This window comes from Cibotium barometz, chromosome 27 (genome assembly GCF_041138505.1).
Source record: "Cibotium barometz isolate CiBa-2024 chromosome 27, ASM4113850v1, whole genome shotgun sequence".
Taxonomy (NCBI): Eukaryota; Viridiplantae; Streptophyta; class Polypodiopsida; order Cyatheales; family Cibotiaceae; genus Cibotium; species Cibotium barometz.
Window position 1 is genome coordinate 30280747 of NC_141072.1, and position 72089 is coordinate 30352835.

General features: G+C 45.9%; 2 protein-coding genes across 5 annotated transcripts; one reads left to right on the top strand and one right to left on the bottom strand.

Annotated features, from left to right (window-relative positions):
• The first annotated feature begins 2557 nt into the window (after positions 1 to 2557).
• On the top strand, positions 2558 to 37538 carry LOC147623275 (uncharacterized). 3 transcript variants are annotated; one of them, XM_086821386.1, is made up of 9 exons: positions 2558 to 3266; positions 3459 to 3656; positions 3972 to 4042; positions 4133 to 4225; positions 4414 to 4494; positions 4591 to 4733; positions 36595 to 36657; positions 36933 to 37113; positions 37208 to 37538. In XM_086821386.1, the coding sequence occupies exons 1-9, from the start codon at positions 2702 to 2704 to the stop codon at positions 37355 to 37357; spliced, it is 1545 nt and encodes a 514-aa protein (XP_086677512.1). In that variant the 5' UTR covers positions 2558 to 2701; the 3' UTR covers positions 37358 to 37538. The 3 variants fall into 3 exon arrangements, with proteins under 3 accessions (XP_086677512.1, XP_086677511.1, XP_086677514.1); XM_086821388.1 differs by having other exon boundaries at positions 3087 to 3327; XM_086821385.1 differs by having other exon boundaries at positions 2558 to 3656.
• A 30021-nt stretch (positions 37539 to 67559) lies between these two features.
• On the bottom strand, positions 67560 to 69804 carry LOC147623276 (uncharacterized). 2 transcript variants are annotated; one of them, XM_086821389.1, is made up of 3 exons: positions 69273 to 69797; positions 68453 to 68473; positions 67560 to 68278 (listed from the first exon to the last, which is right to left on the bottom strand). In XM_086821389.1, exons 1-3 carry the CDS (start codon positions 69490 to 69492, stop codon positions 67977 to 67979), a joined length of 543 nt encoding a protein of 180 aa, XP_086677515.1. In that variant the 5' UTR covers positions 69493 to 69797; the 3' UTR covers positions 67560 to 67976. The 2 variants fall into 2 exon arrangements, with proteins under 2 accessions (XP_086677515.1, XP_086677516.1); XM_086821390.1 differs by lacking the exon at positions 68453 to 68473 and having other exon boundaries at positions 69273 to 69804.
• Between the last annotated feature and the right edge of the window lie 2285 nt (positions 69805 to 72089).

Below are 72089 nucleotides of genomic sequence, written 5' to 3' on the forward strand. Positions count from 1 at the left end.
TCGTGAGAGTATCTTTCCAATGGTTGAGCTCGTAACCCTTGAGGTCTCCAAGCTCTACAACTCCTTGAGAAGCAATTCCACCGTGCCTTCTGCGAGCATTGTCACACCGTTGCATTGCACTACAGGTACTCATGCCTCCTCTCACCTCACTTCACTCACACACACTCACTAGCATTGCACTAGGGAGATAGATTAGCAAGAGGATTAGCAAGAGCAAGACTCAATTGCACAATGGGAGAGTATGTTGTATTATGAGAGATATTCACTTATATGCATGGCCATAAGTGTTCACACTCACTTAAACTGTCCGGTCAAGCACTTTAGGCTCATAAAAGGCCTAATGCTATTACAATGACTACTTTCATAATATATCCATGAAGTACATCACTTAGGACTTCATCCTAACTTGCTACTACCACACACTCTTGAAGCGGGAATAGCCTTAAGTATTCCATCAGACCATTACAGGCGCCCATCCAAGTTATAGATTTTGACACTATTGCTTCATATCTTGAATGTATGACCTTTTGGTGTATCAACCTTGACTCCTTGATGTAAGATAATAGTGGTAGCTCTTGTTAACCCTAGGAATGGGTTAACATCCCCAAGCAAGCTGCTTGTAGCAGGTTCATCAACCACTGGAGACCTATCACCCTACTAACTGTTGTATACAAGATCCTTGCCAAAATGATTGCTTTAAGGATTTCTCTTGCTCTTTAGAAAGTGGTCTCTAGGAAGTAGTATGGATTCATAAAGGAGAGATCTATCTATGACAATATTTTGACTACCATGATAGGTAGGGATGTGGCCAAAAGGACTAATAATAAATGCATCATGCTTCAGTTGGACCTGGAAAAAGGCATATAATAGGATACACTGGTCCTTTGTGGCTAGGGTTATGGAGAAAATACTCTCATAATATATCCATGAAGTACATCACTTAGGACTTCATCCGAAACTTGCTACCACACGCTCTTGAAGCGGCAATCGCCTTAAGTATTCCATTGGACCATTACAGGCGCCTGTCCATGTTGTAGATTTGGACACTATTGCTTCATATCGTGAATGTATGACCCTTTGGTGTATCTACCTTGACTCCTTGATGTAAGATAATGGTGGTAGCTCTTGTTAACCCTAGAAATGGGTTAACATCCCCAAGCAAGCTGCTTGTAGCAGGTTCAACCACTAGAGACCTATCACCCTGCTAACTGTTGTATACAAGATCCTTGTCAAAAGTGATTGCTTTAAGGATTTCTCTTGCTCTTTAGAAAGTGGTCTATAGGAAGCAATATAGATTCATAAAGGGAAGATCTATTTATGACAATATTTTAACTGCCATGAGTGATAGGTAGGGATGTGGCCAAAAGGACTAATAATAAATGCATCATGCTTCAGTTGGACCTGGAAAAAGGCATATGATAGGATACACTGGTCCTTTGTGGCTAGGGTTATGGAGAAAATGGGATTTGGTTTCAAAATAGCCTCTTGCATCTATACTCTTTCTTTTGGAGGCTTTTCTAGCCTTTTACTGAATGGCAGGATAGTAGGGGGTTTTGAAATTAGAAGGTCAGTAAGACAGGAATGTCCCCTTGCTCCCTTGCTCCCTTGCTCCTTGCAATTGCTTCGCATCCTCTTATTGTGGCCCTTTGAAAAGGGAGTGAAAGAGGGAGGATTACTGGACTGAAATTAAAAAGTGGGGAATTCAACGCTTTGCTGATGATTCCCTGCTTTGCTGATGGTTTCGTGCTTTTCTTAAGAGCAAATAATGACAATGTGAGGCAAGCCTTGTCCATAGTCCAGGAGTTTGTTGATGCCTTAGGCTCCAAATGCAATATTCTGAAGTCCAGATTAATTAGTTTAACTGAAGATAATGACTTTGATCTGGAAAGATGGGGCTGTGAGTGGTTAAGAGAGGTCAAATCATTAGGCATCTGGGAGCCCTCTTTGGGTAGATATCACCAATAAACAACTCTTTGAGTGGGCCATTGAAAGATTTCTTCAGAAATTAAAGAAGTGGGAAGGAGTAAGAGTTTCATTTTAGGATAGAGTAACCATATGTAATACTGTGCTGAATGCATATATTTGGGCCAAGAATAGTATCTCAAAGTGAAGCATCCTATTTACACATTTGTGGCTTTCATTGAGAACCCCCTGGGAACCAGAGCTGTGGTCAAGGTGTGGATTGGCAGATATGTTCTAGAAAAGAGACCTCCCGAAGGCTACACCACTGAAGTGATGATGATTGCTTGCATGCAACTTGGATATCATGTGTCTTGGAGCCAATCTTCTTTTGTGTGGGAATAGGATAGATGGGATATGTTATGCAAGTTGCTAAATTGTAATGTAAAGGAGTTGGAATAGTCTCCGGGGTTCAATTTGGGGCCCATGGTTTTTGTAAAGCTTTCCTGTGGTTATATAATAATATAATAATTAACTTTCTCCCAAAAAAAGAAATTATTTAATAAAAAAATGTTTGGGACCCACTTATGCTATCACTTGCCTTCCATTACAATAGGCCAAAAATTAATAACAAAATGATGTATTCGTAGCAAACAAAACCTTAGGGAGAGGACCTTTCAACCGACAGTTAACTAACTCTACACACTCGCTCTCTTGCTTTCTCCTATCACACATCTTCTTCAATTGAACCCTAATTTTCTCATCGATCGCAGGCCTCCTGTGAGTGCATTTTTGCAAGGCCATGACTCGCATCTACTTCAAGCCCCAAGGGGGCTCCAATCGAGGCAACAGCAGCAGCAACAAAGCAAGGAAACCCTACACTAAAGGAACCCAAGTGCAGCAAAACCAACAACAACAAGAGGCTATGAAGCAAAATGGAGCTGTTCACGGCCATGGTGATGGGTGGAGAAGCAAGCTGGAGCCAACTGCCATAGAGCAGATTGCAGATGGGCTGGAAAAGATGGTCCTCTCATGGACCCATCAACCCAACAAGGGCGAACATCATCACCTTGATGTTGATGATGACCATGTCCATGGCCATGGTCCTGATGACCATAGGTTGCTCTCTTCTGATGCCATCAAATCAGCCACCATGGAAATGCTTGAAGATGGAGAATTTTCCATAGGCACCAAGGAGACCACTATCAGCTTTATCCATCATCAACAACAACATTGTCAACGTCACCAACCACATCAACATCACCGGAAAACCCTCATCGTTGACACACTTGGCGATGCAGATGGCTTCATGCAGGATATCATGAGAGGCGATGTTATCAAAAACAGCTTGCTTAGCATACAAAACAGTGAGTGTGATGTCATTGATTATCGAATGGGCAGTGCTGTCAGTGCTCCCTCGGCTTTGTGGTACTTAACCCCAACCCTAGCTTTGCCCTATACCCTAAACTATGGCAAGGACTATGTGAAAACTCAGCAGACAGGTGGGGACTTTCAAACAACCATGTGTGATGATGATGATGATGATGATGATATTGCAGATGATAAGAATATGAAGCAAGGCGAAAAACGAGGTAGAAGACGTTGGAAGTGTAGTGTGGAAGATGGTGAGGTTGCTTCTGATGGTGCTGCTAGTGGTGGAGAGAAATTGCAAGGTGACAGCACTGCATCAGAGAAGATCTCATGCAAGCTTGAAACTGGGGGCTCCAAAACTTGGAGTGAGACAGTGGAAATCAATGGTGAGTTTTCTTAATCAACAATAATATTAAGAATACATAGATTACGGCCATAGAATATTAGTGGCCCCCTGTCAACATAGTATTAGTGGCCCCCTATCAACACGAGATGCACAGACACATGGACTCACAGGGCACCGTCATGATGACTTCTAAGTAAGTTGCCACCTTTAAATGCCCATGGAGGATAGGCACTAGGCATCAGGCACTAGAGGCCATTGGTCCCTCGCATTGGAGACCAGCCCTGTCATCCCAGAACCAAGAGGGAAGGGTTGCACATGCAATATTTACTTAAATTGTCTGATGGATTTCTCCCAGGTGGAAACAAGATTAAGGACCTGCTCGGTAGGAAGCTTTCTGCACTGGGGAATGGCTTCCTTTCTTCTCAGGTATGCCATTGCATATTCACATATATTCACCTGCTTGCTGGTTTTATTACATGGATATTTGATATGAGATTTCTTGATCGCAATACATAGGGGACAGAAAAGCTCAATTCTGACTACTATAAGAAGAAAGTCGAGGAGCTTCAGATTGCTCTACTAGAATGTGCCATGGAGTATGAAGTAAAGGTAGTTTTCTTTACAAGTCCTTATATATTGCAGCATGTAGTGGATTCCTGGCTCATACCCCTATGTAAAACGGAGGTATATGGGTTTTTTTGATGGTCACGCATGCACCTACACATCTAATTTTCTTAAGCTTTTTGACATGTTTATGTATGTCAATGTGATAAACAGTTACATCCATGGGTGTGCAGATTGTGGAGACGAAGATGAAAGCACTGCAGGCGACATCTCATGAACAAAAAATCAAACCCAGCAAAGAGAAGGCTAGAGAGGTAAGATCAAGTGGGGGAAAGGAGACCAACGTAAGGTGAAACTGATGAGTTTAGCTACATCTTGTGAATGCATTAGCCAAGGTTTTGTGAATGCAGGAAATCGAAAATGGTCACGGAGATAAGCTCAAAGAGAGACGGGATGCTCAGAGGGTGGAGTATCTTAAGAAGCAACTTTCTCGACTGCAACGTGAGAAGGCAGTGGCTGCTCGAGAGCTTAATGATCTCAAAAAAAGAGAGAGGTCCCTTCTACACCTGTCTCTCATATAAACCCTCTGCATCAAATCATGCGTGTGGGCGCGCACAAACACACACACACACACACACACACACACACACACACAAACAAACAAAGAAAATGTGGTGATTTAAAGCCATTGGTCATAGATGAAAACCACGTGCTGTTGGTATGTGTTGCTGTTGATTTAGCCTCTGAGCGAATTTGCAAACGCTGCCCAACTTTTGATTGCTTGGCCTGCTTCAAGTCTTTTGTCTGTGAGCACAAGTTTTCTTGGCTACAATTCATTGGGCATTTGCTGCTGCCCTTACTTCTAAGGGCAATTCATTTGCCTCACCCTTCCCGTGTGTGCAGGTCTCAGTGTCCTACCTGGGCTGTAATACTTCCTGCCTAGGCTTTGCAAACCTCTAATCCCAATATCTGGTTTTTCTTTTATCTTTTTTTTTCCCCCCTAGGAAAGTTACTGAGAAAGCAGCCGTAATGGCTAAGTACAAACTCGTCCCCAAATGGGAAGCGAGAGTCAAGATGCATAAAAGGGGAGGATGCTCTTCTCCTCCGGCTGGCCACTCTAGGAGGAGAAGGCTATCTCATACAAGGGGGGGAGGGGGAAACAACCATAGAGGTGGTCTATAGTGCCAAGTGGGCTCGCCACCACTATCAGTAGGAAATGGACCGTGATGCCAGATCCTCAGGAAGGCCTCCTGGCGCTTCCGCATGCGGCCTCAGCCACCCCAAAGCTGCCCCCACTGACTGCGGAGGGTACGAATGATATCGAGCCAGATGCTTTGGATGGACTCCGTTGGCGGGGTGAGGGTGCCTTCAATGGCTTCATTGCATCGAGGTCTCTAGATGTGCCATGTAACTATATTGTTGCAAATCTCCCATCTCTGGCTAGAACCTGGAGTCTAGCGACCTGTAGGTGGAGCTGGAATTGGCATTGCAGAAATATGAAGGTGAGAGACCTAAAGGGCTGGTCCCCCACCCTCCTCCTCATATGGATGATGACCGTGGCCTCAATGGCCCAAGCAATTGTGCCTACGTAACAATGCGGGTGAGCTTGGAGGGCCTGATCCATAGTGAAAATGTGTAGTATCCTTTGCGAAACTTATTGAGCCTTCGGGAAATCCCAAAGACAATGATGCTGAGACTCCTGGGGATGGCCGCACCTTGAACATAATGCTGGTCTACCCCCAATGGCAAACCAAGTGCCAATTGCCAAGCTCCTATGTGCCAGTTGCCACATGGAGAGAGTGATCTTCCGCTCTCCCATAGCCTCCACTTCCAAAGATATGAGAGTGTGTGCGGCGGGAGGCCCTGGGACTGCCAGTTTCCTGTTGCTGCTAGAGTGCCCTCAACCTTTGACATCTGAATCCTTCAGTCCAACCGTGTAGTGTATGCTAGGCGTCTCCTCACTGTCCTTTGGATCATGCCATGTCCACTTTCTTTAGTCCCACTAGAGACACGTGAGAGGCCGGCCCTCCCAAATCCATAACCGTGAGAGTCTCTCTGTGGCCACCTTGGCCGGTGGAGAGTCGATGTGCCACTTGTGCATGAAAACCAATCACCCTCACCCTCTTCAAGGTGCATCCCCTAAAATCTTCTAAGGGGGGTCGCCGCTCTCTCCAATCTACCATGCAGCCCAATAGAGAAGGTGGGTAAGGCGGAGCTCTCATCCGCACCATGAATGCCGCATCAGGGCATCGCGGTGAGGGCCCAACTTTAGAGAAGTTAACACGGTTATTCTTTGGCCTTGCGTGAAGCAGAATGTGCATCAGTTCGTGTGCCATTGACAGATTTGCCAAAAGTCAAAGCCTAATTTGTGAAAAGCGGCAGGAAAGCTTCACCCATTCACCCTCTTCCAGTTCTCGACTCGCCGTGGGAGGACATTTCCATGGATTTTGTGGTGGGTTTGCCGAAGAGGTTCCAGAATGATTGTATTTTGACTGTGGTGCACCGGCTCAGCAGCTCAGCAAACAAACACACTTGATCGCTTTTGCAAGACGGATGCGGATGCACACGAGGCAGCTCACCTATTTATCAAATAATTTTTTCGTCTTCATGGGCCCAGGGCTTCCAAAGAGGATTGTTTCTGATTGTGATCCGAAGTTCACAACTTTTTGGAAGGCACTCTTCTATGGATTAGGAACAAAGCTGCAGTTTAGCACAGCCTTTCATCCTCAGCCTGATGGGCAGATGGGAAGCATGAACAAAACAATGATCACTATGCTTTGGTGTTTCTACCAATAACACCAAACCTTGTGGGGGGAATTCCTTCCTCTCGTGGAACATTCCATCAACGATACGGTGCAAGTGTCAACAAAGAAGACGGCATTTGAGGTAGTTTATGAGCGGCCGATTATCAACCCGATGACTCAAGTCTTGGAGACAGCTACAGGTCATTATGGCATAGGCCGGTTGGTGCAGGACATGGATCAACTCTTGCGAAAAGTTCGAGAGGAGATCAAAAACTCCGAGGCTAAACAGGTCAAGCAAGCAAATAAGCATCAATGGGAGAGCAACTTCAAGGAAGGGGATCGGGCCTATTTGAAGATCCAGAAGCAGTGGCTTACAGAATTTGGTGAAGTTCATTCGAAACTTGCTCCGAAGATCATGGTCCTGCTTTGAGCGCTCCTCCTGATGAAGACGAGCCAGAACTCGTGGGGGATGATGGCGGTCTCCAGGAGATATTGGTGCCTGAGTTGGTGGTTCTGCATCAGTATAAGCGTGGGACGCGACGCCAGAAACTCCAGTTTCTCCTAAAGTTTAAGGGTTATCCTGTGCAACAGGTAGTGTGGTTTGATGAGGACCAAGTTCCGGGTCGAGTCATTATCACTTTTGGTGGTCTATAAGGATGTGATGCAGCTGAGGACATCTGCAAGCTTAGTAGGGGAGAATGTGATACACTTGCAGGTGGGGGAGAATGTGATACACCTGCAGGTGGTCTGCCAGGCGAACCACCATTCCAACAGCGGCGGCGGGTGATGTGTTAGTGGCACCCAGCGAGCCCCATCCGACTAGCAGGCCGGCTAGGACCCGATGACGGTGGGTGATGTGCAGTGGCACCCAACCAGCCCCATTCGACCAACAGGCCGACCAAGACCTGACGACCTGCCCAGGGACCTATAAATAGGGACCCTTGGGGAAGGGTTTTTATGCATTGCGAATCACTCTCTCCTGTGTGTTTCCAAAGTGCGAGCGAGTGTGTCTGTTTACCTCTACATGTGTGCGTGTGTGGTGTATCAAGGGCGACTCTCTTGTACACTTGGAACTCGGTCATAAATGGTGGTGAGCCTGGGCTTTCAGGGCCACCTCCTGGAAGGTGTGTTGTAATAAAGCTTGTGCTTGTATCACTGTTCTCTGCTGTGCATTTCTCTCATTTACAGTGAAACCGATCCCGTCAAGTGGGAAAGACTCAGTTGGACACCCACACGCTTAATAGCACAACTTTAAAACCACAAATATGAAATGGACAACTTAAAATAACTTGAACTTTAAATGAACAGAAATGGAAAGATGGACACCAGCACTGGGGCCGGAACGGGCCGACCCCCCCCTCAATATATGATATATTTATTGGGAGTATTTAATGAATACAATGCTCCATGGGTTCTGAGAACCAGATAATGTCCATGTACATATGAAAACAGTACCAAACAAATAGGCTCGGATTTCGATGAAGAAAACTCGAAGCAGAACGACCACTAGTGTGGTCCAATCTCTACGGTCCTGTGCTTTCACTGGACTCCGCGGAGAGCGCCTCACTGGTGTTCCGAGACCACGCACAAACAGGCGCTCTCGTACTAACGCCTGGCTCTCCCGATCTCAGCACCTTTGGACCGAGGTTCTCCAATAAAGCTTGGACAACCCGGCACCGAACGGGTGTGGCCGTAGAGGGATGAATCCCTTATCAGATTTAAACATTAAATGCTTTACTCAAATCTGAAAATCACTTACTTGTAGTTGGTTGATAAAAGACCAAAACTTGCGGAATGATGAAGCCACTCAGGTGATGCGAAGTCTTCCTTGTAGAACACCCGTGGAGATGATGTACCGCCACAAAGGACACAGCCGCCTCTTGCCTGGTTGCTACAAGTGGGGACAGCCGCCAGTAATCACAGCCGCTTAATGTAGCACCAACTTGTAAAAGGGAAAAACGACTGGTTGCAGTAGTGAACACAGCCGTCAGTATGAAAAGGTGGCGCAGCAGTCTGGAGGTAACGGCCGCCTGCAGAAGGAAAGGCAGCGTAGCCTTGCTAGAAATAGAAACACACAGCCGCCTGTAGAAAGGCAGCCGTCAGCCTTTGGTGCAGTCGCCTGTAGAGATGGACATACACAGCCGCCTGTAGGGAGTTTGGCGCAGGCAGCAGCAGCATAAGCACCCCTCCCCTGCAGAATTCAACGCAGCCACCAGCAATATATTCAGCCGCCAGTAGAGAGACATGCGCAGCCTGTGTGTAGCACACCTGCAGTCTGTGCTGGCCGCCTGTAGGAAAAGAGGCGCAGACTGTCAGTAGTAGCTGCCTGTGGAAAACATGCGCAGCAGTTTCATGGCCGCCTGGGGAGTATGCGCTGCTATTCTGCAGGAGATGGCAGCCGATTCTCACGTAAGATGAAGCGATGGGTGATGGATCAACGCCAGGTAGATGCGATGAGGTACCACGCTTGAAGGAAGGAGCTTTTTTAAATAATATTCAAAGTGGAGTTAACCTTGGTCATACCCACGTTTGCATGTGGGGGATTAGTGGGGGTGGGTGACCATGCCCACCCCCACACTCACTTAAAAGTGAGGCTCCCCACCTTGGCCCCAAAGTGGGTGCCCAAAGGGGGTGCCCACTTTTAAATAAGTGTGAACCCCTAACCTTATAAATCAAAGGGTTAGAATTTAAAACATTAAAACAACATGTACCATATACTTACCACCTGTTCACATGCACTGAAACTCGTCAGAATACAGGGCAGACTTCACGACTCACTGGCAGGCGTCCCCGCTCAGTAAGTAACACGTCAAGCAGGCAAACACACAAATACATGTCATGCGAAAACAGTTTCAAGCATACAAATCATGTGTGCATGTGCAAATAATAACATGGACATATCTCCCGTTCATGGAACATGTACAAAATATCTGTCGGCACAAAATTGGCACGACATAAAACATAAAAACCTGGTCTTCCTATGGAGTGACAGTCCCATAGGTAAGACACAGTTCCAGGCACGAGTCTCCCTATGGTGTGACAGTCCCATAGGCGAAACACGGCACGAATACTGGCTCTTCCATGGCGTGACAGTCCCATGGATCGAACACAGTCCAGGTCATACACGGGTGGCACTGATCTGGCTCCCGTCCATACGACACCATCCTGCTAACACACGGGTGGCACCAGTCTGGCTCCCGTCCATGTCAGCAAAATTACTGGCCTCTTCACATGAGACACCGGCCTGGCCTCAAGTGAACGAGACGCAAAAACTAGGAATGGACCAAATGGTCGGCCAATTGGTGACATACAGGTACTTGAGGGCATAAGGCTTTACAAGGAGAGGGTTGCGGTGCAGCCGGAGCAGAGGGAGCTGCAGGGGGGAGAGTCAAAGTGGACGGCAAGGGATGTGGGGGGAGGCTGGGGTGTGTGTGTGTGTGTTGGAGGATGAGGGATGGGCAAGGGCTGAGAAGGTTGGGTAGGGGAAGAAGGGTTCACCTGCGGGGTTTGGATGGGGGGGGGGTGCAAGGATGGGCCCGTCGAAAGTTCTGGAGGGTCAGCGAGTGTCTTGGGAAACTGAAAGCCTGGAGGGGGATCTCGACGATGTAATGGTCTTTAAATGGGGGGGCCGAGGGTCCTCCAAGGTACTTCGGGGGGCCATCATTGTTGGGGGGGGGGGGTGTTGCTGAGATAAATGCTCGTAACAGCTCTGTGACACAACCGTATCCTCCTATATCTTGCTAGCTTGGCGGGCCTGGCAACGCCGCTCTGCTCTCTAGAAGTCGGCTGGCAATTCCGCCTCAAGCTAGTGGTCAGCCACTCTTTCCTGCTGGTCTCAACCAAAGTCGGGTCTGGTGCTCTGGTGGTACCTGGGGGCTTGTGTCCCACCCACCTCCCTTGGGGAGGATCTGAGCTGGGGCTGCGCCGGGGGGGGGGGGGGGGGGGTGGGGGGGGGGACTATTGGAGGCGGCCTCTTGGATTGCCGATGAGGACAGGCTCTAGCAAGGTGTCCCATCTGTTGGTAGATGTAACATTGGCCCAGGAGGCCAGAGTACTCAACTCTTTGCAAAATAGGGTCCCCTCGAAGACTAGGGAGCGATATGGTATGAGGTACTGACTCCGGAGAGGCAATGCAGATATGAAGGGATGGAATCTCAACCGTCCGTGCAAGAACTGAACCACCGGTTTTGGGGGGGGGGTTGTTAGAAGTCATCTCCTGTCTATATATATACACCAGGGCCTCTGTTGTGGGTGTCTCGCCCTCTGTAGGTGTCTTATCATTTTTCCTCACTCCCCGTATTTTTCTCCCATCTTTCCCTATTTTTCCCATTTTTTCTGTGGCTTGGGAGGCATCCCTGAGTTGGCAAGATGTCCTTGTATGTAGCCGACTGCAGCTGTTTGCGTGTCCTGATGCTGGCCAACTGTGTGGACACCTTGTTGGTGCTGGCCGACTGTACACTGTATTGGCCGACTGGTTTATAACCAGTCGTGGTGGACATGCCCCTGTCGGCTGCCCTACAGCAGGCCGACTGCTGTTGGGGGGCCATATAAAATGGCCCCCAGCCCCCTTGTCACCATTGTATCATTTCCGGGATCTTCTTGTGTATATAGAGCAGAGTTACACGCCTCTACCACTCTCTCTCTTGTGCTGTTATTTTTTTTGCATTGCGTTTTGCTCGTGTTCTCAGATCTGGTCGTCATCGCTGCTGCGTATTTTGACATGGTATCAGAGCCTAGGCTCTAGATAGTTCTTGGGATTTGTGTGAGCAAGAGGGGGACTGTTGTGTTGCTGATTGGTGGACTGTTCGGGACTGTTTGGGAAGAGGAGAAGCAAGAGGACGGCAGGCTGATTTGCTGGACAGCCACTTGCAGGTGTTAGTTCTTCTTTGTTCCCACTCACCGACCCTTTTCAGAGTACATCCCCGCAATGGCAGATCTGTTTGAGATGGCCGAGAGGCATGTGAAGATCCTGACACTCCCCCGTTCCCGGTGGACCGTCAGTTGGACGGAAACAACTACGGCATATGGAAGGTTATGATGGAATCTGTTTTGGAGTCTTACGACCTCGCTGATTTTGTCGTCGTTGGGGTTCCACGGCCGGAAATAGAGGAAGGGAAGTTACCGTCGATCCGAAAGGACCGGGAGGCTCAGACACAGATGTGGGATTGTATCAATGCCAGGGTCCGTTCGTTTATCTTTCTCAACTGCACACCGCAGGTAATCAATCATGTAAAGCATATGACGCTGGCCAGAGGCATATGGCAGCACTTGGCTTCTCTTTATAACAGGGTATCGCCCATGAAGAGGATTTCCTTGGAAGTGCAGATGCGGGTTATGAACTCTGCAAAGTCGTCGATGATGCGGGAGCACATTAACAAGCTGCAGGCCCTTCAGCAGGAAGTCCTCCAGGCTGGGAAGGAGATATCCTCAAAAGATATGGCCATTACTTTGCTGTCCCACTTGCCTGCTCAGTATTTCGCTTTCTACTCGTCTTTGATTACCAGTGGTAGGCTCAGCACCATCACGTGGGAGGAGCTTGTGCCCATGGTCTTGGACCAAGAGGAACGATTCACGAACCCTCCTCGGGGTGGAGGTTCGGAGGCCTTAACTGGCCAACGGTCGAAAGGCCGTAACATGGGCAAAGGGAAGGCTTCATCGGAGAAGTCTTCTGAGAAGAAGTCCGTTTACTGACCGCGAGAAACTAAAGGCAGAGAGGACCTGTAATGATTGTGGCGAGAAAGGCCACTATTGGAGGCAGTGTCCCAAGCGGAAGACCGAGAAGGGTGAAGATTCCTCAGCAGCAATCATGAAGACTCCGGCTTTTGTGCACCTGGAGGTGATAGACACCGATTGTGAGGATTATGTTGTTAATCCCTCATGTTGTGTACTAATTACTACTTAAGTACTTAACTTAGAACAAGAACCTTCAAAAGAACACTTGAAAGAAAATTGAATTGACTTGAATTGATTAAACTGAGTACAATAGGTCTCTTATATAGGAGATGAAGAGGCACATTTGAAGAGGTATGTCCTTAGACGAAAGGATACAACTTTAGGCTAAGGAATGTGTCTATTCGATGTAGAGGCACAACCATTCATCAAGGGATACAACCATTCGTCGAAGGGATGTGGCTATTCGATGAAGAGGTACTTCCTTTGGCGAAGAGTCGCAACCAGTCGAGGGTAGGGGTTTCCTTTGGCTGGTTACTCTTTGCATCTGCAACAGGAATCAGCAATGAAGAGAGAATCTGATATATACATACGTCACAATCGTGACATTCCCTCCCATTTAAAATAAAACCCCTGTGTTAAATGATAGACATCCATTTGTCAAAGAACTCCTGGAGAAGGTTAGGGTACTGCTGCATTTCTTCATCTGTTTGCCAAGTGGAATTAGACTCATCCAAGTCCATCCACTTCACAAGAAATTCTGTAGTCAACTTTCTTCTTGTTTCCTTCTGTCGTATGTCAAGAATTACTTTTGGAACAAGGATAATATGGTCATCTTCAATTTTTGGTACATATGAAGATAAGTCTGGAATAGGCGAGTCTCCTTGAACATACTGTTTGAGCCAAGAAATGTGAAAAGTCGGATGAATCTTTCCCCATGAAGGTGGAAGTTCCAACTTGTAACTGACAACTGAATTTTTCTTAAGAATCTTGAAAGGCCCATAGAAGCGAGGTCGCAACTTTGGAAAAACTGACTTCACTGTTTTGTAGCGGTGAGGTGCCACATATAACAAGACCAAATCTCCTTCTTGGAAATCTGCATGTCGACGATGCTTGTTGCCTGTTTTTGATATTTTTGTTGCACATGGACCAATTTATCTCGAACTTGCACAAGCACATCTTGCATCAACCAACTGATCTGCCAACGCCACTTTGTGTTGTAAAACAAAGTTTGTAGGCACAAGAGGAGTATGCCCATATGCTGCTTGAAATGGAGTTAATCCAATTGCTGAATGATGGGAATTATTATAAGCAAATTCCACGAGTGGCAAATAATCTTCCCATGATGCCAAACAGAATTGAATGTAATGTTGAATCATTTCCTCCAAAATTTGATTGACTCTTTCAGTGTGTCCATCTGTTTGAGGATGATAGGCTGAACTGAACAACAAATTCGTGCCAAGAGATTTGAACAAAGACGTCCAAAAATGTCCAGTGAACTTTGGATCTCTGTCAGAGATGATGGTCTTTGGCAAACCATGCAATTTGAAGACATGTTGCACGAACAATGACGCCACATCTGGGCTGAAGCAGCTTTCTTGCAAGGAATGAAATGCACCATTTTGGAAAATCGATCAACCACCACAAGAATCTGAGCATTGCCTTTGGATGAACGAGACAAGGTGGTGATAAAATCCATACTGATACTTTCCCATCTCTCATTGGGAACTGGCAACAGTTGAAGTAACCCTTGAGGAAGTTGTGGAGAGGCTTTCATTATCTGACATGAATGACAAGCTTTGACAAATTTGATAACATCTTGCTGCATCTGAGGCCAGAAGTATGTAACAGACAAAAGCTGATATGTCTTGTTGATAGCAGCATAAGGAACTTCATGATGCTCCTGAATAAGAATCTTCCGCAATGAAGTATTGTGAGGCACACAAATGCGATCAGAAAAGAACAGCAACTCATCCATGATAATGTAGGCTGCAAACATGCTCATTTCTGCAGGACTGGGATTAGAAGATTTGAGAGCACGGAACGCATCTCCAAAATCTCTATCAGTCAAATACTCATTTTTGAAACAAGCAGGGATTTCCATTTGCACATCTGTGATGGCAAAATTAATGGCTCGAGGCATGCGGCTTAAAGCATCTGCAACCACATTCTGAAGACCAGGAACATACTGAATAATCATGTGGAAATTAGCCAAGAATTCAACCCATCGGCCTTGTCGAGAGTTCATAACAGGCTGAGTGAAAATGTACGTCACAGATTGATGATCTGTACGTACAACTGAATCTGCTCCAAGAAGATAATGTCTCCAAGTTCGATAAGCATGCACGATTGCCAAAAACTCCTTATCATACACAGGATACCTGCTTTGAATGGCTGAAAACTTCATGCTGTCAAAAGCAATGACACGATCATTCTGCATCAAAACTCCACCAGAAGCACGATCTGAGGCATCTGTCATTATATCAAAGGGCTGAGTGGGATCTGCAATGGCCAAGACCGGGGTTGTCGTCAAGGCATGCTTGAGATCATTGAAGGATTGCTCAGCTTCCGAAGACCACTGAAGTTTGTCCAACTTTGTCAATTCTGTCAAAGGGGCAGCAATCTCTGAAAATCTATGCACCTTGTTGTGATAAAAGTTAGCAAGTCCGAAGAAAGATCGAACATCTGAAATGGTGAGAGGCAAAGGCCAATCCACAATCGCCTGAATCTTCTTAGGATCTACTGCAATCCATTAGCAGAAATGATGTGACCAAGATATTCCACATGGTTCTTGAAAAATTTGCTCTTCTTTTTGTTGATGTACAGCAAATTGGTGCGTAGTACTTCAAAGACAATCTGTAAATGCTCTTTGTGATCGACCATAGATCGGCTAAAAACCAGAATATCATCGAGATAAACGATCATAAACTTGTCCAAGTACGGCCCAAAAATTTCATTTATCAGGGTCATGAAAGTGGCCGGGGCATTGGTTAACCCAAAAGGTATGACCAAGAATTCATAATGGCCATATTTTGTCCGAAAGGCTGTCTTGTATTCATCACCATTACGGATACGAATTTTATGATAGCCGAACTTCAAATCAATCTTGGAAAACACCTTAGCACCAAGTAGTTGGTTGAACAACTCATCGATGCGAGGCAAAGGGAATTTGTTCTTGATTGTCAGCTTGTTGAGAGTACGGTAATCAATGCAAAGCCGCATTGATCCATCCTTCTTTTTGACTAGCAAAACCGGGGCTCCGAAGGGACTTTTGCTGGGACGGATGTGACCTTTGTCCAGCAACTCCTGCAATTGCTTTTGTATCTCCTGAGATTCAGAGTAAGAAACACGGTATGGAGCTCGGGTTGGAGGAGGTTGACCTGGGATAAGATCAATCGGGTGATCCACAGGATGACGAGGAGGCAATGTCGTCGGAAGATCATTCGGAAACAAATCCTGAAAAGGCCTGAAGAAGGGTTGCTCCAAGTAAGCAGTTGTTGATGACGAGGCTTGAGACTGCTCACTAGTTTCTCCTTCAATCTCCCGTAACATGACCAGGGATGTTGTACAGTCACGTTTGCGGACGAGGCGTTTGACTTGCAGGGCAGAAACAACAGTGATGGGTTTGGCACTGAAAAGGCCATGAAGTTCCAGCTCTCGACCATCATGATATAACTGGATTGAATGAGAACGAAAGCTGATCACCGGATCATATCGATATAGCCAAGATTGTCCCAATATTATGTCATAATGTAACAACAGCATCACTGAAAAATTAAGGTGATCTTGGTAATCTTGAATCTGGAACTGAAGTTGTTGCACCTTTTCGTTACAATTAAGGAAGGAACCATCAGCAAGCTCCACTTGAAAAGCATCCACAAAATGTCGGGTCTGTAGGCGAAGCTTGTTAACCAAAGAAGTGCCCACAAAATTAGTGGAACAGCCACTGTCCACCAGCACATTGATGGGATGGTCGCCAATGAAACCCAAAAGACTAAGGACTTGCTTGGAAAGATTCACCGGAACAGGGTTGGTACTTTGGCCATTAAGCATCAGGGTACTGAGACAAACTCAGAAACACGAACAGAACAAGCTATCTGTTTGTTTTTGTCTTTCACAGGAGGCGGGTCATGATCAGCATGGTGGCAACTGTCCACCTGAGAATTGCGCCGAGTGTTGGAGGGTTTAGGGCGCTGAGGACATTCATACCACCGGCGATCGCCAGAACAAATTGTGCAGAGGCCTGGGTGACTAGGTTGGGATGAAGTGGCAGTTGATGAAGAGGTTTGCTGTCCTGAAGAGGTTTCTCGCTTGAAGTTGCGCCGATCATTGCTGCGACGGTCCTGTCGAGACCGATCTCGGTTTCTGCTGCCAGAGGATTCGGTCTGAGAGGATCCTGCATTTGACGCGGCAGTTTGCACGGAAATGCTCGGCCGGAAGGACTGTGTTGTCCAGAATATGGTCGTCGAGAGTTGGGTTGTCCAGAATTGGGACGCTGGGGTTGGCTAGTCCCATTGGATCGATTCCGCTGGTAGGAACGGGCGCCGAAGGAAAAGTTCCTGGGAGGACGCCGGTAATCACTAATGCGCTCGATATACGAGATTGCTTCATCCAGGGTGGCAGGATTATACTTATGGACTTCGTCTTGGATCGTGGGTTCAAGCCCGTCAATGAAGCTGTGAAGCTGGTCAGAGGGGCTGAGTGTGTCTATCTCCAAAGCCAATTTTTGAAACTCTGAGATGTACGCGGCAAACGGAGCCAGTTTGACTCAGGCGGCGGAGAGAAGACCTGGCATGAAAGTTCGCATTGGCAGGCTCAAAAGCCTTGCGAAGAGCACACCGGAATTTATCCCACGTCGGAGTAGACTTGCCATCTGAAATCCTGCGTCGCCACCAAAGGAAGGCGGTATCTTTCAAGAGGGTACTGGCCAATGCCACCTTTTATTTTCGGGCAATTCGGTATTTGAGAAATAAACCTTCATCTTGTAGAGCCAGTGATCGATTAACTGCTTATCGCGGCGGCCATTGTAGGGCTCAGGTAACTTGATATCCATCTTTCGTGTTTGTGCTGTGGTCATTAATTTATACAAAAGTTTGAGTTCAACATTGTCTACCTCAGCAGTCGGATCGGGAGGAGTTAAGGGATTGTCCTGCTGGCCCACCGAGGATGATGATGATGATGTTGGAGAATGCGAACGACGCGCTCGCTGTGACTTCCTGGAGCCCTCGCGTTGATGTTGGTGCCGTTGTTGCATGTCCTCCATTTGTGATCTCATTGATGCCATACTGTCGAAAAGGGCCTTTTGCAAGTCCTCCATCCGTTGTTGAAGAGTGGTCATCTGCAAGGCCTCCATCTGAGGATCGGCGGGTGGCACGTTGTCGTGCGAAGTCGACATCTGGAGAACTCAGAGAGAGTACTGAGGTGAAGCAGGAAAGGTCCACCCGAAATGTAGGATGGAAGAAACAGCTGCTGGAGAGGCAATAATAACAGGATCCTCGTACTCGAAGTCGGGGTCTTCCACTTCCTCGGGATCATCCTCGGAGGTTATTGCGTCTGCTTCCACTTCTTCATTTGATTCCGCCAAAGAACTGGGCACCGGAGATAATGGAGTATAGTCGGGGACGAAGATCTCGCAGTAGAATGTCACAGGAGGGCGCATGGAGGAGATATTGCGGAGGCCATCCACACTACACTCTGGAAGAAAGTGTGCCAACTGCGGGTACCGTGACAGAAAATACTCGAAATGAGTAAGATGCAGTGGCTCGCAGGTGAGGAAAATAGTCCAAATCGCCCAAGTGTCGGGTTCGGTTACATGCGGGCTGCTGACATGTATGCGGTACACCTGAGAGGCCGGGGATGTTGGGATAGGAGAGGCCGGAAGACTTGGAATCCACCCAGCATCGGCGGGAAGTGGCACTGATTCCGGAGTGGGGGCACGAGAAGAAAAGCCTCGAGGATCTCGTCGATGTAACTCAGGGAAGAGATGTGCATGTCGGGTTCCTCCGGAAAGTTGTCCATGAAGCATGCACGTAGAGGGCGAGAGCGTGCAGATTATGTGGTGTGGGCAAAGCCAGGAGAACCCACGAACAGCCAGGAGGGTGGTCGCCAAATCGCTGGGAAGACGGAGGCGAACAAGAAGAAAGTGACATCCTGACAGCCGCGGGGGGGGGGGGGTGGTGGTGGTTGCCGAATCGCCAAGGGGTGGCGGTTCACACCAGCGCACGCCCGTTGGTTTTGTTTTGTTTTTTTTTTAAAGAGAGACCCACGTGGCAATGCATGTATTAAATTTTTTTGTATTGTTTTTGAAGGTGCAAAGGTGACGCGTCACCGACTGGAAGGGGTGCGCCGCTTCGAAGGCCTGGACGCGTCGCCGACTGGATGGAAGGAGGTGCGCCGCTTCGAAGGGCTGGATCGCGTCGCCGACTGGAGGGTGCGCCGCTTCGAAGGGTGTGCTGCCAGCAAAGCGAAGAGGCGGGCAGTCGCTAGTCGGCGGGTGAACTCAGGGTCGGCCGCTGCATGTATCAACGAGGGCTCAGAACCGGCAGCTGCTCCCAGCAAGCAAGGGCTCACGCTAGCAGCGAACGAGGCGAAGAGGGGGGAATTCCATATTCGGCAGCGAGAGGGGCAGTTCCCGCCATGTTGCACGCCTAACACCACCGGTCAGTAGGGAGGGAGGGTAGTCCGGATATTCAGCAAGGATTCCCTCACTGCAATACACACGATGCGTGCGTGTGTGGGTGAAACCTTTTTGGTTTTTGTTTACATCACTAAGAGCAAGGATTTACGCCAAGTCCACCATCGCTCCGCTTCTTCCATACAACACCGAGAGGAGGGGTGGATGAGGGAGTGCCGCGGAGAGGGTGAGGGCTTCACAACCCACGGGTAGGAAAAAAAATTTGCTCTGATACCACTGTGAGGATTATGTTGTTAATCCCTCATGTTGTGTACTAATACCATTCATCAAGGGATACAACCATTCGTCGAAGGGATGTGGCTATTCGATGAAGAGGTACATCCTTTGGCGAAGAGTCGCAACCAGTCGAGGGTAGGGGTTCCCTTTGGCTGGTTACTCTTTGCATCTGCAACAGGAATCAGCAATGAAGAGAGAATCTGATACATACATACGTCATAATCGTGACACCGATGTTTCATTTTCTTCAGGCAGGGAGGAGGTTGGAGGATTCTCCGCAACGGATACTCAAGAGTGGATTCTAGGCAGTGGTGCTTCCAGGCACATGACTCCTTCCCGTTCAAATTTACAGGATCTCTGCAAGTATTCTGGTCACATCCTTACCGGGGATACATCCACTATCTCAGTTCACAGTGATTGCAGGTTGGAGATAGTTCGCGATGGCAGAGGGGGGAAGCATTCCTCCTAGGTGTTGTATGTTCCGTCACTTGGTTTTCATCTGTTGTCAGTGCATCAGGTTTGCAAAACTGGCGTACGGGTGGAGTTTGATGAGCATTTTGTTGCTCTTCGGGACAAAGCAACAGGCCAGGTGGTTTTGGAAGGTGGAGTGGAGAATGGAGTTTACAAGCTTTCAGCACTCTCTCTCCCAGGTCCTCAGGTTTGTGATGATGAGTGGCAGTCTGGTAATGGCCACTTAAGTGTGGATACGCTGTAGGTGCAGGCTTTCCGGGACCAGATGGTGGATAGCTTGCCAGTAGATGGTAGCAGTTGGTAGGAACTTTCCAGTACTGATGTTTGTGGTTCTTGTGTTCGTCAGTCAGAGGAAACTGAACAGGTAACTTATGCTTTGATGCCTCGTAGTATTCGGGACAAAGAACCTCCTGTAGATGAGGATGTTCTTTCCACGGGGACCTTTCTAAAAGCCAGGCAGGTGGCAGTTGATTACTTGCAGAAGGAGGTGCATACTCCTGGCTTTGTGGTTCCGGATTCAGAGGGGGTGGTTGATAGGTTTCAGAAGGCCTTGCATGGTCTTCAACAGGTTTCTAAGACTAGGCTTTGCACCGTAACAGGTGTTGATCCTTGTGAGCAGTGTGATGCCTCTTTTTTTCTTTTCCCCCCGAGAAAAGATCCTTTCGTTAGTTATAAAAAAACGCCCATTGGGCTACAAAACCCTCTCCTGCTCATAAGAAGGCAGAGCAGAGATCCAATCAAGGCAGCTAGGGAGACTCTCCCTAGGTGCAAAAAAGTACAGATAAAAGTACAAATAACTGAGAGGCTATATCATACAATAGGAGGGGGGAAAATCCAAACGGGTGGCCTGTAGTGCCAACGGGGGTACCCGCGTGTAGAGTATAGAAAGGGCCGCTGCGCCAAGTGGTGTGGAAGGCCTGGCGCCGCAAGATCGCTCGATCCGAGTTGCCCGCGGATGCGGTCATACTGTCCCGCAGGGTGTGAATCAACTCCTGCCAGATAGCCCAAACAGTCTCTGCTGGTGGCTCCAGTCTCCCCTCAAAGGCCTTGAAACAACGGGCTCTCCAGGTGAACCATATGGTGAGGCTGCTGAGGAGCTCCCATCGTCGTAAATCCCTCTCCTGTGTCCAGACGGCGGACGAGAAATCCAGTGAAGGAACAAGGCGAGGCTGGCCCCTAATGAATCTGATGGCCTGGCTGTCCTGCTCCGTCTCGTATCCCAGAGCAGGCCCTGACGAAGTCGACCAAGCAGCGGCTCCCTATGTATACATGCCCTCTGGAGAAAGGGGGGCCAAAATGCGCAGCATCCTCAGCCAAATCTGCTGCGCCTGTGGACAGTCCCATAGGCAATGTCTGTGTGTCTCCAATGGGTGGCCGCATCGGACGCACGCCGGCGAAAGGCCACTGTAGACAAGCCAGGAGCCAACTACAGAGCCCCTGTGGGCAACCAGCCAGTGGAAAGCCAAGATCCTGCGTGCCTGTCGGCTAGCCTAGAGCCTGGTCCAAAAATCCTCCAGGAACTCCTGTGAGAGTCCCTGTAGCCGCCAATGCTCCGATGCAGCTGGAGAGACCATCCTCCTCGCAGTCAAGATATGCCTCCCCAACCGAACAGTGTACTGGAAAAAGGTGATCTCTGTGGTCTCGGGGGACGCATAAGGATCATGCCACTCGTACTCGCCAGGGTCCCATTGGAGCCGGGCCAAGGGGCGTGCAGCATATGCCTCCATGCCCATATGCGCCAATCAGAGTCCACATCTGCAGGGTCTGGATCAATATGCCACTTCCGAGAAGCGGCGGCCACTACCCGTATCCTCTGAAAGATGCACTCTGCAACCAAAGGCGACTTCGCCTCCACTCTCTGAAGTCTGCCCTCATCCTGTATCTCATAGTAGAGGCATCTACCATCCTCAGTGCAAGCTCTGACAGCAATCAGGATCTCCAACTGTGTAAAGGCTCCCATCCACCGTGGGACCGCTGGCTCGAGCGGCGAGAACCACTCCTCAGTGAGTGCCTCCTGAATGTCATCCCTCATAATCAGCCCCCCTCTGAAGTGACTCAGCCTCTCCGCCTGGATCTCCTCCGAGAGACTGCAAAAGGCCTGCCAATCTCCAAAACTGCGTGCTGGACCTGCCGCCAATGGCATATGACCCTGCTCTATGCGTACCGCGGGGCTCCAGATGAGCGGCTGTCTGGCCCGCTCCTCATCACAAGTGGAGGTCTCTGCAAAAGCCCCGGTCTCAGCAGCTCCCAAGCTCGCAGGATGCTCAAGGCAAATCTGTCCTCCCATCCTCTACTGAGGCTTGTCCTCCTCATCTCTATGAAGATCCACTGTATCTCTGGTGCCCAAGTGCCCCCTGCTGGGGGAGCTCTAGCCTGCAGCCGCTGAAAAAGAAGCTCCTTCCAAGGCTCAGTGCCTGGAAGCAGCCCCCGAACAATAAGCTTCCCCAACAAGGCTCTACTCTGATCAGCTGGATCTATAATGCCCAAGCCCCGCTGGGCCAGCGGAAGAGTAATAACTACCCAAGCAACCTTAGCCCGGGCCGGCTGACCATCCCGCCTAGACCAAAGAAAGTTCCTGAAAAACCTCTGTATACCTGGCTGATGCAAGAGCTCAAGAAGATCCAGCAAGACGTGATGTACCACATAGTCGCTAAAAGCACCTGATTTGTCACCACCACTCTCCGAGCCAAGGATAGCCGAGCTGTACTCCAATATAAAAGCTTCTTCCGAATGCTCAGAAGAAGCGGGGCGATCTGCTGCTCAAGTAACAAATCAAGTCCAATCTTACATCCCAGATACCGCACTGCTGTGCCAAGAGGAATCCATCTAAAACCCAGGTCTGGGCTCCATGCCGGAGCGGGAGCGCTACTGATCCAAAAAGCCACTGTCTTGCGCCAATTGATCAATGCTCCCGAAGCCACACCAAAAACCTGTAGCGACTGCTCTGCCCTCTGTAAATTGGCCTCCTGGCCATGCAGAAACAATCCCGTGTCATCAGCAAACTCAGAAACGAGCAAGTCCTCACCCCGGACTGGAAGCTGGAGTCCTCTCAAACCAACATCCTCTGCCGTCAGATACATGCTCATAGCCTCTGCAAAGAAAAGAAAAAGGAACGGGGCGAGAGGCCATCCCTGACGGACTGATCTGGTCAGCTCAAAACTCGGCCCCCGTCCTCCTGCCATCAACACCTGGCTACGAGCTGTGGAATATAGAGCCGCCACTCCTTGAATCCAGTCTGGCTCAAAACCCAGGCGAAGCATAGTGCCCTCTAGGAAACCCCAATTGACTCTATCGTATGCCTTCTCAAAATCGAGAAGCATCACGACCAAGTCCTCACCGAGAAATCTAGCTCGGGCCGTCGCCTCCCAGAAGGTGAAAATGTTGTCAAGGATACTGCGCTCCTTGACGAATCCTGTCTGGATAGCATGAATCAGCTCCCCAAGGAAGGGCTGGATCCTCAAACTCAAGGCCTTTGCTAGGACCTTGTAGGCAGTATTGAGAATTGTAATAGGCCTCCAATGCCGAATATCATCTGACACTCCCTTCCCCTTGGGGATAAGAAAGATCAAGCCCTCTGAAAAACTCTGTGGCATCACCCTAGTGTCCAAAACATACTGAAAGCCCCTGCGGAGGCTTGGCCCCAAAAGGTCCCAATAGCGCATAAAAAAGGCAGGCGTCAATCAACTATGACGCGGAAGGACCCTCAAAGCCTCAGCAAGCTCATCCTCTGAAATGATGGAGTGAGTTAGATTAATCAGGCTTTCATGTGGGAGACATACACAGAGAAGAAGGAAGAGAGAGAGAGAGAGAGACATATGTGGGGATAAGTCAACTCATCAAGTGTGAGTGTGTGACTCCCCTATCACACATGTATATTTGCACTAGTACACATAGTGCACTTAGTACATTAAAAGTACTAAGTGTACTATGTACTAAAACTTATGGGCTAGTACACACTATAAGGGTGGGCATAATGCCTTTACCCCAACAACCTCCCACTTAAAGGCAAAGTGCCCTTAAATGAAGGAAAAGAAAAATCAGCATGTACATGATAATATACAAGGCCATATCAAGGCTGAAACTGGCCTTATCCAATGCCCATCAAGTGTCTGCAATGAGCAAATCGCTCTGGAGGCAAACTCTTTGTCAACAGATCAGCCGGGTTGTCATCCATATGAATCTTAACAAGCTGAATTTGCTTGTTCTCTATCACCTCTCTGATGAAGTGATACTTCACATCCACATGCTTCGTCTTTGCATGAAAGACAGGGTTCTTTGCCAACTGGATGGCACTCTGACTGTCACAATGCAACAATGGAATATCCCCTGTATAACCCAAATCAACCACTAACCGAGATAGCCATAATGCCTCCTTGCAAGCCTCTGTGGCTGCAATATACTCGGCCTCTGTAGTAGATAAGGCAGTGCACTTCTGCATCTTGGATATCCATGACACAGCACCTCCTGTGAATGTAAACACATAACCGGTAGTAGACTTCCGGTTATCTGGATGACCGGCATAATCCGAATCCGTGTAACCATGCACTAATGCATCCTGTTTGCCAAAGCAAATGCACATATCCTATGTGCCCTTCAGGTATCTCATGACACCTTTCACTGCTTCCCAATGCTTCTTGCGAGGGTTGGCCATGTATCTAGAAACCACTCCCACTGCAAATGCAATGTCCGGCCTGGTAGCAACCATGGCATACATGAGACTGCCACAAGCTGAAGCATACGGAATCTTGGCCATATCAGCCCTGCCACTATCTGACTGTGGGCTGTCCATAGCATTGAGTTTCACATATGGAGGCAAAGGAGTACTAGTCTTCTTCCCCCCTTCCATATTGAACCTCTGCAAAACTTTGCCAATGTATTCCTTCTGAGACAAATACAACACATGCTGATTTCTGTCCCGAAGTATCCGCATACCCAAAATGTGGTTTGCATCACCCAAATCCTTCATATCAAAGGTTTGATGCAGCCTCTTCTTCAAGGCATCCATCTCTTTACGAGATTTCCCGGCAATCAACATATCATCAACATACAAGATGAGGATCAATAGACTGCCATCCAAAGCTTTCTTGGTGTATAAGCAGTGATCTATGTCACTTCTCTTGAAATCCTGGGATTTCATGAATGTATCAAATTTATGATACCATTCCCTTGGTGCCTGTTTGAGCCCATAAAGACTCTTTTTCAGCTTGCATACAAGCTTCTCCTTTCCATTCACTGCATAACCCTCTGGCTGTTGCATATATATCTCCTCATGGAGATCACCGTGAAGAAAAGCAGTCTTCACATCCATCTGAATCAAATCCAGATCATCATGAGCAACCAAAGCTAATACAGCTCTAAGTGTGGTCATTTTGACCACTGGAGAGAAGATCTCATCAAAGTCCACACCATATTCCTACTTGAAGCCCTTAGCCACTAACCTGGCTTTGTATCTTGGCTTTGCATCAGGTGCAACTTTGAGCCTGTAAACCCACTTGCATGGCAAAACCTTCTTGCGCGTAGGCAAATGCACCAACTTCCATGTTCCATTTTTGTGCAGAGAATCCATCTCTGACTTCATAGCACGCTCCCAAAGAGCCTTGTCTGCCCTCTATAAAGCCTCCTTATAACATGAGGGCTCCCCACAGTCAGTAAGCATCAAGTAGTCAACCCCTGGAACAAACCTGTCAGGGGCTCTGGAGGGTCTTGTGGACCTCCGTACCCAATGACCATCATTTGCAGGTTGCTGTCCAGCCTGCATATCACCTATTGGTGGCTCTTGTTCCATGCCATAAGGTTGAAATATCATGCCCGGTATCTCCTCTAACTGTGGGATATCCATAGGGATATCTTCTGCCATCTCTGGCTGTCCATTTGGACCATTTTCAGCACCATTTAAGGGCTGGTTTTGCTGCTGTAATGGCTGATTTACAGCCCTTGGTTGTTGTCCATGATGTCCATCATCATCAAAGATGACTCTGCCAGGCTCCTGTTGCCTTGCAGGCTCCTTATACATGCATGTTTCCTCAAAAATGATATCATTGCTGCGTATAATCTTTCTATTCACTGGATCCCAAAGTCTATACCCCATTTCACCTCTGTCACCATATCCTAGGAATATGCATTTGTGAGACTTAGGATCAAGTTTGGTGCGTATTTCCCTGCGTATGTGCACGTACGCAACGCAACCAAACACTCTCAAGTGCTTGTAGGACGGAGGCTTCCCTGTCCATACTTCCTCTGGCACTTTCCCACCAAGCCTCATGTTAGGTGACCTGTTTATAAGATGAACGGCTGTCATAACAGCTTCAGCCCAAAAACCATCAGGTAATGCAGCATGTGATAACATAGAACGGACCTTCTCCTGAATGGTCCTGTTCATCCTCTCTGCTGTCCCGTTTTGTGGAGGATCATAAGGAGTAGAGAGCTCTCTCTTGATGCCTTTAGCATCACAAAAGTCCTGAAACTGTTTGGACATATACTCTCCACCATTGTTGGAACGCAAAGCCTTCAGTGTTTTGCCAGTTTGATTCTCAACAAGAGCAACAGACTTCTCAAACACTGAGAATGTATCACTCTTCAAACGAAGAGGATAAACCCACACCTTGCGTGTGGCATCATCAATAAAAGACACAAAGTATTTTGCCCCTCCCAAAGAAAGCTGAGGCATCTCACATACATTTGTATGCACAAGCTCTAACTGAGCATCTTTCTGTCCAAGAGCTTTCTTGTGGGGGCACTGGAGTTGCCTGCCATATATACAATGCTCACAAAACTGAAAACTTGAGAACTTTAGAGAAGGCAAGTAACCAAAACGAGACAATTGCTCCATTCCTTTGACACTCATGTGTCCCAACCGGCTATGCCACATAGAGATTTCCGGCAGCTCGGTTGCATTTACATTAGCATGGTGACAAACACCAGCATGCATGAAGTAAAGAGTGTCCACCTTAGAGCCTCTGGCAACAACCAGTGAGCCCTTACTAATCTTCCACTTTCCACGACCAAATGTGGTAACATAATCAGCATCATCAAGCTGTCCAGTAGAAAGCAAGTTCTTCTTGATCTCAGGCACATGCCTGACATCATGGAGCATAAGCTGTGAGCCATCTGAAAACACAAGCCTCACATCACCTCTGCCAAGAATTTGCATGCATGGTTGTCACCCAAATAAACTACTCCTTCATTGCCAGCAGTATACCTGACAAACAAGTCTCTGCAACCTGTGACATGAAAGGAGGCACCTGAATCAATGATCCATGAGTGCATACCATGACCATCTCCTGCAAGAAGTGAATGGGCATCAAGTGAAGACGTGAACAGGACTTCATTCTCACTGTCACCTGCATGTGACACATTGAGTTCTTCAATCTTGACTCCACTTTTGCCCTTTGGCTTTGCATCTTTGGCTTCATCTTTGTCTGTCTTTTCCTTTGCCCTTTTCCTTTTGATCATTCTTCCATTTGTAGCATTGCTTTTTGATATGTCCCTTCTTGCCACAATAATGACATTCCAAGTCCTTTTTGGAGCGGGACTTGCTCCTTCCCCGTTCTTGGCTTTTACCCCTTTGCTGGGATCTCCCACGTGCATTCATTGCATTGGACTTTCCAACAGAGTTGTTCTTCCTGTTCATCTCCTCTTGAAGAAGAGCACCCTCCACATCTGCATATGACAGCATAGCATTTGAATTGCTAGTGGCTGTCCTGAATGTGTCCCAACTCTCTGGTAAAGTGTATAAGAGAAAGGTGGCTTTGAACTCATCGTCCATTGCCAACTTTTGATTGATGACCTGGCTGACAACACCATTAAACTCATTTAGATGGGCTGTCATAGACGCCCCTTCCTTCATTTGAAGACCTATGAGTTTCTTCAACCAATACACTTTGCTTGAGGCACTTTGCTGGGCATACAAGTCCTGCAATCTTTGCCACATTCCCCAAGCTGTCTTCTCTTCACGTATGCTGAAAAGTAAAGAGTCTGACACAGACAACATGATGGTAGATCTTGCCAGCTCATCCATATCTTCCCACTCTTCAGCAGTAAGAGAAGCGGGCATTACACCCCTTTCTTTGATGGGCTTGTGCTGCTTTTTCTGGATCAACACATTATAGCATTGGATTTGCCAAATGTCATAATTATGTGAGCCTTCAAGCTTCTTGATGTGAAGCAATGAAGAGCTCTCACCTGTGGTTGCCATACCAATATGCAACCTTTGTCAATGCCTGACTCCCTGCAAGATGTGCAAACACTGCATCAAAGCACACAAAGTGCTCACAGTTGTTCTCCCAAAGATTATCTCCCACTGCGGAAGCACAAATGCAACTCTACTCCCACTGTATGTGATAAAATCACCAAAATCTGGTTGCTGCAGATTTAGGACAGCACCTTAAATGTGCTCTGTTCCCCTTCCAAAGTACTGTACAACAACAGTACTAAGTGCTCACCAATGATGTACCAAACCTGTACCGGCAAGTACAGCAGCTGAAAATGAGCCTTTTCCTCACTCAAATCAGTGTACAGCCATGCCAAAACTTGTACAAAGTTGTACCAAATCTGTACCAACAAGTACAGTAGCAATAAATGCTCTCCTGGCTGTCCAAATGAGTGAAAATCAGACCTTGACAGTCCTCACCACTGCATACAACAGTCCCGGACAGAAATTGAGCAAAAGCCCCTTGACTGCAAGTGGATTTCTGAGGATTCAAGGCATAAAAGTCTTGCCTGCTGCTTTGTCAAGCTCAACAAGCATAAAATCTTGAAAAGCCCCTTGATTCAAGAACAATTTCTGATCATACATGGTACATTAACGCACATGAAGGCATCCAGAGTCGTCACAATGCTTCCCCCTGGCCACATATACATCCAATACATAAAAGCCCCTTGATTTACAGGCACATTGAGTGCTTGACAGGCATCAACACATTGCCCAAAGCATCAAATGCCAGTGCCTGCATGCAAATCAACCAAATTGGCACAAAAGCCCTTTGATCTGCACTGCAATTTCCTACAATTTTGGCCCGAATGTGAGATTTCTCACATCATACAGCATGTATGAATGCCCAATGGCACAATTACATCAAAAGCCCCAAATTTTGACATCCAATTTCCTGCAAATTGACGCGGAATGTGACCAGTGTCACCTAATTTTGCCAATTTTGCTCAAAATTTGAGCAATTTGGCACCTGTACTTGCTCAATTGATAATTGTACCTGCTCAATTGCAAATCCCAAAAAAAAATTGAAGCAAATACCTTTGCAATTAGCTGATTTTTTGTTGCAGAAAATTATTGCTGTAGGAAGAGGGGGTGTTGGAGTAAGAAGTCAGCAGGGAAGAAGTCGTCAGAGAGCAGGAGCTCCTTCAAAATGCGAGAGAACTCCCTCAGCGATTTTGTCAGAGATGTAGAGCTACTGTCAGAAAACTGCTTGTGGGCTTCAACTGCCCAAAGTCGAGTGTCACGTTGCAGCTTACGGTGACCTGGTACACCTGTTCACAACTACCTGCTGCTGCTGAGAAGCTGCGCTGGGCCACACTCGTCGTCTGCCCTTCCTCCTCGCTCACGCCGCTTGTCGCCTCCGTGCGAAGAGAAAACGAAGAAAAGGTGCGACTGACTGTGAAGTGTCGTGTCCGCCTAACGCCTGCGTCGTGCGCCAGTTCTGCACACGCAGCTCTTCGCCGCCTCCGCCTCTGTAGTCGACAATTTTGCTCAGCTGTCGGCTTTGTGGTGCAGCTGCGCCGCTTGCGAAGGAGTCGTACCGTACCGCCTGATATCCAGTTGCTGAAGCGAAGGGACTGCAACACGCTACAGTGTGAGGATGAGAGACGCGTTACCCTCTCTTCATGCTGGCTACTCTCCTCGCGTTTCAGCTGCCCGTGGCTACTCTCCTTGCGCTTCTTCTCCATTCGTATGATGTCCACCAGCTTCTGTAAGCGCACACACTCAGCTCGTTTTGCAGCTCTTCTATAGTCAATTTCCAGCTCTGCACCCTTGAGAACAAAACCCTAAAACCAGAGCTCTGATACCAGTTGATGGAGTGAGTTAGATTAATTAGGGTTTCATGTGGGAGACATACACAGAGAAGAAGGGGGAGAGAGAGAGAGAGAGACATATGTGGGGATAAGTCAACTCCTCAAGTGTGAGTGTGTGACTCCCTTATCACACATGTATATTTGCACTAGTACACATAGTGCACTTAGTACATTAAAAGTACTAAGTGTACTATGTACTAAAACTTATGGGCTAGTACACACTATAAGGGTGGGCATAATGCCTTTACCCCAACATGAAAGGGGCTCACCCGAAACTGTGCGCATACGATCTGTGACCCTCCTCTGCACATGGGCCCACACAGTCTCTCTGCAGCATCACGTGCCTCCGTGGGTCTGGCTCCGCTGAAAGCAGGTCTCTATAGAACTCAGTGGCAATAGCTCTAATCTCCCCGGGCTCAGTGGCTAACGATCCGTCCTACCTCCTGAGCTGGCGTACTCCTGCTTGAGCATGGGGGGGTCCGATGATCTCAAAAAACTCCCCAGTCACTCTATCACCAAGCTGCGTCCACTGAAAGGCCTGGCGATGATAGTAGAACTCGTTTCTCTGCTCCTCTGCCTCTCTAACCTCCTGGCGTGCCTGGCTCAGCTAGGACGCCACCCACTCACATGTAGGCAGCTGCTCCTGAAGACGCTGGAGCGAAGCAAGGCTACGTCTCAAGCGACGCTCCCGCTCTCGTGTCTCTCCCAGCCGTGTCAAGGCTGTAGCGTGCAAAAAAAGAGCTGAGCTCGATGAGTCCCTGGGCACACTGGCCTGCTGCATCCAGGTTAGAGCTCTGGCTATCATGCCATATCCTCTCAATGTCCTCAGAAAGACTGGGATCTGTAAGTATCCTCTTTGGGATCCTCAACTGCAAGCGGGTCTCCTGTGTCCTCTCCTCAAGTGTCAAAATAACTGGCGCATGGTCTGAAAAAGAGGTGTCAGCGAGAATGCCAATGGAGCCACCACGCTCCCTGAACACCTGTCGCCACATAGAAGCGATCGATGATAGATTAGTCCCTCCCTGCCAGTGATCCAACCGAGAAAAACTAAGACTGTCCTGAGAACGGGAGAACGCCTCATGCTACCATGCATCAGTGATCCGCAGTGTCATACAAAATCGCTCCCAAGCTGCAAGCTCCGTGCCATGCACAATAACATGACTGCCTCCCACCCTATCGGCCGGGTCCTCAAGCATGTTGAAGTCCCCCCCGACACACCAATGTGCGGCCTCGGGCAATGCATCTGTAACAAGGGTCCAGAACTTTGCTCTGGCACTAGCATGGTTGGGCGCATAGACATTGAGCACACCAAAGTGCTCATCGTGCATCCTCAGAATAACATACTACGCTCTACCAGGCACAATGACCCCGCGTTCCACAATGGCCTGCCGCCATACATCCGCAATGACCATACATACTCCTCCCTCAAGGGGCCAAAACCTGCAGACCAAAAAGTGTCCCATCTACTAGGCATCACCGAACCATATCTCCGAATCCTGCTCTCACTCAAACGGTGCTCCTACATCATCAGAATATCAATGCTGCCCCCAACCAGGCATCTCTGAAGCTCCTGCCTCAAGCACCCACGATAACGTACATAGTGTGCGCTGCAAGGCCCTGTACATTCCATGAGATGATCCTCATGGATGACCTGCTGAGGTGGAGGCTGTCTCAGCCATACGGCGGGCCTTCGCAAGCGGCTTGGATGGAGAGTAATCCCCATCCGAGCGGCTGCGAATCTGCCCACCCGGTGTGCTGCAAGAGTCTCGAACCAGGCGCCAGTGGGGCTGTGTCCCATAGCGACTGCCTCCCGCTCGAAGAGAGAAACCTCATGTATGCATACGTAGCCAGGGTCTTGTGCTAGGTTTGCCACTATGCGAACCACCAAATGTCGAATCCCGGAGGCATCCGCACTCCCGGTATCAAAGAAATGTGCCAACTCCCAGAGTCGGCCTATCACGTCTGTCATCTCCAAATCGCTCACATGGTGAGAAAACTCAACTGCCTGAGTCTTCAAAATACTAAGAGCGAGATCCAGAGTCCACTCCGGGTCGCTAGGGCCGCAGAGAGGGAAGGAGAAGGCCACTGCTGAATCAAGTGCCTCCTCCCCTCGGGCCGGAGGTATCACCACATGAACTTTGATGGGTGCTGGCTCATGGGGGCCCTCCGCTCCAAAAAGGCGTGTGAAGGAGTAGTCGAAAGGCTCCGAGCGCTGCCTACTCAGCCGACTGCGGATAGAGGATATCCGTGAAGCCCGAATCGGCATGGTAGGTCTCCTCTGCGGTGCTCAAGCAAGGTCGGTGCTCAGTGCCCGCCGGACTGTAGGTGAGCGCCAGGGTAGTGCCAGTGCCTCCTGGGGAGCTGAGGCGAGCGGAGGGGGAGGAGGGGGGGGAGAAGGGGGGTGGGGAAGGAGCCGCTGAAAAAGCGAGAGCGGGAACGGGAGGAGGCGAAGGTGGAAACGAGGCGGGAGGGGGGGAGGGGGGAGGGGGGGGGGCGGGGGCGGGGGCGAAGGGGGGGGAGTTGGCATCTCTTGATCCTCAATTTGCGCTGGGGTCTCCTCCTGGAGGGGAGCAAAGCTGTTCCTCACTGGAACCCAGTGATGCTGAGGCTGACTGCTGCTGCGTCGGTCTCTGGGCATGCTGCTATGGCTGTCTCCCTCTACGGCACCCCTGCCCAGGTTGCCAATCCAAGGTCTCTGTGGGCTGAGCAGGTGTCCCGGAGGCTGCCTGCCGAGCCGCATCTGTGGGCGGGCCATCGAGGGTCTGCTCTGCTGCGGTGAAGGTCGGGGTCTCCTACGAGGGCAGGCCTTGGCCAGGTGGCCGACCTGCCTGCATATAAAACACTGGTTCGGGAGCCCCAAAAACTCCACTCTCTGCTCGATCCATCCCCCCCCTATCCTAGGTAACTAAATGACCTTCGGAAGGGAGGAGATGTCAGGAACCAAAACTCTGACCAAAGGCAGGCCAGCTGCTCTAGCCACCATTGAAGCTGCTGTGGGGCCAGTCTCAAGCACCGAGCCCACCAATGATCCTATCCTTGAAAGGAGCGGAAGGTACTCGTGGTGAAGTCCAGGAAAGCAAACTGTGACATGGAATAGGCGCTCTCCTTGCTCGGCCGCTGTTGGGTCGAAACCATGCTGCCAAGGTCTGAAGAAGGCCCGAGCGCCCCCGATGTCAAGGGGACTCATGGCTAGGACCTGGGCCACGCTCTGGGCTGTCTCGAACTCAATCTGGTAGTGTTCGTGGCCCAGTAACTGAACATCCAGGATCTTGCCCACATCTGCAAGAAGGCGGGCCTGAAGAAGTTCCTGGATCTCCCCTCTGCTGGGGCTAGTGCCAACTATACGGCAGATGGTGGAATGTGCCTGGAGGCGTTCCACCTCTGCGGCGAGGCTCGCTTCCTCTTCTGGCGAAAGAGAAAGCCTGATGGGGGTATCCTCGGGGGCGGGCGAGGGGGCTGCAGAAGAGTCCCTCTAAGGTGGGGCGGGAGGAACCTCCATCAGAGTCTGAAGCTGAGTCGAGGGCGAAGCGAGAAACGGAGGGTCCTGCAAGAGACAAGCTGCATGAAAAAGCGGAGCGGGGAGGGGGAGAGGGGAGAGGGCGGAAGACAAAGGGGGAGGGGTGGAAGACAGAGGGGGAGGGACGGAAGAAAGAGGGGGGCGGAAAAAAAACAGAGGGGGAGGGACGGAAGGCAGAGGCGGAGAAAAGGGGAGGGGGGGCAGCGGGGAACGAAAGGGGGGGGGGCGGGGAAAGCGCGAAAGGGGGGGGGGGGAGGGCAGGGGCAGGCAAGGGGGCGGGATGCGGAGGAGAGGGGGGAGCGGGGGGCGCGAAAGAGACGGGCAGGAGGCGACGGGCGCGAAAGGGAGGGCGGGGGCGCGAGAAGCACAGGGGTGCGAAGGGGGGGGGGTGCGAGCAGGCGGGGAGAGGCGAAAACATGAGGGCGGGGAGGGGGGGTGCGAGTAGGCGGGGAACGGCGAAGGCAGCTCGAGCATGGGGGGCGAAAGCTTCAGTGAGCTCTTAGCAAACCATCTTTGTAACAGAGAAATCTTATCAATAGTGTGATGCCTCTTTGACTCAGAAGCAGAATGGTTCATTGATCTGGTTGATGGACACCAGATTGGACAAGAGCTTCCTGATGAGGCAGTTGAGCTCATGGTTGCAAATGACTCTTTGGGAGGCAGGATTGCGTTTCCTGTGGTTTTTGCGGCATGCGAAGGATCATGGACTCTTGTACACAGGAGGGGGATTGATTGATGGAGTCCAACTCCACAGTTGGAGTGACTTAGTTTTGGGAGGAGATCCGGACACGAGGAGATCTACTTCAGGCCTAGGAGCAATTTTATGGAGCAGTAAGAGGCAGTCATCTTTTGCCTTGTCGACGACAGCGGCAGAGTACCAGGCTGCTTGTGATGCTGCTCATGAGGTGGTGAGGCTGTTGAGGCTACATTGCAGGATTGGGCTTCCACTGGAGGAACCCATGGTCATCCAGAGGCACTTTGTTCGTGAACAGATCGTTGTTGATGACATCTTGCTAGAGTTCTGTTCGACGGAGGATAGTACGGTGGACCTCTTCACGAAGTCGCTGTCTCAGGATTTGCTCAGGCGGCACCCCAGCTCCCTGTGGTTGGTTTCACAGCCAGGAGCTGAGAGGGGGTGTTAGAAGTCTCCTGTCTATATATATACACCAGGGCCTCTGTTGTGGGTGTGCCCGCCCTCTGTAGGTGTCTTTATCATTTTTCCTCACTCCCCGTATTTTTCCCCCATCTTTCCCTATTTCTCCCATTTTTTCTGTGGCTTGGGAGGCAGCCCTGAGGTGGCAAGATGTCCTTGTTTGTAGCCGACTGCAGCTGTTTGCGTGTACTGATGCTGGCCGACTGTGTGGACACCTTGTTAGTGTTGGCCGACTGTACACTGTATTGGCCGACTGGTTTATAACCAGTCGTGGTGGACATGCCCTTGTCGGCTGCCCTACAGACTGCTGTTGGGGGGCCATATAAAATGGCCCCCAGCCCCCTTGTCACCATTGTATCATTTCCAGGATCTTCTTGTGTATGTAGAGCAGAGTTACACGCCTCTACCACTCTCTCTCTTGTGCTGCTATTTTTTCTGCATTGTGTTTTGCTCGTGTTCCCAGATGTGGTCATCATCTCCGCTGCGAATTCTGACAGGGATTCCATCACTCCCCCAATAGCACCACCTATCACCGGGAGGAGAGGAAGGCAAGAAGACTGTCACGAGAAAGCCTGAGACACCAGCCAAAGGGTCGAAGCCGTGCTGCCACCTTGCAAAGAAGGCCTAGGCCGTATGCAGTGTGACGGGGCTCAGCTGCATGACTCTGTTCGAAGCTGCAGATGAATCAAACTCAACGTGATAGGAGCCACGCCCCAAGGGATGAATGTCAGTGATCTTTCCAGGCGCGCCAAGAAGGCTTCTTGTAACAGATCCTTGAACTGTCCGTGTGCTGGGCGGCTACCGACAATCTTGCATACCAAGGTGGAGGCCTCCAAAGAAGCGACTGTCGAAGTAAGGAGCTGGAGATCCTCTTTTGAAAAGGAGAGGCAAGGGATGGTGGCCTCGGTCGGGGATGACGGAGGACTGCTGCCATGGAGTCCTCTTGGGGGTTCAAGACCAAAAGTTGCTGAAACTTGCCAAAGAGAAAAAAACCTGAAAGCTAAAAGCACCTAACCAAGAAGAGGAGAGGGGGTAAGGAGGGGAGGGGAGGGGAGGGGAAGCGGGCGGAAGCTTCAAGCTCGGAAGGAAGGGGGAAAAGGTGAGGTGACGGTGGAGCGAGGAGAGTTGAGGCGAGGGAGCCACTGGCAGGGGCTGAGGCAGAGAAGGAACAAGTGAGGGGGGGTAAGGGCGAGGGAGGGACAGCAAAGCAGGAAAGGGAGGCGGAAGTGAAGGCAAAGAGGGGGGGGGGGGGGGGGGGGGGCGGCGCAGGCAGCCAGGAGGGCGCTGGCGGGAGGCAATTGAGGGGGGTGCTGGTGGGAGGCGATGGAGAGGAGGGGCTGCGCAGAGAGTCGCCCCGGGGGGGGGGGTGCGGGGGGGGCGCAGGCAGCCAGGAGGGCGCTGGCGGGAGGCAATGGAGGGGGGTGCTGGCGGGAGGTGATGGAGAGGAGGGGCTGCGCAGAGAGTCGCCCCGGGGGGGTGCTGCGCACATGCAGAGGGTGATGGCGGGTAGGTTCAGTCGCACAGGGGGGGAAGCTTCAGCTTCGCTTGATTTCTTTCTATCTGGGGAGCCTCCGTTTTTCCAGGTCGGACATGAGGATGCATGGGGGATATGGGGGATTTACTGTCTCTTACTACCAATATCTGGTTGCTACAAGCTTAAGTGTGGCAAAGAACCATGATTATGTAACAGGAAAAACCCCCAAAAGCAACAGACAGTTACACATGCATGGCATGGATTAGGGCTAGAATTTAAAAAAAGCATACACAGTCACCTCTGTGGGTTCCAATGGCCTGCCCTTTCCCTCTTTTCTGTGGGAAAAAGTGGGACGGGGTTAGAAAATGCATGCAGTGGGCCTGCCATTTCTCTCATTTCTAGGTAACAATTGCTTAAGCAAACACGAAGTAACCTTAAAAAGTATTTTGCAGGCAATTCGATTTGCAGCGCAGAAGCTTAGATGATGCCCTTAGTAGAGTGAATTTCCTCCAAAGGTACTTTTCTCTTGGTTTTTTTTCTTTGAAAATAAAGAATAGAATTGAAGAGTAAGTTGTCCACTTCTTGGGGGTAGAAATTGATTTTCCCTCCATTATCATACTTAGCATAAACAAGTGCATACAGGTAAAAATCACCATTGAAAAAGTTGGTGCATGCGTGCACAGGTGCGGTGCTCATGCATGTGTGCGTGCATGCCTTGAGGGGTATCACCTTGTCTTGTCATTAAACTGCTGTCTACGCTCTGCTAAAGTTTTTACCTCATGCTTTGTAGTGAGCTTGCAAAGAAGGAACAAGACATCCTCGACTGTCAATTAAGGGAGAAAGAAGCAAAAGCTCAGCTTTATGAACTCCAATTGGGTCTACAGAAAGCGCAAGCTGCACAAATCGAACCTAGGAAGTTGCTAACCTTGCTTCCAGCATTGAAAGATTGGATACAGTCTAGTAATAAAAAGGTGACATGATTATTGAACTTGCAAGTTTTTCCCAAAACTTACATGTGTATGTATGCACATGGAGATTAACTTCGGTATTTGTGTGCTATACCAGGGGCCATGTGAATTGGTACGAGCTGACCATTCCGAGAAAATAGACCACACTCCTCCAATTGATAACATTGTTTATGCAATCACGAAGGAAATCCAAATGCTTCAAAATGCACTCTCTCATGTCACAAATAAAACACAAGGAAATGTATAAAAGTTGATGTGATACATCATCACATTGCCACCTATACATGTTTGGTCCATGGGCACACACAGTCTCCATGTAACATACATCAAACATCCAAGAGCACGTAGTCATGAAATCATGTACTGTATGTTGAAAACTGCATCCAAGAGAATTGAATTTTAATGTAGCATAATGTTTTTGTGTTACCTATGCCGTTCACTGTACCCATGATGCTAGTGTTGCACAACATTTTGGTATACATGTCTCTAGCTGCTATCGACCCTTTCTGATTCCTACCAGACTAAAGCTTTCCTACAGAGACTGCATGATTGCTCTGTTTTTTGGATTTCCCCTCGGCACTTTAAAGAAGTCTCGGCTTTCTGTTTTGCCCATGATCACAACAACCGCATCCGGCTCATGGTCTTCATGTCTCGCAAGCTCTTGGTCCGAACCAAACACCCAACACTTCTTGCAATCTACTAACATAATGCAATCTGTATGCTATGTCATCAATATTTTTTAAGATTAAATAAGGTAAAGAATATATACCTTGAAGACTTTTTCAGTCCTCATTACTTGAGAATATTTAGGAATTCTCAAGTAAACCATTTGGCCTTCTTGCAAGACTCTAGTTGATCGCTTTTGGTTAGCATATACGATTGCAATCTATCCTGCACATTCTGAATGCAATATCTTGCAAATTGTAGTATCTCAGGTGCTATTTCAAGAAATTAACTACAACGCCATCATGGACTCTCTCGAAGGCACTCATCCATGTGCAATCATCCAATGCGGCTCTAGGCTAAAATAGATGCTTACTACCATAATGCTTAGCACTATTGTAAGCAAACTCCACCAATTGAAGATACTCTTTAAGTAAACCCCACTAATGGAAGATACTCTTCTCAATCAGACTGTCTCATGAAAACATTTGGCCACCGCAACATATCTTCCATTGTTTGATTTGTATGCTCTAATTCTCCATCTAACTCAAGATTATTAAACGAGCTCATAGCTTAGTGTTCAATTTCTCAAACACTTGTCGCCAAAAATGCCTTGAAGTGCGTTTATGAACTCTATCATTAGCAATATCAAGTGGTAATAAAGTCTAAACAACTTCTCAATAAGCACATGAGCAAGTTGCACAACTGAGGTTTTCTCTTTGGTAGGAATAAATTTTACCAACTTGGTAATGGCATGATTCCCTTTCAATGTTTATGGTAATCCAACCACAAAATCCATAGAAATTCTCTAGTATTTTGTTCACGTACTTCCAATGATGGATATGATAAGCAAACATGTCTCAAGTGTTCAACTTTATTGACTTGCATTGTTGACACTTTTGAAAATAATATTCAACACCGGCTTTTAAATTTGGCCAAAAAAAAAATTTCTTTTTACCAAATACTCATTCCCTAGCACAAGGCATGCCATGACCCTCAAAGAAGATGCGATTTCTCTCACAAAGTAATAATAAGCTTAGACCAATGAACTCCTCTCCCAATATAGAGAAATTACAAAAGTATTTCACAGACGAATTATCCACAAAGTAGAGCCATACAAGTAATGTCTCCACTTTTTCATCACATGAATCACTACATAGAGTTCTTTCTCATGCATGGGCCACTTAAATTATGGGTTGGCCAACTTTTTAGATATTGGCCTACCATCTTGGAATCGACCAGGGCCAATAGCATAATCGCTAGTATCCCTTTCAAACACAAATGGCTTACTGGGATCCATAATATAGAGCATATGAGCTATAGTAGCCTCGTGTTTCAATTCTCTAAAACACTTGTCCAACTCCTTAGTCCAATTAATAGGCTTATACTTATTGTATAAATGCCCTTCTCTATCCCTTTAGACAGAAGGGGTAAAGCAATCTTAGCATAATTTTGGATAAATGTCTGGAAGAAACCAAATTCTAGAAAGGATGTGACTTGTGTGACGGTCTTTAGAATTGGCCACTTGCATACTTTTCTTATTTTTTCATAATCCATATGGACACCATTAATAATGACATTTTAAGATAAAAAAGCTCTTGTTTAAAGAAATCACATTTACTTTCTTTTGCAAATAATAGCTCTCGCTAACACAACTCTCAAGTGTTGACCATGTTCCTTTAGGATTTTACTATATACTAAAGGGTTGTATATAGAGACTTAGGTCGTCCTTTGCAGATGAAGCGTGTTGGCGAAGATCAGCTAACTCAAACGCATGTTGCTGACTGAACTCTGTAAGAGCACGCTCATGTGCGTCCTGCAAAGTGGTGAGCTCTCTCTCAAGCTCCAACCGAAGGGCCTACATCTCTGCTCCACCAAAAGTGTACACTCCTGCTTGCTCGAATGGCTGCCATGGCATCCTCATCAAGGATGGGAGATAAGTACAGCTCAAATAGCTCCTTGCGGAGCTCCTGAAGCTCTCTGTCATCCTGCTGGGCCATGGTCTCGTGTAACTGCTGAAGGGCCTCCTCTGCATCCTCTGCCCGGGCTGTAGCCTCCTGAGCGGTCCGCTCTGCTAGATAGATCGACCGACGCAAGTGTAGGTTAGCGTTGACGAAGGCACCTAGGACTCTTTGATGAATGAGTCCCATGGTCGTGATCTGTCGAGAGGCTTCCATCAATGAGTCAGCCACCAGATAGCACTCCGTAGGAAGTCTCGTCAAGTCTGACGAAGTGGTTGTCGGGACTGTCTGGTGGAGACTCGAAAAGAGCCGAAGAACCCGGGGAGTGGTGGAGAAGATGGTGGAGGTGAAGCTCGGAGGAACTGGTGGTGCTGCCGGAGAAAGACTGTGTCGGAGGAGGGGAGGATGAGGGTGGTAGTGGCTAAAGTAAGTAGCTCATGTCGGTGTCAACAGGAGATCGAGGTGAAGTGGAAGATGAGGTGGTGACGAGGGAAGTCGGCGCTGAAAAAATGGGTGAGGTGGGGCGAACTGAGGGGTGGAGTGCGAGAGGAACCTCCGTCGGAAGAGATTCCTAGAGGGCTCTGGATGGTGCAGAAGGAGAGGGTGGCGAGGATAGTGGTGACGATGGAGGGGAAACCAGGGAGATGTGGTGTGATGCCGGTCCCTGGGAAGCAATGATCCACGGAAGGAGAATGAGGTGTGAGGGTGACGAAGGAGTAGTTGATGATAGAGCTGTCGATGATGAAGGTGGTAGTGGGGGGATGTCGATGATGGGCAAGGTGTCCATGGATGACGAGGGTGGGGGTGGAGTGGATGTCAATGACGAGGGTCAGGGTGGAGTGGATGTTGATGACGAGGGTGGCCATGGGATAGATGTCGATGGTGGGCGAGGTGTCAATGATGAGGGTGGGGGTGGAGTGGATGTCGATGACGAGGGTGGCTGTGGGATGGATGTCAATGACGAGGGTGGCCGTGGGATGGATGTCGATGGTGGGCAAGGTGTCAATGACGAGACGAGGGTGGCCGTGGGATGGATGTCGATTTGACGAGGGTGGCCGTGGGATGGATGGCAATGATGGCTGCTCCCTAAGGAGGCGGGCTCGGGTGTGAGGTCGTGAAGGGGAACCAGGGTCGGGTGAGGGATGGCGCTTTTAGGATGGGCCATCGAGTGAGTGTAAAAGTAACGTGCCATGTGTGTGAATAATGAACCAGCAAAGCATAAAGCTGGTGTGCGTGTAGATGTGAGACGGGTTACAGTGGAGCGGAGAACAATGGAGATGAGTGCAGCAGCCCAGTAAAAGGGGCGAGTGGTGTGCAAAGAGAGAGATGCATCAAACAAGGGGAGGCGAAGTACTCTTGGGGATGAGGGGCAAGGAGGGTGAGGAGATAATAGATGAAAAAATGTGGGGAGTGAAGCGATTCTACCGACACCAAAGTGCTGGCATGCAGGGAGATGATGGGGGATGCTAGGTCATGAGGGGATTTTCGCCTAGGAATCATCCCAGGGACTGCTAACTCCTAGAGGTTAAGGACCCAATCCTCCTCATCACGAATCCCGGAATACCCAATCCCGTCTACTACAGGCTTGGGAATGGTGGGAAATTGAAAAACCTCGCCAATGTAGGCAGTGGTGAGTGTGGGGATGCGCTTGGTGGCTAAGTCCACCAAGAAGGATATGCATAAATCCTCCGATGCAGTGGTGAAATCTAAAGAGTCAAAGTGAGCCAACCCTACTAAGGCAAGCTCGTGTGATGATAAAACAAGAGATAATGGAGGACCTATAGGGTGGCGAGGAAATGATACCTCAACCAGTGGAGATAACAGCTAGGTGGTGGCTATGGCGATGGTTGAAGCAGCTGCACGAGTCGTGCTGGCGATGTCGATGGCGGCCACGAGAGAGGTGGGGGATCCGAGAAGAAGAGACTGTCAAAGGTGGGCTGGAGAAGAGCGATGGTGGCGGGCCGAAGAAGAGGGACACTCCCGAGGATGAAGTCAAAACCTGGGTGCGTGCTCCTCCATGACGAAGGCTAGGGCGGAGACACTGACTTTGCTGCAAGGGTGGGGTGCGGGAGGCAAATGAGAGAATGGGAGAAGGGTGGGCTAGGAAAGAGAGAGAGAGAGTGGTGGTTGCTTGGTGATAGAAAAAGAAGAGAGAGGGTCGATGAATATGAGAGAAAAACAATTAATAATAAGAATAAAATAAAAGAAAAATAATGAAAAATAACCAAGAGGGTGAGAGAGAAAAGAGTTGGGAAGGCTGGTTTTTTTTTGTTTGCTTCTTTTTTTTTTGGCGGTCGTGAGGTGAGAGAAGGGGGCGAAAGGGAAAACGAAGGGGGGGGGGCTACTGCGCACCCCAGAGCAGGCGAGGGGGGCGGCTGGTCCTGAGGTGAGAGAGGGGGGAGGCCTGGGCGTACAATGGGCCAGCGAGGGGAGAGAAGGGCGCACAAGGGAAAACGAAAGGGGGGGGCTGGTGGTGAGGTGAGAGAGGGGGGAAAGCGAAGGGGGGGGCTGCTGCGCACCCCAGAGCAGGCTGGTCATGAGGTGAGAGAGGGGGGAGGCTTGGGCGCACAATGGGTAAGCGAGAGGGGAAACTGGTCGGTGAGAGGGGGTGGGGGTGTCGGTGAAGCAAGTGGGTGACGGGCACCAGCGGGGGGCGGTGGGGGGGGAGAGGAGAGTGGGGGTCGACAGAAGGAAGGGGGAGAGGAGAAGAGGGTCGGTTGGTGAGTACGCAACAGAGGAAGGGGAAGACGAGGGGGGGTTAGGCGAGAGGGTGGGGCCGAGTGAGTGAACAATGGGGGGCGCTGGACGGTGGGGTGACGGTGAGGGAGAGGAGAGGGATGGTGGTCGGTGAGGAGTGAAGAGAGGGGGTGGTCGGTGGGGTGAGGGAGGGAGAGAAGGGGGGGGTCGGTGAGGGGGAGGAAGGTCGGTTGGTGAGTACGCAGCAAAGGAAGGGGAAGACGAGGGGGGGTGACCCGAGAGGGTGGGGCCGGGTGAGCGAACAAGGGGGGGCGCTAGACGGTGGGGTGAGAGGAGAGTGAAGGTGGTGGGGTCACCCGAGGGAAGGGAGAGAGGAGAGGGATGGTGGTCGGTGGGGTGAGAGGGTGAGGAGCGTGTGGTAGGTGAGGAGTGAAGGGAGGGAGAGAGGGAGGGGGGTCGGTGAGATGAGTGAGAGGGGAGTGGTCGGTGGGTGAGGTAAGGGGGAAAAGAGAGAGACTGTCGGCGGTGATGAGGAGGGGGCGTGAGGGTGAAGGGAAGTCGAGGGTGAGGGTGTGTGGATGATTTCCTCTTGGGGACACAAGAGGATAGTGGCCGTTTTTACCATTGATTTCCATGGTGGCCATTTCATCACGTCAATTGATTTGGTAGTGAGTGGCATCAATCCACTCTTTTCCAATGATAATCCAGCCTTGAAGTGCACTTGCATCTATGACATGAAATCTGCACTCCAAATGGTTATTTCGAATAGAAATTTTAGAAATGAAATACCCAACACTCATGAGACACATTTCATGTGAGATTTTAATGTTAAGTGTCTACTTTTGTTGGTGTGGGTTTTCCAAGAGCTTTCCACGCCTCCAAGAATATGAGATTGGTGCGGACCATAGGATATATGTGGGCTTGCCAACGTTGTAGACCATTCTTGATCGGGAGTCCAATCCATATTCTTGGTGGGTTGAGTTCTGGTGGTAGTTGAGGGGGCAGTGGAAGACTTACCAATTATTGTGGGAGGGGAGGGAGTACCCTTTGTGGAAGAAGTTGGTGGGGGCAAAGGATCCGAGTTAAATGCACTCCCCGTCTGAGAGGATCATTGTTACCTTGCCCTGGGGAAGCTTGAGGGTGGCTGTTTTGTCAGCTGAGTTAATTGTACTTGTAGCATTTTGGACCCAGCTTTTGCCAAGGACGACTGCTTCTTTTGTTTTACATGTGGGCAACCACATTAAACTTACATGCCAATGGGTTAGCTACAATATGTACAGTTTGTGTAAAATACCCAAGGCTTTGTATACGTTGTCCACTAGGTAATTGAACTTTGGCATGTGCGGTTTTAAGAGAGGGTTTACCCAAAGAGACCCATGTTTCCCATGGCAAAAGATTATGGCTAGCTATGGGAGACAGCAAGGCATGTTTACTTTGCATGTTACTACCAAAGGGAAAATCTATCCAGACCCGAAGGCTGGTTGTTTCAGGTTGTGGAGCTACACTTACACTCAGGGTGTTAAGCGAGGCAATGGCTTTGTAGGGTTCATGAAGGGTCTGGCCATTTGGAAGCATGAATTATGTGCCGAGTTTACAACCTAGGAGGGTGTGAGTGTAGCAAGGATTTTAAGCCAATCGTGGTCGCCTTCGTCTCACTATTGATAGAAGTGATCATGCATGGCACCCGTGCGTCATCAAGGGCTTGATGAGTGACAAGCCTCGCAAACCAAGAGATCATTGGTCCTGGCGGTGGTCACAAAGTCTTCAGTAAAGGGAGATTTGGCCATGGGGTGTGAGTCCCATGTATATAAATTGACCTTAAGCATTTGAGACTGTTTGCGGAGGTGACATGATGTAGGTCCCAGTCATGGATTAGTCGGGTTTGTCTCATGAAGGGTCGACCCAAGATGTTATCATAGGTGGCATTACAAAAGTCCATGACCACAAATGTGAGGTGGAATGTCATGTCATAGACTTTGACCTTGAGGTCATGCACTAGGCCCAGGGGTTTTGCAAAGTTCCCGTCCCCACAAGCTTGATCACCAAGTTAGTGGGATCAAGGCGTGGTTGGTGGTCCCAGTTTTCCCAACATTTTTGTGTGAGGATGCTTACACCAGCACCTCCATCCAAGATGCCTTTGACCACATGTCCATTATAGGAAATGGGCAATGCTACATTTGTGTCATCACCTTCAAAGTATTGTCCCAGCGCATTGACACGAATTGTGGGTGCGCCTTTGGGTTCTCGGTGGTGGTGATGGAGTAAGTTTGGATGATGGGGCTTAGATTCATCCGAGGAATCTGAAGGATATTCCTCCTCCACATAAGCGTGCAGTTTGTGTTCCATCCAATCCTGAAGATCATTCCATAAATTTGGACTACCTTTTAACAAGGTTTCAATGGGCATGTGGATTTGGGGGGAAAGGAAGGCAGCTTAGAGGCCGGCCAGGTCACGTTGATGAGTAGGGGCTTCTTAAGGGGCGGGGCCTTGATCGTAGGGTGGAACAGGAATAGTATATGGAAGTTCAATTTGGTCCTTATTTGACAGGTGTGGAAGTCAAGAGGTGGTTGTAGTAGGAGGATAAAATACCTCAACAAATTTGGTATGTGGACCTCGTGAGCCTTTGTGTCAAAGTTTGCATTCGAGTTGTTTGATGTGAACGTGGGATTTGGGCTTGGCGGGGAAAAATCATCGTTTGTCAACATCATGTTGGGGCGAACGGATTGTTCTCGACCTTGAGCGTTGGCAGGGGCTCCTGCCTTACCCAATGTGCGGAAGTTCGGGTTCAATGGGGGACAGCGCACACTTAGGTATGGGGTCAAAGGTTATGAACGGGTGGTGGTTCAAGTTGAGCTTGGTATTGCTCTACTAGTGCTTGGGCCTCCTGTAGACATTGCTTCTCAAGGATGGCATTGGGATATATGGCCAGCTGTTTTTCTTGTTTGGTGAGTTTTTGCTGGGCTGCATGGGGATGTGGTAGTTCAGCCTGATCATCGCTCCCGGAGGAGGAGGATGTGGTCTTTGTTGAACCCGTGTGAATGCTAACCCAATCACCTCCGTGGTCGCCAATGTGCTTAGAGCAATGTTTCTTTTGGGATGTGGCCTTCTTTAGCTTGGCCTGCAACCGTGTGATGACATTGCCATGCCTCACCTAATCCGATCGACTGGCCATTATTGACACCACCCATCAATCACAAACAAGCCTCGCCGGTCGACATTGCCCCCCTCAACTCTACATCCTTGACCACCCACACTGCAACCACCCTAACCTCATATCTTTAAAAACCCAAGTCCAAAAAGCCAACTAAGCCAACAACCACCAACCTTAAGACAAAGCTTCAACGTTGGCTAGTCCCCGATCACCTGTTACGAGCACAAGGCTACTATGAAGGCATCACTCACCTATGGCTACCCAAGCATGCTACTTATTCTCATCCGCCACAACAACTCCCCAAGCCACAATCAAAAGCCTCTCCTCCACGTCGACAACCACCTCATAGCTCAAAGCCTCGTCGACAAAAAAGCCGAAAGCCTCACCAACCACATACCTTTATCACTCGGCAACGTTGGGTGCCCAAATGTCTCTTAGAAGCCCAAGGCTTCCATGATCTCAATTCCATCATTTGGCTCCCAGGGAATACCCCTCAGCAGTTTGCCCAAACCACACCCACCATGCCAGTACCTATCCAATCGACAAAGATGGTTTGTCGGCAGGCCCGTCCCCTCCTCCTCGTCGACGATAAAATCTTCCGAACTTGCCCACACCCAACCCATGGGCACTCCAAAGCTCAATTCGCCCAACCCTTTCAACCCATGGAGCCATGAAGATCTACCTCACCCCCTCGACTTCGTCACTAAACCAAGGGGTAGTGCTACACATGGCTAAGCTTATCCAACCACTCAAAGCTAAACTGAAAGGTAAGCTCACAACTCTAGCCACATAGGCCGCTCAGTACAAAACCCTCTTTAGGGGTGCTGACCAATAAACACATGTAAAAAAACAAAGAGTCTCTAGGTGATTAGGACCACGGGCACACCTTTTTCCCTCGCCCATGCACAACACCTACAAATCTCACTTGGCTTTGTCCTATGCGCACACACCGCATAAAACTTCATCATCGACAACCATCCAGGTACATATCTAGATGGGGGGGACCATGGTGGGCGCAAGCCTGTTCCATGCTATGACCCATCACCTGGATCTTCTTAATCACCCCTGCTTCACTCAAATAAATGTGCTTCATGTCTAATCAATCCTACCCACAACTTCTTCTTTGGCTCAAAACCTATGAATCCTGGACATCAACTACCACTCCTATCAATGCAGGATCCCAGAGCTCCAATGACAGAAGAAGACAAAGCACAATAAGAAAAGGAGCGAACACCGCAACCCGATGACAACATCCACAGGAGCCAAGATACCAATCACGGTGTCTTAACAAAGATTCTATAGCTTCATGAACATCACCATCGACATACAGCATCTCGGAGTGTAAGCAATCTCCATGCGTGTTGCCTCCTTGTCCCTCCGGAATTCCCCCCTCGCCACTTGCTTTTACTAACCCCATTGTTTTACTAACTTCTCTTTAATCATACCACCACCTACCACTAGGATACTGGTCATTACGTATTATGTGCTAGTCTACTCATTCAAGTACTCTGACTCCTAAATAACGAGGATGTCCCGTTGCAAAGGCGATTTTAAAAAAACACCAAAAACAAAATAAAGAGTACTATTGGGCACATACAAAAAAGCAAACACATAAGAGCCCATCAGACTAGCTGGATACCTAATCGTCAGTAATTCACTAACTTCTTTCCATCTCACTAACTCCCCCACCCCCTCTCATTCTCGGAGAGACAAGAGAACCAACCCAGTGCGACACTTCTCCACGTGCCTCGAAAACCCCTCATTGATCACGAGCACGCGATCGACTTCAAGGAAGGGGAGTATGTTAACCACACATTCTTATGACAACTATGTCCACACACTTATGTAATGGGTGCCTGTGCTATATTGTAAATCCCGTCATTTGATGAGGGAAACGCCCTAAAGACGCTTCCAATTATTGAGCTTCAAAGGATAGACAAGAGGATCTTGGTCACCATAGAGAAAAGCCTTGTAACTATGTTTTGGGTGTCGAGGTCACTTACTCCTGGGTGGCTTAGTGGGAAAAGGCTTGGAACTATAAAAGCCAATTCCTCTTGTTTGTAACTCATTCTCCCATTTGTGCAATAGAAGTGGAGTGTTCTCTCTCTCCCTCTCTCTTGCAACTCTAATCTAGCATGTGTGGTGTGCTTAGGGTTAGGATTTGGGAGTGATTAGCGCTAATCACTTGTTCCCTCTAGCTTCCTCTCTCTCTCTCTCTCTCTCTCTCTCTCTCTCTCTCTCTCTCTCTCTCTCTCTCTCTTGAGTGATTAGGCTAACCAACGCGATCCTCTTCCGTGGAGATCCCACACGATCTCAGCGAGAGAGCTTGCATCACCTGTGAGAGAGAGAGCGGAAGCAGGAGGAGATGACTCGTATTTTGGTGGTAGCTCACACTACCTTATCTTTCTTTTCTTCCATTTATATATGATGGGCTAAATACCCATATCCAGGGGCCTTTACCCCCAACAACCTCCCACTTAAAGGCCAATGTGGCTCTAAGCGAGAGTGGTACATGCGAGAATAGTGCTCACCCAATGCCCATCATCTCTCTGAGACATGCGAATCTCTCAGATGCTAGACCCTTCGTCAAAAGTTCTGCAGGATTATCATCCATATGCACCTTGACAAGCTCAAGCCGCTTGTCCTCAAGTACCTCTCTGATGAAATGATACTTGACCTCTATGTGCTTGGTCTTTGCATGAAAGATCGGATTTTGTGCCAACTGTATAGCACTCATACTATCACTATGCAACACAAGAGTATCAACTGTAACTCCCAAATCTCCCACTAGCCGACTAAGCCAAATGGCTTCCTTGCATGCCTCTGTAGCTGCAATATACTCAGCCTCTGTGTGGTAGAAAGTGAAACACACTTCTGTGCACGACGTGACATCCATGACACTGCACCTCCAGCAAAGGTAAACACATAGCCAGAAGTAGACCTCCTCGTGTCAGGGTGACCTGCATAATCTGCATCTGTGTAGCCCAATACACATGCATCTCGTCTACCAAAGCATATGCACATCTCTTGCGAACCTCGCAAGTAACGCATCAAACCCTTCACTGCCTCCCAATGCTTCTTGCCTGGATTTGCCATGTACCTGCTAACAACTCCCACTGCAAATGCAATGTCAGGCCTCGTAGAAGCTATCATAGCATACATCAAACTGCCACAACTGCTGATGCATAAGGAACCTTAGCCATCTCAGCCTTCTCACCATCTGACTTCGGACAATCTTTTTGACTGAGTTTCACATATGGAGGAAGAGGAGTGCTCAATGCCTTCCCCCCCGCCATATTGAAACGCTCAAGCACTTTGCCGACATACTCTTTCTGGGATAACCATAAGAGTCCTTGCTTTTTGTCACGTGTAATGCGCATGCCCAAAATGTATCTTGCATCTCCCAAGTCCTTCATGTCAAATGCCTCATGCAACTTGGCCCGAATACCATCTAGCTCATAGCTATTCCTGTTAGCAAGTAGCATATCATCCACGTATAGAATGAGTATAACCAGGCTGCCATCTGCGGCCTTCTTGGTGTAAAGACAGTGATCTGACTCACTCCGCCTAAAATGCTGAGATCTCATGAATGCATCAAACTTGTGATACCATTCCCTTGGTGCCTGCTTAAGACCATATAGGCTCTTCTTAAGCTTGCATACCAACTTCTCTCTGCCTTTTTGCACAAAGCCCTCAGGCTGCTGGATGTAGATGTCCTCATGCAAGTCACCATGAAGAAACGCAGTCTTGACATCCATCTGCTTTAACTCCATGTCATCTTTAGCTACCAAGCCAAGCACACATCTGAGTGTAGTCATCTTCACGATTGGCGAGAAGATCTCATCAAAGTCCATACCCTTTTCCTACTTGAATCCTTTGGCAACTAACCGCGCCTTATACTCAGGCATTGCATCACCTGTGACTTTCATCTTGAACACCCACTTGCATGGGAGTGCATGCTTCTCTCTAGGCAAAGAAACAAGATCCCACGTATCATTCTTTCTGAGTGAATCCATCTCTGACTGCATAGAAAGCTCCCACTTGCGCTTGTCATCACGAAGCATAGCCTCTTTGTAGCATGACGGTTCTCCACAGCAGTCAGTCAACATAACATAGTCTGCGCTTGGTGCACAAATCTATCTGGCGGTCTAGAGATTCTGGTTGACTATCTCAAAGGCATGTCAAGCTGTTGTCCATCATGCATATCAGCCATATCCTGCTCATCATGTCCACCAATTGATGAACTATCATCTGCCCTTTGTTGTGAACCACTGGGAGTACCTGGCTGTACCATTTGATCCACATTTGGTGCATGAACAACTGGCCTTCTACCATCATGTGCCAGCGGATTAACATCCTGAAAGGTGACTCTGCGCATTTCCACATGTTTGATGGGTGTCTTATGCATCTTCTTCTCATTGAAGACCACATCATGGCTGCGTATGATCTTCTTGCCTTCTGGATCCCAGAGACGATATCCCATCTCTCCACTTTCACCACCATAACCCAGAAAGATGCATTTCTTAGATTTCGGATCTAGCTTCTTCCGAAGCTCTTTTGGCACGTGCAAATCTCACACCCAAATATGCGCAAGTGATTGTAAGAGGGCTTCTTGCCACTCCATTCTTGTTCAGGAACGCCATGATCCAAATTCTTATTCGGTGATCTGTTAATCACATGCACTGCAGTCTTCAATGCCTCAGCCCAAAATCCACCTGACAAGCTAGCATGAGAAAGCATACACTGCATCCTCTCCTGAATAGTCTGGTTCATTCTCTCTGTAACTCCATTCTGAGCTGGAGTACGAGGAGTGGTAAGCTCCCTCTTTATGCCACGTGTCACAGAAATGTCGAAACTCATCAGAGACATATTCTCCGCCATTATCAGTCCGCAAGCATTTAAGCCTTCCATCTGATTGATTCTCAACCAAAGCCAACCATTTCTAAAACACATTGAATGCATCACTCTTACGAGCCATAGGATAAGCCCAAACTTTCGTGGTTGCATCATCAATGAATGTGATAAAATATTCAACCCCTCCTAAGGATCGAGTAGGCATAGGACCACATACATCTGAATGAACCAAATCCAACTTGTCAAGCTCTTTCTTAGCCTACCGCTTGTGGGCTGATTTAGACTGCTTGCCATACACACAATGTTCACAAAATTCAAAATCAGAAAAGCTCAAACTCGGCACATAACCCAAACGGCATAAGCTTTTCATTCCATTCTGGCTCATATGGCCCAATCGGCAATGCCACAAAGAAGTGCTTGGCTGCTCGGTTATAGCAACAACATTATCAAAAACACCTGATACATGCAAGGGATACAGCGTCCCACATTTGGCACCTCTCGCCAAAACCATAGAGCCCTTTTGAATCTTCCAACTCTGAGATCCAAAGATAGTATGATAACCACTATCATCCAACTGACCAGCCGATATAAGACTCTTAGTCAGCTTGGGTACATGACATACATTCTTCAGAGTAAATGAAGAACCATTTGCAAATGAGAACTTAATGTCCCCTACTCCCACTATGTCACATGCATAGTTGTTTCCAAGATGAACACAGCCATGCATTCCACTATCATAGGTGCTGAACCAATCCCTATGGGGAGTGACATGAAATGAAGCACCTGAATCTAGGATCCAATCCTGAGAATATCCATCATCGGATGTAGTAAGCGCTTCTGAAGGTAGGCATGACATGAAAAGTATCTCAATGTCACTACTATCAGTGGGTGGTGACTGCATTGATTTCCTCAATCTTTGCTTTCCCTTTCCTGTCATCTTCTTTTGGTCTGTTGTCATTCTTCTTTGCATCCTTTTTCTTCTCTTTTTGCTCTCTTTTCCATGCATAACAGTCACGCTTGATGTGCCCCTTCTTGCCACAATGATGGCACTCAATATCCTTGCGATTGCGTGACTTACTGCGTGACCTGCCTCTTTCTGTATGCTTCCCCCTGAACTACCGTCTACCACGGTCAACATTGAGAGCTGCATCTTGCTTGCCATGATCTACAGACTTCTTTCTGATCTCTTCTATAAGCAAGCTACCCACAACATCATCAAAGTTCAGTACTCCACCTCTGGTGCAGAGTTACTGATAGCAGTGCGGAAAGTATCCCATGATGATGGCAATGAACATAAGAGCAATATCGCCTTCATCTCCGCATCAAAATTCAGCTTCTGTGCTTGAAGCTGACTGAAGATGATATTGAATTCGTTCAGGTGAGATGCAATGGATCCACCCTCTTTCAACTCTGTAGCTCAAATAACCGTTTCATGAGATAGACTTTGTTGGAGGCAGTCTCTTTCTCATATGTGGCACATAGCTTCATCCACAGCTCATGCGTAGTCTTCTCATTTACCATTGTAAAGTACACTGACTCAGCAAGATGAAGTCTGACAGTAGACTTTGCTAAGGCATCCAACTCATTCCAATCCTCTGCATCCATATCTGCAGGCTTAGCAGTTATCCCCTTCAAGGGCTTCAACTGCTTCTTCTGAATGAGCACATCCTGAATCTGCTCTTTCCAGAGCGGGAAGTTTGTACCATCGAACTTCTTGATGTTGTACAATTCGCGCTTTGAATGCGACGAAGACATGATGTACAACACTAATGGCAAAGATCACAGATTTTGAAAAAATTGGACAAAGTTTCCCCTGCAAAACCTCAGTATCCACCTCAAACTGTATGCCAAAATCACTATCCAAGTGTCACAGACAGATGCATAAACCAATGCGTACTGTCATATCAAGCAGGCATGTGTGTTGACATCCACTAGCATGTATCCAATTGCCAAAACTGATGTACCTACACCTGCAAGAAAAGTATGCAAACCGCTCACTAGGATGAGAGAGCCGAGCTCTGTGACGAGGAAATGAAAGGGCCACAAGGTCGATTGTATAATATGAATGCAGGGTGTTTGAAAAGAGAGTGTTGATGTAGGCAGCCAGAAGTTGATTTGCTAACCAAAAACACTCTATCCCGCACTTAAACCAGTGCCAAAACCTTCAGCAACAAGTGCATAATCCTTGCATACAATTGCATTGACCCATCATGGCATACGACATCCAAACTGTAGCTTAAAAAATGTGCAGGCTGAACTTTTTGCTATCTTGCAGACCTTATAACTTGTGATGCATAATCCAGATGAGCCGGCTGTGTCAAAAGCAAACTTGTAGCCTGTTTAATGGTCGCAAATTGTCCAGTTCAAACCTAGACTGAATTCTTTACAGTCGAAAAGATATTCAGGTCAGAAGCAGGCTTTACAGGTTGCAAAACTGTAACTTTTGCCTGTTTTGCAAATCTGATAACTTTTGACAGAAAATCCAGATCAGAAAACTTTCAAAAGCAAAGTTTTAGTCCTTGAAATGGTCTACAACTCTCTGTTCAACTCAGATTCTGAATCCTCACAATTTGAGAGATATTCTCTCCTGAAAGTGACTGTTTGCACTCAGAAAAAAAAACAATAGCAGCAATTTCTCTTCCTGCTACTCTTACTGACCCATAATGTTGCATCTTCCATAAAGCATCACAGCCCAGTTGATGGATCTCGCACATATGCTCAATGCATATACCGCATCAAGCAAGACCACTGACGAACCCTGTCAGCTATGCGTACCACATGAGCATACATGTGCCTAATAGTGTCAATGAAGCGTCCCAGCACCTGGCACACACACGTACTCCTCACAACTGCACCCATGGCTGTCCACGGCACTCACAACGCACCTCACGCTTGCCCGTGACTATCTCGGCATGCTCCAGCACTCCTCATGGCACTCATGCTGGTGTGTGTGTGTGTGTGTAGCCCCAACAACCTATTGGATTAGCGCAACCACCTCGGTGTGACAACGAGTGTGGGAGGACAGTGGTGGACGAGTGGCTATGGTGGAGCTCTTGAGCCATGCTCGAGCTCGACGGATAGGAAACTTCCCATGACACGTTAGGGTAGGGTTTCCTTAACAGAACAAAATGCACACTAGCTATAAATGATTACATTACAAAAGTGTTGTATAGTTGGAAGACACCATAACTCTTCCTTCACTGATTACATTACAAAAGTGTTGTATAGTTTAGAAAGACACCATAACTCTTCCTTCACATACAATAGGGATGTGAAAGTTAGGGAGTAAAACACAAAAGATATAATCATTTCCATGAGCTTATCCAAAAGATAAGATCCTACTAATACAGTCGAATTCGAAACTCTTCCCATCAGGAGCATTGCTGTCTGCAGTAGATTATATCAACCAAGTCGATGAAGAATCCCACATAGAAACTTAATGACATGTTTCCACCCATTCCATGTCAAAGAAGAAGCCACCAAGATGCCACCAAGTCCAAAGTAGACATCACCAAGGTACCATCAAGGGAAATGGAAATGTGTGTTGACTCACAAATCCATAAAGTGATGATGTGTCTTTAAACGATGCACATAGGAACGGACTTTTCTCATAATGCACATAGGAAAGGATCCATAAAATGTCTTCACACAAAGGGTTGTTGATGACAAAATTATTTCCATCTCATACATGTAATGCATAACATATATCCACCAAGATATCGATGAAGACCACTACTAAGATAAACAACATCAAGAAGAAAGTATGCGTAACATATCTCCACCAAGATATCAATGAAGACCACTACTAAGATGATGAACAAGGAAGTGCATTTACCCATCTCTCACACTATCTCACACATGCATTGGATACACTTTAACTCACCATGTATGTTCCATCACTCACACAAGGTGTTCACATACACATAAGAATGTCCTTTATAAATAGGACTACAATAGAGCTTGATTTGGTCACAATGTCTTGAAAACACACAATGGTAAACCTTTATAACATTAGGGCATTTACAATAAATTTTGGAATACCATAGAGTAATTGTCATAAACATTAAAGTCATTCACAAAGGTTTTAAGGTTGAAATTTATCCCTTTATTCAAGGAGGGAAAGGGGACATTTATCCTTGAATTCAGCACCCAAAAATCGAGCGGTTCATGCCTTTAGAAGCACAGTTTGAGGAGAAAATTAAGGACAAATTACAAAAATGTGCAAGAGATCCATCACCTTTTACTATTGTGATGGAGCTACTTTCTTGCATGTTTTATTTTAGCTCACTCAAACTTTTACAATTGTGATGGAGCTACCTTCTTTCATGTTTTGAACTCACTTAGACTTGTACATTGCTTTGTAGAGACTTCCTTTGTTGTGCTAGAAAAAGGCCACCAAGATAATATACTTCTTTTCCAAAAGCATAACCCATGAGTGTTGTAGATTTCCAAAAGAGCTCGCCAAATGTGCTGCTGTGGAGCCAGGTTCATGAGCTATGATTTTTGTAGTCCTTCTGCACCACCAAGAGCTGTGCCAAAGTAATCAAAACTCAACCTTAACTGTAGTAGAAGGAGCAGAGTAACTTCTTAGAGAGATATTATGCCAAAAAACTGGTAGTGCAATGCTTCGTTGAAGCACAATTTGAGCTGAATATATCGGTTCTTTCTTCATAGGTATGCATATCATTCATCAAGGGTGACTAATGTAGAGCCACCCAATAGAAGTGAACAATGATCTTCCACATTATTTATTGTTCCAACTTGATTTAGTACCAAAGTTAAGTGAAGAAGTTGCTCACTATCATTAGGTAGCTAATAGACTTTCTCAGGAGATGTACTAGACAACTTATCAACAAAGTTTCTCCTTATTAATTGATTGTTAGACAAATGCACAAGAGAGAAAACGATGGTATATATCTTATAAAGATGTGCACAAGAGAATTATTTTTTCTTTGTTCTTCTAAAGCAAGCACAAAATATTATGCAACCAAAACCACAACACGCAATGTCATGCATGCTTAGGGAAGATTTATTTTGTTTGGTGATTCAACTAAGTTTGTGAAGAACTATAAGAAATATCAAGAATTTGCTAAATGATATAATGCCTTTTAACTCCCAGTAGCCTTTTGAGAAATAGGATAGATTTTGTAAGTCCAATTAGTCCTATGGCAAAAATAACACAAGCAGAATACATCATTGTTGCTACTGTTGAATATATAAGAAAGTGGGTTAAAGCCAAAGCTACACACAAGGCTGATGTAAGAACTAATGAAAATTTATTATATGAGAGCATTATTGCTTGGTTTGGTTGTCCTCTTAAACTATCAAGGCTTTCATTTCATTAACCAAGTGGTAAAAAGTTCTTACTTGGGGAATTCTTAGTGGTTCATTGTAAGTCATCTTCTTACTTGGGAAATTTTTAGTGGTTCATCGTAAGTCATCTTATGGTCAAGCAAAAAACACTAACAAAATGTTATATCCTATTCTTACAAAACGATTATGGAAGCCAATAGGATTGATTAGGAACATGAGCTCATACCCACACTATGGACTTACCAAACAACTTACAAGATTGTGAGAAGCAATACTCCTTTCAACCTAGCCTTTGGGCCTAGCACCTTACAAGATTGTGATAAGCAATATTGCTTTCAACCTAGCCTTTGGACCTAGCAACATGCAAGATTGTGATAAGCAATACTTCTTTCAACCTAGCCTTTTGGACTAGAATTTTTCATGCCAATGGAGTATGTCATACCTAGTCTCAAAATCACTATTCAAGAAATGCCCTCTCAAAGCACCTCGTAGCCCTTGAAAAGCTAGACAAAACAAGACTTAGCGTTGTACATGGAGTAATTATTAAAAAACTAAGGTGCTAATTATTAAAAAACTAAGGTGCAAGCAATGGTTTGACAATAATTTGAGAGATAAATAGATTAGTTAAGATGACATGGTTCTTTGTATGGTTTGCATTATAGTAAACACAAGTTAAAATATAAAGGATAGGGACCCTTTAGAGTGTAAAATTACTTTGCAAGGATCAATGATGAGAATCAAAACCTCTATTAATATTTTATATGATGGAAAGGTCACTAAAGTGCCTTCACTCCTAGACATAAGAGCTAGTCGTAACATCATGTCTTTTAAAACTTGGCATAAGATAGGACAACCTCAATCAATGGAAACACAAGCTTGTGCTACATCGTTTGGTTGATGCCAAGACTATGGAGATTAAAGGTTATATGTAAATCTTCCTTTCCACATTAAAACTCAACCCATGGAAGGAAAGTTTTCTGTAATGAATGCAAGGATGATGAATGAAGATCTACTTGTGGGAAGAGGGTGGATTGCAAGACATCGATGGCACATCCACTAGGATAAGCAATGAATAACTCGTAAAACAATGGTAGGACATGTGGAACTGCCAATGGGAAACCGTATGGCCATTCCCCCCTCAACAAGTCCCCCCATCTCTTCTATACTTACCAAGCCTCATTGTCCCAGCTAATCCCCGTTCTCTTCTTCAACCAACCCATCTCAACACACAAAACCTAGTTGTCCAACTTAAATCTATCACCCACTCGATACCCAATGATAGCAAAGAGTGGAGATTCCTCCCTCCAACTTTTGAGGTTCAAAACCAAACTCTAAGCTTGTAAAGCTAGAGGTTAAGAAAATGGCTTTTTTATGCTTTTATGATAATAACATTATAGTAAATTCTTATAAGTAGTTAAAAAACTACTTTAAGTGATTCTAAATGTAAAAGAGATATTCCTATCATTTTGGAAAAAGAAGAATAGTAGAAATAGCCTAATCTAGTAGATTAATCATAATTAAGATTATGATTATAGCTAAATTATGTTTTAATTCCATAAATTGGATTTAAGTTTATGGATAGATCTTCTATCATAATTATATTGCAATGTCTTATTCTTTTTAGAAAAAAATAAAAATTGGATTTAAGTTTATGGATAGATCTTTTATCATAATTATATTGCAATGTCTATCATAATTATATTGCAATGTCTTATTCCTTTTAGAAAAAATTAAAAATAAATAAGTAATAGCAGCAAAGCTATGGCAAAATTTTTAGAAAATAATACACATCTTATTTTTATGCATAATGTGAAAAGAGGACTTCCTACCATATTCTAGGATTGAATATCCTATGCTAAAAGAATGATTTTCATCATATTCATGGGAAACTAATTTTTAGTGTTTATGCATAAATAAGTAATTAAGAAAAGAGAAAATTTTGGTAGTTTTATTTTTATGCAAAAAGAGGAATTCCCGTGATAATGGAGATCCATGTAATTAAATGGAAAAAGAGAAATTTTTGGTATATTTAAATAATGGATATTTTTATTTAAGTTAAAGAGGAATTTTAGACAAATTTATTTTATGCATGAAAATTTTTTAAATGATAAAAGAGGAATTCCCATGACATTTGGAATTCAATCATTTAAATGGTCAAAGTGGAATTCTTGGCACAATTGAAATAATGGATATTTTATTAAAGAAAAGATGAATTTTAGATAACTGGGATGTGGATGTGATAGGATGTGATGTGATGTAAATGGATGTGGATGTGGATGTGGATGTGATGATGTAAAGGGATGTGGATGTGAATGTGATGAGATGTGGATGAAATGTGATGTGATGTGAATATATGTGGATGAAATGAAATGTGATGTGATGTGAATATATGTGGATGTGAATGTGAATAGATGTGAATGAGATGTGATGATATGTATGGGTGTGATGTGGATGAGAATAAGGTGTGAAGTGATAGATGTGAATGTGAATGAATGGATGGGTGTGGATAGACGTGCATGTGAATGACTGGATGGATGTGAATGAATGAGAAGGGATGTGTATGGATGTGATGAGATATGGATAGATGTGGATGTGATGTAATGTGGATGGAATGAATGAGATATGATGTGCATAGATGTGGATGTGATGTAATGTGGACGGAATGAATGAGATATGATGTGGATAGATGTGGATGTGATGTGATGTAATGTGGATGGAATGAATGAGATATGATGTGCATAGATGTGGATGTGATGTAATGTGGATGGAATGAATGAGATGTGATGTGGATAGATGTGGACGTGATGTAATGTGGATAGAATGTATGTGATGGGATGGGGATGCAATGAATGTGATGGATGTGAATGGATGCGATGAGATGTGAATGGATGTGAATGTGACATGATGTAAATAGATGTGAATGGATGAGATGTGATGTGAATGGATGAGATGTGATGAGAATGGATGTGATGTGATGTGAATCGGGATAGATGTGAATGGATGAGATGTAATGTGAATAGATGTGATGTGATGTGATGTGAATCGGGACAGATGTGAATGGATGAGATGTGATGTGAATGGATGTGATGTGATGTGGATCGGGGTAGATGTGAATGGATGAAATGTGATGTGAATGGATGTGATGTGATGTGATGTGGATATGGGTAGATGAGAATGGATGCGATGTGATGAGGATAGATGTGATGAGATGTAATATAATGTGATTGGAAGAGAATGGGAATCAACGGCTATGCCTCTTGATGAGGAAAAAAGTGTTGGTCTCTATGATCCAAGTGCAAGTCTCTTCCTTGATCTAACCATGTGACTTACAAGTTCGGTTGGATCAGTTTGGTTAGTTAAGGCTCTTGACTACGTTAGAATAAAATTATCACGGAGGAATCGCCCGTGCTTTCTGGGCGAGGGAAGTTTTTTCGGTTTCGGTTTTGGAAGAACCGAGGGATTAGTCTCTTGTCTAGATATCCATGGGCGAGGCCTGCTAGCACCCCCGAATTCATTGCACGGAGGGGGCAGGGATCGTTCAACCACAACTAGGAGACTCATGAAACTAGGATCTCTCACACTCAAAGCTCAAAAGAACAATTATTAAGTTACTTGAAGCCCAAGGATTTTGTTATTATGTGGATTTCCAAGGTAAATGATTGTCCTCATAAACAATAAAAGAACTATGCACTAAAAAAAAAGAGACAAGAAGCGTGGTAAAAAGAAATTGTGAAGAGATATCGAGGAAAACAAGAGAGAGAGAGAGAGAGAGAGAGAGAATCCAAAGTAGGAAAACTAATTCGAAGAATTTTTTCTTGAAATTTTAATGTCTTTGCCATTGAACTCGTTGCATTTTAATGGGTTATAGAGGAGCTAACATTTCAAGTAGGATAAGGACCCATTAGAAACTAATCAAATATAATGACATTAGCTGGTGACAACCTTTAAAATGGCTTGCTCAATCAAATTACAAGAAAGAGAGCATGAATTAACCTGAAATATATTGAAAGAAAAAAAAGACACGCTTACCAAAAGCCAAAAAACAAAATGTGTCAGAAGATTGGATTGCACTTTAAATAAGATTATTCTAGGAGCTTCAAGTAGTGTCAGCTCCTCTTCTCTGTTCTCTTAGTACTCTTCCTCTTCTCGCATAGCTCACCATAATCTAGTCTCTCTCTTGGTAGAAAATCAAATCCATGGGGATTTTTCTCAAGTGATTCAGTGGAAATGTGGCCCTCCTTAGACCCCTTTTCTTTACAACAATTAACAATATGGCAATTGCAGTGACCTCTCTCTCTCTCTCTCTCTCTCTCTCTCTCTCTCTCTCTCTCTCTCTCTCTCTCTCTCGCAAGAGTTTTACCTCTCTCAACTTTTCAACAAAATGAGATACTTCAGTTTGCAATACTAAAATGCAAAATCAAGGGCTAGGTTAGAAAAACATATAAATATTAGATTCTTATTTGTAAGATTTTAAAAAAAAATGATTTTCAAGAGCTGCTTTCCCCCCACCCCCCAAGCTCCTTTCAAGGGGATGTTGCCGAGCTAGAGACTACACCACTCACACACACAACCCTACGGTGTTAGGGCTCGAACACACGACCTCTTGGTTAAGGTGGGTCGTGTGATGAGATGTGTAATGAAGTAGGTTTGGGTACACATGCAGGTGCACATGCACATGGGGTAATGGGGCCTAGGCACTTGGACTTAGGGACATTTACATGTGTACTTTTAGAGTACCCTATATGAGGCATAAGGCTCATGGACATTGTATCCCTTTTTTATCATATTCACTCTATAGACATTCATGTCTTCTTGGTGCAATCCACCCTTGCCGTGCTTCAAGTAAACAAGCACACCTCCTTGCCCAACCCTAGTTTCTTGCAATCCACCCTTGCCGTGCTTCAAGTAAACAAGCACACCTCCTTGCCCAACCCTAGTTTCTTGCAATGGTATCAGAGCCCTTGGCTTAGGTCCTTGCTTAGAGAATGATTAGTGTTAATCATTTTTAGAATTGATTCACAGAGTTTTCAGATTTGCCAATTTCTTGTTTGATAGGATTAACAAAGAGATTTTTGTTAATCATTTTCAAATTTGTATATTAAACACTATTTTTGAACCCTAATCTAGTTTACTGTTTGGTTCGTGAACTTCTTGATCTTCTTAATCTTGATTTTCTTGATTTTGATTTTCTTGATCTTGATTTTCTTGAGTTTTGAATTAGGGTTTACAGAGATTTTAGCAACCAAAATTGAGAGATTTTTTTGCATTATCTTGCTTAAAGAGCTTACAGTTCCAATTATTAATTCATTAAGCTTCTATTTCCAATTATTAATTCATTAAGCTTCTATTTCTGTTCTATTTTCCAAAATCTTGGAGTTCTTGGAGCAGATTTACAAGAAGCTGGTTTCTTAAACAGTTTTGCAAAAAATTTCATTGCAGTTTCAAAGATTGCTGTGCAATTTCATATTTCTGTGCAGATTATTGTGCAAGGTGCTGATTGTTGTGCAAAACATAATTTTGGTACAAATTATTATAACAGTTGCAGATTCTATGCAGAAAATTGAAGATTACTGTGCAGAATAGAGTTCTAGTGCAAATTACTATACTAGTTCAAATTCTATGCAGAAAATTGAAGATTACTCGTCTCATTGTTTCAAGGAACTCTGCACAATTACATAAAACTTTGCATAAACATCAAAGAAATTGCACAAACTTCAACGAATTGAGTCAATGCAAAGATTATGAAGAAAATCCATAAAAATTATCAAGAAAACAATGCAGAGTGAAGAACTCAAGTGTTTTAAGCAAGATTGGTACAAACTTTACATCAGTAAGTGATCTTTACCCTAAACTTCATTCTATTCTTGATTTTCTTGTTTCTATGCAAGAAAAAAAGTGTCCAGCAAGTTAATCTTTGCAAGAAAGTTTAAAGGTATAGCAATCTCTCTCATAACTGAACTGAGGTCAGTGTTGGCAAGTCAATGTGTTACCATTTACACCAAGGGATTCTACTGCTATACATTAGAGTTGCAAGAACTGACAGATCTTGCTAGATATCCAGCAAACAAGTCAAACAATTATAAATCTTTCTACATTCAAGGCAATTACAAGCAAATCTTGATGAATGTTTAGCAAGAATGGTATGAATAAGTCCAAGATTGACAAGTTTACAGACAGTTTGAATGCATGCATGAAGAACCCAATGAAATGCATCTATGCAAATGTGTACACAGTTACATGTATGCATGGAAAGTTTGATGAACAAATGTGTACACAATTACGTGTATGCATGGAAAGTTTGATGAAAGGGCATTTATTCTTGCAACTAGAAGTTTCTGAAGACACAGCCTATAACATTCTGATCAAGGACACTGCATAGTCCACTCAAAGTTAAAAGCCATGACATGTTGTGCTAAACTTCTGTGAAATAATGAAACCCTACTGGGAGTCGAACCCAGTCTACTAGCATTAGCCAGGGTGCTCCGTACACCATAGGGCTAGAGTTATGTTGGCTGTTGGAGTGGGGAATACCAACCATTGAGGAATAGCAGCAGAATTGGCAACAAGGGTGGGTCTCCTAACCTAGCTGGCCAAGGAAGCAAACACACAAGTCCTATCTACACAAACAACAACAGCAAGAGTGGGTCTTCTAACCTAGCTGGCCAAGGAAGCAAACACACAAGTCCTATCTATACAAACAACAACAGCTAAGGTGTCACATGCAGCCAAAACAATGAAAGCAATACATGCAAGCTTATGGGTTACATTCAAGCATGACAAGATCAAGCAGGTTACAAAAAACAGCCTCCAACAGCCATTTTGGAAAGGGATGAAGAATTACATGCATTTCAGTGTTATCACTCACAACATGAACTGAATCAAGAAATTTACAAGCAGTTAACAGAGTACATGCATAGTGATTAAAGTTCTCTGCAGCAGTAAGATACTACCAAACAATTTCATGCTTCATTACCTACAAGGATTCATACCAGTTAACTAGCAGCAAGATATCAGTGAATCAAAGAATAACAGGGTTTGATGCAAGTGCATGTCTAGGGGAAGCAACTTGTAACAAAAGGGAAAAAAGGCCTGCTGTTTGATTCCAGGAAAAGCATCAAATATACAGTACAACAAACAAACAAAAAGGCATCAAATAGACAGTACAGGAATTGAATCCAAGGTTCTAGTCATCATAGAGATTTGTAGCTCTAGGCATCACAGAACCACCTGCCAACAACCCTTGTGCAAACACATAGAAGCTTCACCAGCAGAAGCGCTGCCAACAACTACCAACAGAAGCAAACGCATAAACGCTGGTTGCTCCCAACAGCCCTGGCTTCGCAGATAACAGAAGCAACTAGCGTTGGTTGCTCCCAACAGCCTCGCTTCACAGCTAACAGAGGCAACAAAGCACACGATTACTGCAGCCCTCGTGAAAACACACAGAGGCAAACGAGCAGTCGTGCAATCGTACACTGAGGAAAAGCACCCGATTACTACAGCCCTCGTGCAAACACACAGAGGCAAACGAGCAGTCGTGCAAACGACCGTTTCACAACACGCAGAGACGGCTGCCAATAGCCCGGCAAAGCACCCGATTGCTATCAAGAGCCCTTGTGCAAACGCCGTTTCACAGCACGCATAGATGGCGGCAAACGCCCAGCAGAGGAGTTCAAATAGGAGCAAGAACAAAGAAGGAGCGAAGGAGCAGGGAATAGTGAAGAAGGAAAAGTAAGAGAAAGGAAAAGAAGCCTTATTACACTCCCCAAACACCCTAAGTTTTGGGCTTTCACATCTCCGTCCACATTTGGACATCAGGTTGAATATTATGGATTTAATCATTTCATTAGGACACTCACATTTGGTCACTCATTTGGGCTTTTGCCTTTTACACATTGAGTGTTCATTGACCCATGTATTTTTTTTCCACACTCATCTACATTTGGTCTTCACCTTGGACACAATTTTTCACTTAAGCTAGTGTTCACACACAGAGGCACATTTGGTGGATTCCTAGTGCTTTGGTTTTGTTTCCACTCACTTTTACATCTCCCATTTATCGCTTGGCCATTCCACACTTGACCCTTTACTTGTGCTAGTGGACGTTCACATGCACACTTTGGGTCGTTTTAGTGCATTTTGGGCGTTCACGTACACACTTTGGGCCACTTTTGTGTATTTTGGGCATTCACGTCGTGGGCCATTTGGTGTATTTTGGACATTCACACGTGCATCTTAGCCCTTGTTCATGCACGGTTGATCATTTGAGCATATTGGTTTTTTTTTTCTATACATGGTGTGGGATTCTTGAGCACATTTAGTGGTGTGTCCACACTTTTGGGCTTTGGTGAGACGACATGGGTATCCATTACTACCTCTACCTTGCTTACGATCGCCGTGCTACCCACCATCTTCGTCGTCGACATCACACTGTCTCCATTTCATACCCTAATCGTACAATATTTGCTTGTATCCTATCATTCTGGCTTCATCACCATTATCTTGATTTGCCATTTCAAGTTAGTTACATATCATTTGCCGAGTTCATACATACATACATTTGACACATCGTGGCTTCGACCTCTAGATCCTTCTTCACCGACATCATGCTATGATGACACATCATATTCATGTCACATATGGATGTTTGAGCTTCAGATGTTATTACCTAACCAGTGTCGACATTTATTTGATGAGAGGGGTGTTTGTGCTAGATGGTCTAGATGTTCTACACATGGTGATTTTGTTGAGAGTCTATGTGGATATCTTTACATGGATGGTTCGGCATTGATTGCATGAAAGGATGTATGTGGGGATTTGATTGAGTGCCCTACATTTGTGAGCAGAGATAATTATATACCTGAGGATGGACATCATTATGACATGCATTCAGTGGATGGTGATGATGATCATGTTGATGATGGTATTGATGTTGATACTTGTACACATGATCATGGTCACACATACATGTGATGACATTGATGTATCACACCCACATACCTATGATGATGTATCGTGCACACACATGATGATATTGATGTATCACACACATACACATGATAGTGATACATGTGCACATGATGCCACTGACACATATGTACATGATGATTATGTATGTGATAGTGATAGTGAGAGTGATGTGTGTGAGTCAGGTCATGTGGGCATGATCTTGATAGGAGGGATGGCAGCGAGCACATCGAGCATTACGAGCATCATAAAGCTACCTATCTCTATTCCTAGTGATCATAGGGATACATTAGGTGACCATAGTGATACATTCCATGATCTTAATGGACATTTGACTAGTCATGATCATTCGGCTAGTCATACATCTTTAGTCACACATGGGATTGGCACTTCACATATCGTTGATCACATCATAAACCATGAGGAGCATAAACCCGAGATTCTAGTATTAGATGTGTTGGGCTTACTCCTCTAGATTTGTTACATGTGGAGAGATTTTGGATGCGACCACTACTCCTAGTTTTCATAGCATTCCTGGCAGCATTCGAGTGGATCGAGTTATGGTGATTGAGCAGTCAGGGATAGTGCATGAGTAGTGATGAGTTCATAGAGGTGAGACATCGTAGGAGTATGCATATCGATCATATTTCTAGCATATCCTATAACATTGACTTTGAGAGTTTTACAGTTGATCTAGGTATTTTCTTAGATCCAGTACTATTGGAGATTGATTTATCATGGGTCATATAGAGACACCAGTGATGGAGTTGATTTATACCTTTGGGAATGACCTTAGTGACCTTGGAGATTCCATTGATAGTGAGTTGCTTGATACCACTTTTACCTTGTGTAGACACTTGGTCAGTGCTTAGTGATGACGATCTTTATGATGATCCAGCTTCTCTTTTAGAGGGTCACTTACATATAGAGGGTCACTTACATATAGAGTCACACATGGAGATATTGTGCATGGGTCGGATTATACTCATACATACATATGGTGGATCATGCTTTTGACTTATTGTGTGGTGTTACATATGACGGAGACATGAGTTCACATTTGACTCTACATGAGGCCGACCTTGAGTCATGTTCATGTGGCTCCTTTGGATGTCGACACGATCTTGTGTTCTTTGGAGTCGGGACATTTTTCTTTGGATGCATTCTTTGCCATTTGAGGAGCATAGTTTGTGGATATGTGGCTCGACATTCAAGTGCATCTACGACATATTCTAGTCTTGGCAGACATGATGATTCTTTTGTGCCAAGACCACTTGACATTCTAGCCAAGAGTTTTGAGCTTCTTCGACAGATATCTTTCATGTCAGATTCACAGTGTGGTCATAAGGATGGGCTTATGAGTTTTCCTTTTGACCTGGGATTGCTATCTCTTTGGAGTCGAGCTTTCCTTTTGATCCAAGAGATACTACCATTCCAATTTTGACGGTTTGGGATGTATTCCATACATATCCCTTTGATCATGGAGGATACTCGACTAGATTCATCGACAACAGTTACTTATCTACTCCAATTGCACTAGATTATTATGGAGCCATTGCCTTGGATTTTGCATGCCTCGGATTTTCGTTTGATCCAAGAGGTTGCATATATAGCCTCATCATCGACGAGAGTCCTCTATCCTTTCCATTCGACCCAGGAGAGCATATGATTCATGCACGGGTCTTCCATTACATTCAGTCATGGATGTGATTTTTGGCTTTTGTACATAGCCACTTGTATATGTTTTTTTAACTTTGGACACGACCACCCTTTGATTTCGAGGACAAAATCATTGTAGGAGGGAATGGTTTGTAATGAAGTAGGTTTGGGTGCACATGCACATGGGGTAATGGTGTAGGCACTTGGGCTTAGGGACATTTACATGTGTACTTTTAGAGTACCCTATATGAGGCATAAGGCTCATGGACATTGTATCCTTTTTTTATCATATTCACTCTACAGACATTCATGTCTTCTTGGTGCAATCCACCCTTGCCGTGCTTCAAGTAAACAAGCATACATCTATTCTCCCTCCTTGCCCAACCCTAGTTTCTTGCAAGATGAGCCACTCGGGCAATTGCTTGATGACGACTTGGATCAGTTTAACAAGATATATGCACGAATCTAAGCCTGGGCAAATAACTCTTGCTGGCCTGATAGCCCACCACATCTGGTAGTAGAATGTGCCATGTTATCTAAAGGTCCAAAAGATGGCATCAAGTCTCCATTACCTGTGCTATACATGCCCCCATAGCTATCGTGCAGAGAGAGAGAGTCTTACAAAAGACCACAAACGTCTATGAGACCTAGGTAATACATCCAGTGCATCGCATGCTAAAAGAAGTACAACACCAGACTGACCTCTTCACAAGAGATGCTGAAAATACTTGACTGAAAAAGCTAGATGCCAGGGTCACATCATAAAATGCAAATGGCTTTTGTAAGAGAAGACCTGTAAATATCCATGTTGCATCTGCTTCTCGACCTCTGCAATACAAGTCTCTGCATAAAAGCTACTTCAAATACTACCTTAGATATTGAAGTGGACAGAAGCCTCCTGCTATACAGCATCAGGGTAGAATATGGAGAGTTCATTGATGCTAATCAGTCAACAATGATGCTCCTCTCCAAGCTCAACCCGCTGGGTGCAGGGAGACGCCATGGTTCGCACGTAGGCAACAAAGAACCTTTGTACCCATTGGCTGAGGCAAGTGAAATTTGAACTCGAGACCCCTCGCTCAAGAGTTCACGTACTTACCAACTCGCCTACGACCATTAAGCATAAGTTGCAGACTGAGGAAAGAGCGTTTCAATTGAAATATGAAGAGTGATGGTTATGGACATGGGAAAAAGTAGGTGCATAGCAATCATTGTGCTCGTGAAGTGAAATTTCGGTGTACAAGCCATGGCCTGAATGTAATTATTGTAAATTTGGAGGTCAAAACCAGTCTCCAAGAAAAATGACACACCTGCTTATTCCACCGAGTTCAAACTCATCCTAGGTGTTGCCCTCAGGCTGCAAGCAACAACCCTCAAAGTACAGTATAAGGTGGAAAACCGCTCTCCTCGAGTATAAAAGCCCTGAACACAAGTAGCACAGTTTCTCTCTTGATCTCCTCCTCCCCCTTCCCCTTTTAAGAAAGACCTTTTTTGAAGAAACACTCGTTGGAATGCAAAGGTACAAGAACTTCTTGATCCTGAGTATTATCTGTTCATCCAGATCTCAGCCTTGTAATGAAGACCCCTGTTTTGCCTGCCAACTATCCACTTTTCCAACCCAAATCACGAGCTCTCCGCTCCCACAATTCTGAGACCTTCCTCTGTACTATCAGGGCTTCTTCTGCTTTCTCTCTAGCTTCTTCACAGGTTTCCATTCCGAAATTGCACTTCTCGGCCTCCTTCTGATACTGGGAACTCAACTTCTTCGCCTCAAGAAGTACAGAGTCGGCCCTTTGTTGGCTTTCATCAGCTACAATCGCTTGCAACTTCAGCTCCTCAGATAACAGATCAACAGAATGCCTGTCCAACTCTTCTTGCATGCTTGGATCAGCCTTGGCACAGTCTGGGAGCTCATGAAACCAAACAATATGGCATTAATCAGGCGTGAGATCACAACACCCTTAGAAGAACAGTAGCATATCCATAAAAAGCACAAGAAAGGAAAAGATGCATCACAGAAAATTGGTCATTGTTTCATGATCTAGGATTTATGTGGTCCACATTTCAAGGAACCAACCTGCTGAATGGTTGCTGAACCCTGCGACAGAAAACATTGCACACATCTATCAGCAAAAAAACTGGGCAATGCAGGAGGCTAGCTTACATACTTTTGAGCATATCAAAAAACGAAAACCCTCCATAGTAGCTTTAGTAAATCGTGTCATCAAAACACACAATCATAATAAAGCAAAATCAAACCAGAGCAGTCCAGCATGACCCTAACATCCCCCAATATCTATCCATTGCGGTAGTTTGCTCAGCTACACGTCACAGTCTCCTCACTGGCGTAATCCACAACAAGAAAGTCCATCTGACACACACTCTGTCTTGGCTCAGTGCCTGACATCGTACCATCATTTTAACCCTCAGAATCAGCTCCTAAATCTGACTCAGTTCACTGCTTCGATGTCGTAATGTCGTTCTCACCTTCACAGTAAGCTCCTCTATCCTTTTCGACCCTGATGGCCGTGAATGGCCTAGGATCTGCCGGTTTCCCAAAAAGGGTGACCAGTGAAATCGGCCTCCCCAAGGCCATTCCCTACCCTATCAGGATCTAGAGTGCGTAATTAGTAGAGGTTGATGTCTGCTGGTTAGTCAGGCCTTTCTCAACCATTTATAGCTTTGAAACCCGGATCTCAGTTTAGAGATTGAAGGAGACCGAATCCGTGATAGTGAAGGCACAGGAGATAGGCAGATATGCGGTGGCAGCCTACTGTGAGATGGATCAAACCCTCAGAACACATAAAAACCCTGAGAACACATGAAACCCTAAGGATCTGAGACTTCAACATAGAAATGCATGAAATCAGAAGCAAGAGAATTAAGGAGAAGATGACCTGGTAGTCGCACAGAAGCGCTCTCGAGAGGACAATCGCAGACACAAGGCGGGCAGGTGGATCCAGCATTGTGCTTGACAGCGGCGATGCCTTCAAAGAAATACCAGTAGAGGGGAGGCCCCAGTATGTAGGCTGCAAGCGCCATTGCAAGCAGGATAACGCAGGCCTTCACTCTCGGAAGACCGCATACAGAGCCAGATCCTTGCAGTTGAGGCATCATGAAACCCTAATTGTCGTGTGCAGAGGTTTTCTTCATACGCAAAGGCTGGTGGAGAAACGGTGCAGAGGTTTCGGCGTCTCTAATTTGAGGTTATCTCGGTGTAGTGCAAGCAAGGGCTTATGGCGAAAACCTGTGCAGAAGCTTGGCCTTCTCATCAGAAAGAAAGAGGGTGGCTGCAGATCACCAGATTTTGTGGTTTCGAAAGGAAAGGATGACTCATTCCTTTGTCAGAAGCTCAAACTCCTGGCTATGGCGGATCAGTGTAAGACCCACGAATTATTAAAAAAAAAGTAAGCTTCAAATTAATAACTCCGTTTGTATGGGTAAGCATTTCTCACGGTAATTAAAATCCTTCCAAATTTACGTTGATCCTTTTCTTTTTTTTCTTGGGGAAACTTTTTTTATTTAGAGAAGTATGTATTTTCCTGATTACTTTTTGCCAAAATTACACTGCTTTTGCCTTCCCACCTTGGTGTTTTTTTTTTCAAAATTACACAGCCTTTTCAAACCAACAATTTGAAAAAGGTTCCAAGACACTATTTCTATTTTATTTTATTTTAAAATTGGCTAAAGGTTAAGCTGAGGCACCCCTTTCCTAAAGACAGAGGTAGTCTCTCTCTCTCTCCATCGATTGGTCTCTTTAGATCAAAAAAGTCGACGTTCAGCGGTCTCGTCTCTCTCTCTCTCTCTCTCTCTCTCTCTCTCTCTCTCTCTCTCTCTCTCTCTCTCAATGGGCTTGGAGTAGGATTGGCAACCTATATGTATTCTAGATGCTTTAATTTGTGGTGTTTTGACAATAGGCTAGGGAAGTTAGTTCTTTTTTGGGTGTATGTGTGTGTTGGGGGGGGGGGGGGGGGGGGGGCTTTAACAGTGGCAACCCAGCGAGTTGGAAGGGTAACGAGAAGGGGGATTGGCACTCAATAGCTAGGTCGGAGAGGAGGCCTATATATAGAGCCAGCGCAAGCGATGGGATTGGATTTCAAACATAGAGGCGGGTTCTAGACTAACGTCATGCCAGGTGGATTTAATTAGGCCCCATCACACAACCGGATTGGGAATTTTCTTGAAGGTGCAAAAGCATTAGTGAACTTCCTATTTTGCATATGACAACAACAATATTATTGGTCTATAATTCGTACTTGATGTGCATGTACATAAGCACTAATAAAATATTACACACACACACACACACACAATTATTTTGCTTAAGACCTCTTTTCAAAATTACTATAAAATTAACTTTAAGAATTCTCTTTAAGAAGGCCCACCTTTGCTTTGGACACACACACATGTTGAATTAAAAAGTTGTCCTTAAAAGTATTAGCAATCTTTGATCAAGGATTGTAAGTGAGATGTGATTGTTGAATGGGATGGGCATTCAAAAATATCCTTAGCCATGGTTTTTTATGTGTGAGTTCAATCTTTTCTTCATATCAGTCGTTTGGCCAATGCATGTCTTGTTGTCTACGAATATGTGATTGTATTTGATGCGATCTTTTTTTGTGTGTGGATAGTTGATTGTATAATTTTTTGTGGACAGTTGATTGTATAGATTTTGATGCGATCCCTTTTTTTCTTATTGTGGACAGTTGAAGTTCTTACATTTTCAATATCTTTGGTCTATTGTATCTTGCGTTTCCAATATATTCGGTCTATTGTATCTTATTGTTTTTTAATTCAAGACATGGTTCTGAAATTTGATGCCATCACTTTTTCCACTATGGGAGTGGGTAGATTTGTAATATGTACTATGTACTATGGGCGGAGGCAAGGGGGTAAACCCCATGAGGCAAGTATCTTGCTATTACATGAAAATGTTGAAAGAATTATTGAAATATAGAGTGTTGTTTTAAAATTTTAAAATTAAATTAACTATAATATGAAATAGAATGGGTTTTGTATTTGAAATATAGAATGTTGTTTTAAAATTTTAAAATTAAATTAGCTGTAATATAAAATTTTAAAATTTTAAAATTAAATTAGCTGTAATATAAAAAAGAATGGGTTTTGTATTTGAAACTTTAAATCATAGCATGTGTTTTGAGTTTTTATCTTGTAGATATTTCTCCTTGAGTTATTTTGTGTATTTTTTCTTGATTGTATTATTGACAAAATTTTTTTGGTTATGTTTCATACTTTTAAAATATAAAAATTTGAATCTATTATTTCTACATGTTTATTGCAAACTAAATCTAATATGCTATCATTTGATTTCTCATTATGTGTTTCTTTTTCTATGATTGTACATATAAATCCATTATAAAAATTTGGTAACGCAATATTGCTTTATTAGGAAAAAGTTGAAAGACAATGTAATTTACCTTGATTAATGAAAAAAGAGGATGTGCATACTATTGTTTTGATTTCTCATATCATGGAAGTTTTTATCTATTTTTGCTTCAAGGTAGTTAATAGAAGTTTTGATATGATATTGTGACGAATTTCAATTTGGAATGCTTTGAAGAAGTATTTCATCATTCTTGTAGTGTAAATTAAAATTAAAAATTTCAAAGATAAACTAAATTTGCATGAATCTTGCTACTGTAGCAAAACTAGGAAAGACAAACTCACCTAGTAAATTGTAGAAGATGTTTTGA

Coding starts and splice junctions, on each gene's coding strand:
- LOC147623275 (XM_086821385.1), top strand. CDS start 2,702: ATGACTCGCATCTACTTCAAGCCCCAAGGGGGCTCCAATCGAGGCAAC. Junction 4,734..36,594: donor GATCTCAAAAAAAGAGAGAG/GTCCCTTCTACA, acceptor AGTATTTTGCAG/GCAATTCGATTTGCAGCGCA. Junction 36,658..36,932: donor AGAGTGAATTTCCTCCAAAG/GTACTTTTCTCT, acceptor CATGCTTTGTAG/TGAGCTTGCAAAGAAGGAAC.
- LOC147623276 (XM_086821389.1), bottom strand. CDS start 69,492: ATGATGCCTCAACTGCAAGGATCTGGCTCTGTATGCGGTCTTCCGAGA. Junction 68,474..69,272: donor CGCTTCTGTGCGACTACCAG/GTCATCTTCTCC, acceptor TTTCTGTCGCAG/GGTTCAGCAACCATTCAGCA. Junction 68,279..68,452: donor GTTCAGCAACCATTCAGCAG/GTTGGTTCCTTG, acceptor ATGAGCTCCCAG/ACTGTGCCAAGGCTGATCCA.